This window comes from Talpa occidentalis, unplaced genomic scaffold (assembly GCF_014898055.3).
Source record: "Talpa occidentalis isolate TD23 unplaced genomic scaffold, MPIMG_talOcc4v2.1 talOcc4.4, whole genome shotgun sequence".
Classification (NCBI taxonomy): Eukaryota; Metazoa; Chordata; class Mammalia; order Eulipotyphla; family Talpidae; genus Talpa; species Talpa occidentalis.
The window spans coordinates 97,923,323-97,995,411 of NW_023604295.1; the positions used below are offsets into that span (position 1 = coordinate 97,923,323).

Below are 72,089 nucleotides of genomic sequence, written 5' to 3' on the forward strand. Positions count from 1 at the left end.
CGCACCAGCGAGGCCACTGCGCAGGGTGTCCAAAGCGCAGGGATTCAGACAAAGACCTCGTAAGTGGCCTCTCTTCCAATCACTCCAGCAAACCCTAGGAAACTGTTTCTCTCCTCAAGTGGCCACTGAATGGAAGAAGTTCGTGGTGTTTAAAAGAATCCCGCAGGAACCGAAAACTCGGGGCCAATACAGCATTCGCCCCCGCCCCTGCACAGACTCACAGGTCCTCGTCCTTCCCGGGGACGCGAACCGAAGGTCCCTAGAGGCGGCCGCGGGCCGGGGACTAACCTGGCGCTCCCACAACCCCCGCCCCCGCTGGGGGGAGGAGCGACGGCTACAATGGAGCCTCCTCGGGGCTTTGTGCGCGCCTGGAATCCAGCTGTCGCCGCCCCTCGGAGCCCCCTGGCCCCAGGGCGCACACTTCCGGGCCGCTGCCACCCGGAAAGCTTCGGCAGCCGCCACCCCGAGAGGCGACAACCGCTCCCTCCCATTCCCCAGCCGTCCCCCCCACTTGCGCCCCGAAATGCCGGTCGACTTCAACGGGTACTGGAAGATGCTGAGCAACGAGAATTTCGAGGAGTACTTACGCGCGCTGGGTAAGCCGCTGCCCGCCGCGCTCGGCCCCGGGCGCCCCGCCGTGCGCCTCCCGGGAGCCCGCCCGCTCCAGCGCCCGCGCCCGCGCCGCCGGACTCCCCCTGGGCACCGCTCCGAGGGTGGCCGGCAGCCTTCGGATCGGAGGCTCAGGGGTTAGGGTTAGGGTTAATTGGTGGCAAAAGTCTGATAGTTGGCTCTAGACTAGAGGTGGATAATTTCATTAGGAGAGCTGGGCTTGGGTTGCTCTTTTTTGGGGGGTTTTGGTTTTTTGTTTTTTTCTTTTTTGGTTTTGTTTTTAAAACGTTAACAAAAGGGCAGAAAAACTTGCAATAAAAAAGAATGAAAAAGGTACAGAAAGGCTGCACACAGACTGCCTGTGTTATAGGGTATGGGATTAGCTTTAGGACATCCTTTTCCCCCTAACACCTGGAGCCACAAGGTTTAGAGGGGAGTAGGATCGGACCCTTGGGGACCCATTCCTTGGAAATAGTTGTCTGAGTTTTTTGCCCCTGCCCCTTGAACACCCCTGCAGATGTCAATGTGGCTTTGCGCAAAATCGCCAATTTGCTGAAGCCAGACAAAGAGATTGTGCAAGACGGCGACCATATGATCATCCGCACGCTGAGCACTTTTAGGAACTACATCATGGACTTCCAAGTTGGGCAGGAGTTTGAGGAAGATCTGACGGGCATAGATGACCGCAAGTGTATGGTGAGGATTTGCGTCATGTACGGCCTTTGCTGCCCAGGGGCCTGGCCGGAGACCAGGCTAGTTCATCTGAGGGTAGAAAAGGCCCTTGTGGTCTTAGGGAACCCTCCTGATCCCGGCACTCTCAGCGCTCAAGGTAGGCAGCACCTGCTCATCCAGGATACCCCTCCACCCAAACCAGATGGTACTGGTGAGCAGGTTGTAGAGGCCCTATTCTGTCCCACTGGAGCCAGGAGCCCTGTGCACTGGACAGCCCCTAATCCTCACAGCTTTGAGGGAGGTGTGAGTTCACCCATTTTACAGATGAGGAAAACACCACAAAGAGATGAAGTATCAAGCCCAGAGTAGCACAGCCAGGAAGTGGCTTAGCTGGAATTCCAGGCAAATCTGTTGATTGTGCTCTGGTTGCACTATGGGCTGAGGGAGGCAGAGGAAAAGAAGGGGAGAGAAAAAATAAAGAGCCCTTTGAAGTGTTTGTGTCTATCTGAGCTGGCATGGAACCAATCTACGAAGCAGGGAGCATTGTGATCTCTGCCAGAAGTCTCTGACCTGCCCCTCTTCATGCTAAAAGTGGGATTTGGCCATGGGCCAGCCCCTTCCCCACCCATTCCTCCTCTGTGGTGAGCTTCCTTTGAACCTTTTGCCCAACCAACACCTACTCTGTAAGTCAAAGCCTCTGTAACCCAGGGCAGAGGAAGCTGCCTTGGAGGTGGGGGGTTGGGGAGTAGAGAAGGAAGCTGACCTTGCTGTCCCCAGGGCTGGGAAGCTGGTGACCGGGAGGCCCCAATTAACACTGCCACAGCAGAGTCCGGAAGGTCAGCCCTAGGCCTCCATCAACATTCTCAAGTCCCCAGGAGGTCGGGATGCTCCTCCTCCGCTTACTCCCTCCCTCCCCCATTCTCCTCTCACAGTCTTTGGTCCAGAGGGAGCTTCTGTTCACCCCCCAGGGAGCCACCTGGCTTTTGGGTGAGGTTCTCCTCCCCCTCCCATCATTTCCCAAGCATCCACCCTTGGTTAATTTTTTTACAGCACAGCCCATGCGGGAAGGATTAGTAACCCCATGTTATGCAATGGCTGAGATTCCCGACAGGGGAGCAGACTTGTGTACATGGGATTTGAACCAGAAGTCTTCAGATTTGGAAGCCCACACTCCTGCTCTCTGCCAGGCTCCTCTCTGCTCATTGTCTTTGCAAAAACCAGATGGCCTTGTTGGTTTAGACCTGTGGTTAAAGGAGTGCCTGTGTGTGTCTGGGAATCTGAGCGCCAGGCCTGAAGGATTCAGCCCCCTCCCTTGTTGATTCATCTGAAGGCTGTCAGGAGTGAGTGTGTGAATCTGCTCTTTGGAATGATGGTGGTAGATGCCACTTGTGGGGAAAAAATGCTGCTGTTCTAGGGAAATGCCAGGATGTGCCTGTCAAAGGCCCAAGGCCTCTTAATCTGCAGCAGGGCTCACAATGGGAAAGGAAACCTTCTGCCAGGATCTGCTTCCCAGAGCTGGGGGCCCTGTCATTCTGACCACTGCCCAAGATCTGCTCCCCAGCTGCTCCGTGGAACCCTAAGACCCAAGAGCAACCCTGTCCACAGCTCACTTGGGCACTCACAGACATGGCAAACATTGTTTACTTTGGGTCACAACAGCCTCTGGAATGTGCTGGTTTGTCCTTGGCTAATTATCTTTACTCTTTCCCTCCCTCCCTCATCCATTAATTCGGGAAATGTTGATCACTCAGCAACACTAGTTAATCCCCATCCAGTGCTTACTATGCGAGTTTTTTTTTTTTTTTTTAACTCACTGAATCTTCACCATACTGTTTTACAGATAAGTGAACAGAGGCAAGGTTTTTCCTGTGAGCTTAGGATGGTTAAGTTAGTAGCAGTCAGGATCTGAATTCGGTCCCAGTCCCTGAGTCCCTGTCCGTAAGCACTGCTGGGACCTACTGCTCTTCTCACCTCACCAGCTTGCTGCTGCCCCAGGCACAGGGACCAGCCCAGCGCGTCAGTCCCGGATGTCCAGCCTGTGTGGTAGAGATCGACGCACAGCACACAGTGACACTGGTGGTGAGCGAGGGGATCCCAGAAGGAAGACTTCTGCACTTAATTGAAAAGAAAAAAGGGGTGGATGGGAGGGTTGGGACACAGAGGAAGGGCATGTGGCCACCTTCTTTGTCTTTCTTTTTTTTTCTTTAAAGAAAATGGAGCACATATATAAATTTTTTCCTACTACCTACCCCTTTAGCCCTTTCTTCTCCCCTCTTCCCTCTAAGCCCCAAAAACCTTACTTTGGTTATTAGTGTCTGCTAGTTTACAATTATTTTGCCTTACTACTTCATCCACCATGATTCCTTATTTTATTCATATATGTGAAATTGTCCAATATCTTGACTTACTTTGCTACATCGCAAGCTCCTTCCTTTTGCTGTAACGTTTCATCTTTCCTTGTGGCTAGAGAGTATTCCATTGTGTGTCTTTATCTCAACATCTTTATCTGCTCCTCTGTTAATGTGCACTTAGGTGGCTTCCGAATCCCAGCTATCATAGATAACACTGCAATCAACATTGAACAGCATATAATTTTGGGGGGTTGATGGCTTTGTATTCTTTGGATAGACACCCAAAAGTGGGATTGCTGGATTTTATGGTTATTTCCATGTTCAGTTTTTTAAGGTAGGTCCAGATCGCTTTCCAAAATGGCTACATCAGTTTACATTGCCACCAACAATATGTTACTGTTTTCCAAAGGATTCCTCTTCCTCCACGCCCTCCTCAGCACTTATTGTTGGAGGTCACTTTTGTTTTTTGATCCAGTATTAGGATAGTGGTAGGTGAGCAGACCAGGGATTCCAGCAACTCGGAAGGCTACATGAAGCTGTGCAGCACTCAGGGTTACCTTTGCTGTCCCGGGACTCAGGGTGCTTCCTCCTAAGTCGATGGGACTTCCCTTGCTGTTGTCTATTGCAGGGAGGGATGGCACCTCTGCTTGGGCCTTTCCTTGGAGTCTGCTTTGCAGGGAAGCCCTCTTTCCAGGCTGCCCAGCGGGATGGTGGAGCACAGTGAAGAGCATGCCTGGAGGAAGGTGCAGGGTAATAGAATTACATAGCTAGAGGGTTTCGTGTTGAGGGAAGCAGCATGCATGCCAAGAGGCCACACTGGTTGAAGTCTCTAGGGCCCTCAGCGGTGCTGGGCAAGTTGAAACTTTCACACTGCCCACCAGCCAGTGTGCAGGAGGAGACCAGTTTATTCTTCAGCTTTGGGTTGTTCATTCTTCCATGTTCTTCCCAACACATGACAAGGGTTTCATTTCTCATCTTTGATCATTCATTCATTTGAATTGTCCTTTCCTCTGTTGGTCTTACAAGCATTTCATGGTGCTCACTCTGAGCAGTATGCCTGCTCTGCAGCCCCTGTTACTGAGATGAATTGTACAAGATTGTGGGCCTCCGGAGTTCGTTGTAGTGAGGAGTAGAGGGGACCAACTAAAACAGCCAATAATATGTGATGTGTGTTCGTGGTGGGAGAACAGGCTGTACAGGATGTCCTGCCAGGACCCGGAGGTCAGGGAAGGGTCCCATGGAAAGTGGAGTCTGAATTGTGGCTTGAAGGATAGACAGGAAGTAGCTTGGCAAACCAAAAGTGGGTAAGAGGAAGGTCAAGGCCAAGGCCAAGAGAGGAACACTTGATAAATACTCCTTTAGACCTGTCCTTTAGACCAGAAGCTCAGCCCTGGAGTCAGAGAGGCAGCAGGACTCTTAGAGCACCCAGACCAGTGGAGGAGAAAGACACAACTTTAGGCCATTTCAGGCCAGTGTATTGATGGAAGCGGAATGGGCTGAGGAATGTGGGACTGGGATGGAGGGAGCAGTGGTCAGGGAAGTTTCCCAGAGGAGGTGACAACTAAGTGAGGCCTTATAAGACAAGTAAGAATTAGGTCAGATGTGGAAGAGGGATAAGAACATTCCAGGCAGAGGGAAACATATGCATAAAGATCCAGAGGTCAGGAAGGGCCTGGTTAGGAGTTTCAGAGGTGAGAGAGGTACAGCTGCAAAGACTTCAGGGTGGCTAGAGTTGTTGATGTTGGCTTCAACCTTTGCCAAGGTGGGGACCTTGAGAAAGTGGCCAGGGCATAGCAGTGTTCCCCAGCAGGGGCCTGGATGTGGCCCTGACAGGCACAGGGAGCCCACGCTGGGAGAGGCGGGGTGAGGTTGACAGTCCTCACCAAAGAGCCAGAGGCACCTAGAGATCCCTGATCCTGCCTTGTGCCATGGGAACCTTATCTATATTCTACAGCAGCAGCCCGAGGATGAAACCCAGCCTGCAGATGTGTTTTGCTTGGCCTGTACAATCTTTGGAAAATTTCACAGTCAATGATTGCCAAAGATGGTAAGATGTCATGAAAAAAATCCATATTTCTGCCTATTCTTATAAAAAAAAAAATCAATGCTGCTGAAAATGCTGGATTCCTGCTTATTCCTGTGCTGTGGATCCCTGGGACACTGTCACAGTTGCTCCCTGAGGATGGGGCTTCTCCAGTTTACCACCCTCCTCACATGCCCTATTACCTGAAACCCAGGTGGCCAGCCCTCGTCACTGTTTACTCTCTGGGCGCCATGATGCAAAGCGGTGGCAGCAACATCAGGAGAACGTGTTAGAAACACAGATTCTCTAGCCACACCCCTGGCCTATGGAATCAGAAATTCTGGGAGAGCGGCCAGCATTCTGGGTTTTGCTAAACCCACCAGCTGATTCTGATACAACTAAAGTTTGAGAACCATGGCTTTGGAGTAAAGAAACATCTCTTTGTGCCTGTCTTTACAAACTGAGAAACTACGAAATCAGGTAGAAAGGGGCCCTCCCACCAGACAGTCTAGTCCATCATTTAACCCCCAGGGACACCACAATCCAGACCCTGAAATCCAAGTCCCTGAAATGGCTCTGTGGTCCCTCCCCAGGTGGAGGGGTGGAGGGATTCAGATCTGTAGAGCTGGGATCACTCAGCTGACATTTCCAGTCTGTTCTATTCCAATCTTGTTTAACCCTCAGCAGCAGGGGCTACCATGTTGGTAGGAAGATATAAAGACTGGATTCAGCGTTTCTGTACTGCCCTCCTGCCTGCCTTTATCCATTAAAATGAAATCACAGCCTCGGCTTGAAGCCAGCATCATTTAATGAATCTAGCTGATGCAGCTTTTGCCAGGGTGGGGACCTTGAGAAAGGAAGGCACCCCTCAACCTCAAAGAGTGCTGCCCACTCCAAGGCCAGGGGATCCCTGGGAATGAGGTGTTATAGAACTCTTTGTTCTAAACTCCCCCCAGCAGGAGCAGCTTTTGTGGGAAAAGACTGAGCTAGGAATCACAGCCGAGAGCAGAAGGGCCATTTGTCATCCAACCAAGAGCTTGCTGAGGTTTGCGCTGGAGGAGCCTTTGTTCATTCGGATGCTTGGTGCCTCCTCCCCTGGCTGAAGCCTCGCCTTCCTCTCCAGCCTTGAACTCAAGATGACCCCTTCCACGGGGCCTGCCTTCCGCTTCTAGTCCTCCCCCTCCTCCTCCCGCCTGCGTCTCCTCTCTTTCTTTATTATAAAATGAGGGGAAAATCAAGCAGCACAGGCAAGTGGAGACTGACCTTCCCCCACTGGCCCCACTCCCACTCCCCAGAGGTCACTGGCGAATCTGTACAGAAATCAGCCTCGAGTGTGGATGCTCTTTATCGGCTGATTGATTAGTTGGTCAATATCTCTATCTAAAGTCAAAAAGAAAAAAGAGAACGAGAGAAGGAAGAAGAGAAAGACAAAAAGAAATTGACGCTTCTGTATGTTGTTTTACTCTATAATATTTTCTTAGCATCTTTTCATATCAGCGCTTAAATTTTCTGTGTCCTTTCTTCTTTAACCACGTATGTTTTCTTTCCTTCCCTCTCATCCATCCATCCGTCCATCCATCCATCCATCCATCCATCCATCCGGTTTTATATGATAATACCTGAAATCAACCAAACTGCAATTTAACACTTTGCTTTAAGCCCGTATCAGCTTTCTCACCCTGTTCTTGACTCATTAAGGAGATTTTTTTGGTTCATAATTTAAAAAACACTATGCCAATAGCAGAATTAAGTCCCTGGCAGCAGAGCTGAGAACACCATAGGATCCAGGAGCCCTGTGAGAACCGCCCCGCCATTCTACTGGGTCCTTTCCAGGATGGAAACAGGGAGTCTCTTTCATGTCTTAGCTAAAGGTCTCTGACCTTTGAAATCGGTGTCAGCAGCATGCTTTTGAGGATTACTAAAAGGAGAATTAAAGCAACCCAAATAAAATTCACAAAGTAGCTTTTAAGAATCACAGTGGTTTGTTAGGTTTTGGTTTTTATTAGACTGGAACAAGGAAAATAATGTGTACTCTATCCTTGCAAAGTGCTGGGCCTGCATATAATGATCTTAGTACTATCTCTTTTGCTTCCCACAATAAATGCTATTCTGTGAATATCATTTACCCACAGTACTGGTTAAAATCTAAGTCAGAAAGGTAAAAAGACTTTACCCTGTGTCAGCCATCAGCTGGTGGCAGAGAGGATTCTAACTAGTCTATTTCTGAAACTCTGTTACAAGGCATTTAGAGCTCTTCTGGGGGCTAGTACCTAAATCCCTTGTTATAAGCCTCATCATGAGTTGGAGGTAAGGTCAGACAGTATTGACAGGGCAAGGGAACATGGGCAAGAATGCTGATATTAGAATCAGACATCTGGTTTTGAATGTCCCCTATTACCTAACTGACAGCGTTAGTTAAATGATGGGACACATGACCTCAGTTTTCACATCTGTAAAATGGGTGCTATGACTGCCCTGCCTATCTCAGGAGGCAGATGATACAGGGGACAGTGCCTTGTGAAGCCATGATCTCATGTGCAACAAGGGGCAGAGCCCTTCTGATGCATTCTATTCCCTCGAAGGGTGATAAATTGGTATGATGTGACTTCCATGCCATCTTCATGACTGCTTCATAGAGAAATCCAAAGGAAGGAGAAAATAAAATAAGGTCAGTAGCATGAGTGGGGGCAATGAGGCAGGAAGAGAGAAAGAATTTGAGCTTGGAGGCTTGCTGAAGCTCCTTACACTAACACCATTCTGAGACTTTTATGTACTGAGCAAGTACATTCCCTTTCTTTCCTCTTAAGCTATTTGAACCTGTTTCCTGTCACATCTAAAAACATCCTAAGGCATCCAGAGTTCAGAGATCATGGGGTCAGAACCACACAAGCAGATAGAGCAGTAGTTCTCAAACTTAAACTTGTCCCACCCCCAGAGTTCAGAAGGCCTGGAATAGGGCCCAAGAGTTTGTTTTTCTAACAATTTCCCAGATGATGTTGATGTTGTTGGTTCAAAGACCATTCTTTTGATTACTAACAAGAAAAAAAAAAAAGGAAGTAGGCTGGTTCATGCCCAGTTTCTGTAATGTTCTCATCATGATTCAGTGTGATAGTTCAGTGTGCAGGGTTAAGGGTGCCCAGTTCTGGTCAATGAACGAGAGTGGCAAGATACAGTTCAGTGCCTGCAGGTGGGGTCTGCCCAGGAACACCAAACTTGCAGCAGCACACGCTGGCTTGCAACTGAGGAGCCAAGAAAGCGATACCAGGATTGTGTGCAACTGGACAAGTGTGGGGTACAACAGAGCAATTAGGAGCCTGGTTTTGAGAAGAACCTGGGTTTGAATCCTGGATACACTTTCCTGCTGCATTTCCTTGTAAAAAAGTGCTTAATCCCTTTGGGTTCATTTGTAAATAGGGGCCAGGAGTAGTACCACTCATGGCACTATTACCAAAATCAAATATGGTGATGAATTACTTCAATTTTTTATTTGTGTAAAAAACACTCTAAAACTTCATACCTTCAAGGAGCAGTGCTTATTTGCTTCATGAACCTGTAACTTGGGCAGGGCACAAAAGGGGTGGCTCATCCCTGCTTCGTGTCATGTCAGTGAGAAGCTGGGGGACCCACCTTCCAAAGGGCTCGCTCAGATGCATTCTCGCTTGCTGCATGAGCTTCTTCCCACTATGGCAGCTGCTTATTCAAGAATGAGAATCCCAACAGAACACACCAGAAGTGCGTGGCACTTTTATGATTTACTTAGATATATAGAACAGCTTTGCCATATTCTCTTCACTGAAGTGGACTCAAAGTCCCACCCATCTTCAAGGGAAGGAGACAAGGACTCCATATCTCAGCACAGGTGCAGCAAGTTTCTAGAAGAGCATGTTGTAGGGTGGAAGAAACTTTAGGGTAGATCAATGTGCTATTTGTATGCTCAGCTGCTAGTGCCTAGAGTCTAGTGACTGTACAGTAGGAGATGGGACATCACCTCTGGCTAAACCTCAAAGGCCTGTCAGTGATGGGCTCTCGTTGTGATGAATCTGGTGTAGAAAGAGAGCCCACAGGATGCCGATACCGAAATTTCAGGTTTTCAGGTCTAGTCTCCAGCCAGGAATGGATTCCAAGCTGCAGTGGCAGCGCTGAGCCCCAGCAACTAGACCACCATGGGTTGGTGTCTCACAAAGCCACACCAGGAACTTCGCTGATGCACAGGCAAGCAAGAGAAAAGAGGCAAATTTGCTTAGAGAAAGAAAAAGTTTATTGAGGAGAAAAGAAGGAGCAGAAATAAAGTGGGATTCCTGGGCTAATGGAACCAGGCCAGGGAGGGGCAAGGAAGCCAAAGTAGAGTTGTGCCTCAGGGAATATAGACCTTCTTTCCCAGATTATTCTAAAGCCCCACCAGACTCTTTGTGATTGGTTAGTTCTCAGTGGTCTCACTCACTGCCTTAATGTCTCTGTGCCTAGAACTACAACTCTGTCCCAGCCCTTATTTTTTTTCTTTATTGGCCTTGTCCAGGAATGTCCTGTTGACCCCTAGTCCTGGGGTGTTTGATTAGTCCCCTTTGGAATGTGTTGTCCTGGAGCTTCCCTGAACTCTCCTGAGCTTTTTCCTATTCTATTCTGACCCTAAGGGCTCTCCTCTTGCCCTATGCCTCAATGCTATGGGTGGGAAGGATGTACAGTATCTGGAGCTGGGCCTCTGCAGGCAGGATGGCTATCCCAGGTCCCCAGGCCACTGACCACCCAAGGCAGGTCCAGCATGGAAAAGTAATGTGTGGGCTAGGAGGGTAATGCGTGGGTCGGGGGTTGGCAGTCCTGCAGGAAAGCATGAGAGTATTGGAAGGTGGTCCAGGACTTCACATTCAATGCTACACCTTCTTCCAAAAATCCCAAATAGGTGGGTCTGAACAGTAGCTGAAACCACCTTCCAAATGTGAGTTCAATGTAGGAATCTCCTTTTCACTAGTATACTGTCCCTGCCTCTGAAGATTCAGGCCCTCACAGTCAAGGAATCTGGAACCTCCTCTTCCCTAGGGACCACTTGTTATAAACCCAGAACCCCTGGCTCCACAGAGCCTAGAACCAGAAGAGATAGATGGATGGAATTCCCCTCTGCTCTCCCCGCCAGGCACCAAGAGGATGTAAACTGATGACTTTGCAATTAGAATTCCTTTCCCCTATGGAAGCCTCCTCTGGAAACTGGCCCCTGCAGCCCAGTCCAGTCCTATGACAGGCATTTCCCATGGGCCCAGGGATTTATTATTATTTAACTTGGAGTTGATTGAACATTTATTTCTCTGAAAGCAAGATTGGGCCTAACTCACAATAGCTTCCTCCCTGCAAACCATTTTTGTAGTTGTGTCTATTGTGTAAGTTCAATTGTGGGAGAGCAGTGCGCGCAAACACACACCACCCCTTTTCCTTCAAAGAGGAACCTCAAAGTCTCTGCTTGGTGCCTGAAATACCACCATTAGAGCACGTTCATTTTGGGTAAAAAGTCAAAGACTTCAGGCCTCCCTGGTGGTGCAGCAGTTGAGCGCTGGGTTGCGAAGCTGCCCGAAGCCTCCGTGGCTCTGGTTCGATCCCTGGCTGCTCCCCGGCCACCAGAGGAGGGTCCCACATGGCGCGCAGACCTCTCCTGCCGCCCGCTGCTCCCCTCAGCAGTGTACTTTGGTCCTTCTGCCTGCTCTGCCCCCCACTCTGGCTCTGGTGAATTCTTTCACCCTCCCGCGTACCCAGTGCTTGTATAAATAAATAAATAAATCTTTGGGAAAAAAAAACAAAAACAAAAAAAGTCAAAGACTTCTCTAGGTGTTTCCTTTATTATGTAAATACCTTAGAATGCCTCACCATCTTTCATACTGGGATATTACCCAATCTTTCCTTCCTTGCTTGCTTCCTGCTCTCTTTCCTGACCTGAGAGTCCAAGGACACCACAGGAATACTCTGGGGAAGAACTATATGTATAAAATGGGTATGAAGTGCATGAAAGGAGGGATGGAGGAGCACTCAGGCTACAAAACCCACCTTCACCAGCCTTTACAACAGAACTGACCCTGCACTCTGAAAATGGGGGACAGGGGAGAAAAGAAATCCCATCTGACAGTGTGCAGTGAGTCAGAAAAATCATCCTACTTTTTGGCTCAGAGGTCCAATTTATGGGATCATATTCTAGGAAAATCATTCAAAAGGAATAAGAAGTTGTATCTATTTGTAAAAGGTATCTGTAGCTGTATGGTAATAATCCCCAACAATCCAGTAAGCAGCTGAGGGCTGCTACGTGGCGGATTGGGTTAGCACTTCATATCAATTACACACTAGCAATCCTAGAGGGGAGTGCCACTCTCACGTCACCCAGATGGGGAGCCAAGGGTCCTGCCTAGTCAAGCTCCTGCTTAACTCTAGTTCTGGGATTAGATTTTTAGATCCCTGACTCCCAAGCCTGCGTGGTTTACGGAACAGCTTCCTGCTGGTGTCTTTAAGTGTCATGTGACCCCGGGTGGTTAGTGTGACTGTGGCTTTTTAATTCCATTGACCGCAATGTAGCCATGTAGGTGATCACTGTGAAAGTAAATGAAAGCATTGATAGGCGATCAGTCAACAAGTTCCATTCTGCTTAACATGTCTTTCCATTTTCCCCATTCCCACTGCTCTGAATGTCTCTTGCCTGTAATAATACTAATAATTAACGTCTTGTGTGCTTACTTACTGTGTGCCAGAATCAGCACTTTCCATGGATTATTTCATTTAATTACTGCAATATCTTCACATTGATCTCCCTTCCATTATCTTCAACACTTCAGCCCATTCTTCACATTCTGAAAGGGAATGTGCCCGTGGATTCCACAGCTCAAAAACCCCAGAGGCTCTCCAGTGCTGACAGGCAAAGGCCAGATGACACTCTGGCTCTTCAGCATGCAGGAGAACCTGCCTCTCCAGCCCCATTCCTTACCTCACACCATGCGCTTGGCCCCATCCCACCATCTGCAAATGCCTTCACTTGCTGTCCTCTTTTCCGTCTTTCTACTCACTCCTGCTTCCTCCCCCTGGGGGGATAATTTCCACTGGTCAAGACTAGCACAGGTTTAACTCTACCTGGCTTCCTTCAAGCTCTCATGGTTGAGGCCCAGCTCCCTCTCACATAGGCCACACCTGTCAGGCTGAGTCTTAACAGGTTCAACTCTAGAGCCAACCCATCACTGCTGGAATCCCATCTCTGCCGCTCAGAAACCAGTGACCTTTAGCAAGTTACTTCAGGTAGGGGCCTTGACTTGTCTGTGAAATGGGGATAATTATAAATAGGGATAATTATAACTAAAGAGCCCCTACTTCATGCTAAAGAATTAGATGCAGGAAAACCTGTGGTGCAATCACTCCATTACTCTGAGCTGTTACTTATTCTCAACCTTTATAAACAGTGTGCTCCAGAGACAAATTCTGAGAGTGGTAAGAAGCGGGAAGGGATGCCTGGCCATCCAGAGAAGGGGCGGCAAGACTATTGAGTAGAAGCTAAAAGGGCAAGTGCCTCTCCACTCCCACAGAGAACAGGCCAGGCAAGGCCAAGAGCAGAGGGGAAGTACTGCTTTCTGATTATTTTCTATGTCCTGTGCTGAAGTAGGTCTTTGCAACCCCTGGTTCCATCTCATCCTCAGGACTCTGTTCTGGGGCAGGACTCATTAGCTCATTTTGCAAAGGAGGAGATGGAGGCTCTGAGGATGAAATGTACTGCTTGGAGTCACTCAGCTTGAAAGAAGTGGGATGTATTGGAGCTCAGGTCTGCCTCTCACCGAGGCTGTCATCAGGTCCCTCCCAAATGCCCAGCTCAGACAGGCAAACTGCTGTCTGGTGGCCAGGCCAGACCCAGGCCCACCCCTGCTGGGTGCTATGCAGTGAATACAGTGCCGTGCAGCATGGCATTCCTGTGGAAACAGTGGCCTCAGAGTTGGACAGAGGAGGTGTAAACAAGACTCTTACTCTTCCCTGGCTGTGGGACCCTACGCATGGTGCCAACGCTCTCCAGGCCTCAGACACTTGAGACTAACGTCACTCCAATGGCTAAAAAAGGCTAAAAGTCTTCTTTTGGAAGACTAAAAGGCCACATTGCCAGGAATATTTGATGTAAATAAATAAATGTAAGAGTACTCCTAGAATGTTCTCTGCCATCATCCAATCATTCCACAAACGGTAATGTAAATTTTCTCTGCCATAAGGTGAGGGCTTATCGTGGGTGCTGGTATCGTGTGAATATATAGTGACTAAAATCTCTCATCTTCTGGGATTGTTTCTTTTTGCTTTAAAAGATCGAAAAGAGAGACCAGAGGCTCTGATGGAAAGGTTAAGGTCTGGGGTGGGCTATGTTCTCCAGAGTCCCTCTGAGCACTCTTTAGCAGGATAACCTTCCTTTATTCCACCCACCTCCCCACCTTCTCACTGCTGTGGGTTGACCTGTAACAGCTATTTCTTTGCACTGGCCAGGTAGCAGAGTCAGCCAGTTCGCCTGAGAGATACTCAAGCATCCGGGTTTTCCATTGCACCAGGCTTGACTATCTGAAACCACGGAGACATGAACTGGGGAAGACAAGAGGCTAGGAGCAAGCCCCCCCACCCCTCAGTTAATTCTGGGGTAGGGTCCAGCTTCATGGGGAGAGTCATGTGAAGAATTCAGTCAGACAAACCCAGTTAGAACACTCATGCACCTCCCTGTATCTGTCCATCTTATTCCCTCTGCCTAGGATTCCTTCCTTGCTCTTTTTCAATTTCTGCCTCTTAACCTAACTTTTACAGTGTCAGCTCCAGCATTACTTCCTCCAGGAAGTCTTCCCTGATGAACATCTACCTCCATTTCAGGGCCTGATGAGGCACCATCCCACTTCCAGAACTACCATTGCCTGCCTCTGCCCAGCTCTTGTCATTCTGCTAGAATTCTCTGTCTGCTTATCTTCTCCAGTAGTCTGTGAGCTCTTGAAAGTAGGGTCCTAACCTCCCCTCCCTCGCTCTGCAGCACCAAAGCTAGACTTTATGGTGTACCAGTGGAGACCGTGATTACTGAATGCTGTTTCCTTGCTCAGAACCACTCTGTAAAATCCTGCTACCATGGGCAGCTTAGATCTGGACGCTGTGGAGCACAGTGACCAAGAGCATGGTGGGCTTTATCTAAAGTCAAATCTCATCTTCCCCACCTCATGTTTAGCCAACCTCAAAGCCTCAGTCTCCACATCCATAAAAGGGGAAGGGAAAATGCTCCAGGAGATTGTAAGGAACCAATGGATATGACCCATGCTTTGCTGAATACAGTTTGTCAGGGTGATGATGGTGACAGTGACAGTGACACTGATTCTATTGCTTCCACCAGAAAGCCTTCCCTCACCCCAGGCTGGGTCGGGATGTCCATGTTGATTCCCGGCACAGAGCACAAGTAGTGTCGATGCCAGTTCATGTGTCCTGCCCTCCAGGCAGAGCTGCTCCATGGCAGAGCATCGGTCCCACTAGCCCTAGAGCCCTCCAGCCATGCTGCACCCCTAGAATGATGACGTGCAGTTCCACAGAGGCCATCTCCAGCCCCATTCATATCCTCCCATCTATTACCTTGCCTTGTGGGGCCTTGAGCTTCCTGACCGTTTCTTGTATTAAAATCTATCCCATGCACTTTCTGGAATATTAAATATGATGTGTCAAGATGAGTCTTAACAAGTTATCATTTTGTTTGCCCTAAGAATTGTATTATCATTTGCTATTTGTGCCTTCACGCTACCAGAATTGCATTCTTTCGTGCCCACAAAGGCCTTGTTGTGGCTTTACTGGTTCATAGCAGCAGCTTTTAATAGCTCTTATGTCTCTTAATTACTTGTTCACACTTTAAGGCCTTATTAATTTAGTTTTAATCTGTTTTTAGGGCATATTAGCCTTTCCCCCAGAATGTGCTGATTTTAGATCATTGCCAGCCCCCTAGGAATGGAGGAGAAAAGGAGCCAGATGGTTGGCTCACCCGCCTGGCCTCACAGACAACTAACTGATCCCTCAGCCCGAAAGAACTGGGTTCAGGTAATGACTCAACTCCTAACTCGTGGCAGGCTTGGCCGTGTTACTTCATTCTGATCAGCTTTAAAGCTTGACGATCACATGGAGCATTATGGAAAGCTCCCAGCACAGTGCTGACATTTGGCAGCTTCCCTGTCCCCTTCCCTGCCTTTCCTACTGGCTCACTTATCTAACAGGGGCACCAAAGCCTGAGAAACTTCCAGTTGTCCCAGTACCCCTCAAAAGGTGAAGCACCCTTTCAAAATCACACGCCAGAAGGAAAGGCCAATATGCTTCTTTTAGCAACTCACATAATGTATAAAGTGTTCATAATTGTCTGTTGTTTCAATTTCCCCCCAGTTTAAAGAGCTCTGGAGTCACACCTGGGTCTGTCCTGGCTCTGGGACCACGAAGTGACAGGTTCAGTCCCCGCCCTCCTGAAGGCGAGTCCGTAAGGAGCCACATGCTAGAGCTGGGTGGCGGGTGGCGAGGGAGTGGGAATCATCACCCCCTATTCCACGAAGCGATGTTTGGGGCATGTGGGAGTTTTCATGTCACAAATTCTTGGCAGCCACGTTGAGTCCCATTGTCTGTGGTCCATGCCCGGTCACTGCCAAGGGATGGCTCCATTGGCAGTCACGGTCCATCCTCCCTGTGCACAGCTGTCCCTGCCCCGGGCAAGGGGACCTCAGCACTTCCCCGGAACATGTTAGCTCAGGCTGCAGGCAAGAACCAGGTTTTCTGTGTCACTCAGCCCCATGTGGCAGTGCCAGTGGGACTTCTGAGTGGTCAGGGGAGCTAGATAATGGCTTTTGAAGTGACGGTCCCTTGTCAGAGTGATGCAAAGCTGTCTTCATCCATCTATCAGTGCGCGTCTGTCTAGGAAAGCTGCTGACAAAGCCAAAGTGTTGGAGGTTATTAGTTTTTAATAGAAAAGTTATGCCAGGGGCCTCCCCGGTGGCGCAGCGGTTGAGCGCTGGGTTGCGAAGCTGCCCGCAGCCTCTGCAGCGCCGGTTCGATCCCCGGCTGCTCCCCGGCCTCCGGAGGAGGGTCCCACATGGCACTCAGACCCCTCCTGCCGCCCACTGCTCCCCTCAGCAGTGTACTTCGGTCCTTCTGCCTGCTCTGCTCCCCGCTCTGACTCTGGTGAATTCTCTCACCCTCCCGCGCTTCTGACTGTACCCAGTGCTTGTATTAAATAAATAAATAAATAGATAGATAGATAGATAGATAAATAAATAAATAAATAGATCTTAAAAAAAAAAAAAAAAAGGAAAGTTATGCCAGCTTTGCCTAACAACTGGCTGCCCTGGTCTCCTGCCTGTTTGCAGACTTTCAGATTGCCGATGGGATAAGAATTATTGTTAGGAGGGGAGCTGAAGGTGACCACACTTCCTCCTTGAATTTGTCTGGGCATCTTCCCCAAAGTGGAATCCCAGAGCCCCTGTATCACTGCCTGTCCTGGGGTTTGTACCACACCTTCCGCAGCCCCCCAGCTTCTGCCCTTCCCCCCATGCCACTTGAAAAGCATTAGGAACATCCTTTCACCTGACATTCCCCCAGTAGTCCTGATTAAGTGGATTACACAATGATTAGTATCCACTCTAGGAAACTGGGTCAGATGACCTCTTCAAGACTCTTCTGCACTGGCATTGACAGGACAGACTACATCCCTGACTCACTCCAGCCACTGCTCCTGGGGTGGCAGAGGTGGCTGGGTGCTCGCGTGAGGGGACCTCGTGGAATGAGCTCTTGAGATGTCAGGAGGGCTGTTATCAGAAGTTACTGTGTCACAAGAAAACAAGAGGCCATTGTTTGCTACCCACCCCGCTCCAACATTACTTCTTTCCTTATTTCTTCTCTTTTATTTTTAGGTGATTCTCCTCCTCCCCGACTCCCCAGCCACCCTTTTCTTTTCTTTAGACGAATCTGATCTACTAGAAAGTGACTGATTTATTCCCACTGGATACAGAGCTTAAAAAGAAAAATCCAGTCCCATCCAAAGTGAATATGGGGTAGGAAGTAGGAGAACTAAATCACATTTTGGTGCCATCACAGTAGGGAGCTTCTAAATAAATCTTCCACTTAAGCAAAGGCTAAACTGTAGGGAAATGCACATCACAGTGCTCTTGGGCACCCCTCTCAGAGGCGGCCCCTGCAAGGTCTGTGCTGGGATCCAAGTCCCCTGGAAGGGAAGGAGCTCCTGAAACATTGAGCTGAAGACACTTCTTCGCAAATCTCCAGTTTAAAAAATGACTTTTGTTATTTTTGAACTTGAACAAGCCACCCGTATCTAAGCTCTGGACGCCACTACCATTGCCCTATGCAATTATGTTTATCTTCTCTCATCCTCAGAACAATCTGGGAAAAGAGCTCTGTCAGTTATTTAATGCTATATAGCAAACTATTCCAAAACTTAGTCATGTAAAACAGTCACCATTTATTCTCCGAGGTCTGGCCTAGACTGGGCAGTTCTTCAGCTCCGTGTGGCCGAATGCAGCAGAGGCTCAGTGGGCTGCCTCAGTTCTCCTGCAGAAGCCTCCCTTTCTCCTCCTCCAGGGCTTCTCCACGTGGCCTTCCTCTCCAGTAGAATAGTCTGGACTTCCTTAAAGCACAGCGGCTCAGTTCCAAGAGGGGAGGGTTCCAAGAGGCCAATGTACAAATGCTTGTGAAGGACCTGCTTGGTTCATACTTACTAACGGCCCATTTGGCCAGAGCAAGCCACAAAGCTAAGCCCAGAGTCAATGAGTATGTGGGAACTTAACATGGGTGAACATCATGGAACTCACTAGGGCTCACCAATGCAGTGACTCAGTATCATTTACCCTTGGGCTTTAGCAGGCAAGGGCACTGAGGCTCAGGTTCATCCAGTTCATCCGAGGTTATTTTGCATAGCCAAGGGCAAAGGGTCAAGGTCTGTTGACTCCAGGGAACATATTCTTTAATTGGGTCACCCTGATAATGGAGGGGGCACAGTCTGAGAGGGACAGGGACCAGGATTCCAGTGTAAGTGACAATTAAGTGCCAGCCCTCTTTAACCCAGAGAACAGCCCAGCAGATGTCCTGGCCACCTGGTGAGTGCTTTCCTGGATGCTTCCACCCAACCAATCAGAACTAAGGTCTGTGTGAGGGCACAGGCTGTGTGGGGAGGCACTAGAACATGTTCTAGGCCACAGTCCAAATTTTCAGTGTGGCCTGTTGGTCCCTCTCCTTGACTCCAGGATACCCTCTCCCTTACTGGCTTGATTATCATTTCATGGGTCCTTAATGATTCTGTGATGTCCTCCCACTTTTTCAAAACTAGCTGATGTTTCCTATGAAATGAAGAGCCCTCCTGGACACCATAGCTCTTGTGCACCCCTGACTTCAACACCTACCACATGGGGCTGTGACCACTGAGACTCCCTTATCTGATCTTCTCTGTGGAGATCTTTGTAGGAGCAGGGGTCTTTAAGATCCATCTCTGGCTCCCAGCACTCACACTAGCAAGAGCTGGACTGAACTCGATGCTCTTCCTCCTGAGGGATGCTCAGAATCTTAACACAGTGCCCCAGTTTTTCCTTGGAGCCCTGAAAAAACTAACAAACATCTGTTGGGCACCTGGCAGGTGCCCTGCCCCAAACTAGGAAATAAGGGGTTGCTAAGTCATGCCCTGCTACGTTCTGGCCCAAGTTCTTTTCCTCATTAGCTGAGTGACACTGAGAAATTTACTTAACCTCTCTGAGTTCAGCTTGCCCTGATGCCTAGTGCAGATGAGAATAATCTCTGTTCTTCCCAACTCATTCAGGGTCAGAACTCAACAGGAGCTTGGAGTTGAAAAAGTGACTCCTTGGAGATGAACATAGTATATGTGTGTGAAGGACCCTCCTCTTTAAGCAGTCTGATTTCCAAGGGCTCTAAGATAGGACTTTCTATACCCATAGATCTCCCTGTCTCCTTCCACCAATCATGATATCTGAATTCTGCTATCTCTTCTTCTTTTGAGCAAATGTGTTATTGTTATTTAAATCCAAAAGACTCCTGTTAAAAGATACCAAATGATCTGGAAAGATCACATTAACCCAGGAGCAAAAGTTTTCTCTACCATTCATGAACATCTTTCATACGCATTCTCCAGCACTGGTGTTGAAAGGAAAAACCAGTCTGAGCTTTCTGGTGACCATCCTAGAAATATTTATCAAAGGCCTTAAAAAGATGTACACTCATGGATGCAATGAGTCCTCCTCTGGAAACTTATTCTAAGGAAACAATGTGTTCTGAAGTAGGTATACAAGGAAACCTTATTTATAAGCGGCACGGAATTATAAATAATCTAAATGTCCAAGAATAGGTAATTGGCTAAATGATGGTATGTACATTCAGGCCTCTGCCCAATGCCGTCACCAGGGCCCCATTTTTTAGTTAATGCTCTGCTGTTGCCATCTTAAATTTTTAAATTATATTACAAAATTTTTGTACACAAAGTTTCATAGCTGCTTTATTTTAAATTCTCAACTGGAAAAAATATGTATTCTATTTGCAGGTGAATGGTTATAAACAAAATATGGCACAGCAATATAATGGAATTCTATTTAGTTATAAGTAGAAGCAAACTACTATATATCAGTGTGGATGAATCTCAAAATCAGTATTCTAAGTAATGAAGGCAAACACAAGAGATTACATCGTAAATGATTCCATGTAAATGGAATCTCCAGAAAAGGCAAATTTATGAATTCACAAAGCAGGTCAGCAAATTTTGTTTTTTAAATGAGTCCCTCATTTCCATTTTGTACTGGGCCTCATAGATGATACAACCATTTCCTAAATATCATGTAACAATTAAAATAATGCTTATGGGGAATATTTGCTGAAGAGGAAAAGTCTATTAAATGAAGAAACCATGGTACAAAACCATAAATGATGTAATCCTGGTTGTTTGCAAACAGAAATATATGTTTTATATATTCTTATATTAATAAGAATATGCATTAGAATATATATTAGAATATATTAATATATTCCTAGAAAAAAAAGACTGGTTGGAAATACACCAGAATGTTACAGGAATTACCTCTGCAGAAGCAGATTACAGGTATTCTTTTGATGACTCTCTTCCTTGTGCTTGTTTGCATTTCCCGGTGTAAGAAGGTGTGAGTATTCCCACTGACTAATATTTCTTTTAGAGGCAGAAGAAGGATGTAATGAGAAACAGCTATTCTCTCTAGGCTTCTGATTGAGTCGGAGTTCATAGTCTGCATAGTAACCTTCTGTTTAAACACATGAAGAGAAATTCCACTGATAAGGAAGTAGAGTTTTCTTACAAGCTCCTTAGAATCAAGGACTGTCTGATCTCTGGGTCCTCCGGCTTGCCATGCATGAAGCCCCAGTGAATGGGCCTCTTGTCCTGCGGCTTGAGGTCATTCCTGGTCTTTACCAGTGTCCAAGTTCTCCTGTGCCCTGTCCTTGGAACAGGGTGCAGGAGCAGAGGCTGGGCTTACTCCTGTGTAAAACCAGGGGTACGCACAGCCACTTCACCAGCCTCCCTTGTGATTGCTTCATTCCGACAGCAGAGGGCAGGAGTGATCAGTAAGTCCAGGAAGGAGATGGTTGTTGCAGGACGAGTGAAGGTGGGCCTCTGTAGGAAGATTTCCCACTATACCCATTTGTCAGTTTTCTCCTTCTCTCCTAAATCCCTACCAGGCCCTTGCTGACTGTCCTGACACAATTGAGCATGTCCAGAAACACAAGAATCCTAGAACTTTACTTCTGTAAAGTCAAGGCCTCTGACTTGATGGCCTCCCACCCCTCGCAGGACAGATAGGAACACTGGGGCCCAGAGGAGGCATGGACTTGCCGAAAGTCCAATTACAGTATACAAAGGGCAAACAGAGCTGCTACTCATGACAGTGGGGAGGCAGGGTTCACAATGTGGAATAGCACCCCATGAAAAGGAGGTTCAGAGGAAGTGGGCAGCCTTGAGAATGAGAGACCCCTGCGCCTGCCCACCAGCCCCCGTCTAGACCTTTGAGTCCTATATTTCTGTAGCTGAAATAAGATGGAAGTCTCCTATGAGTCCAGGCTGGCCTCCTGCCCTCCTTCCGCCCTTCAGAGCACCAGCACCTGGCACGACAGTGTTCTCAGGGCAGCAGTGAAGGCACAGGGGTGGCATGGGGTGGGACCCCAGCAGGGCAGCAAGATCTTCCTCCCACGGTTCCCCGAATAGCTTCCTGACCCTGCATTGTGCTGTCCACCTCTGTGCCTTTGTCTCGTGGGGGCCCTCTGAGAAACCCTCTCCCCAAGTGTCCTTTCCTTTCTTTCAACTCCATTGTCCTGTCCTTCTAGTCCCAGCCCTGGTGCCGCCTCCTCTCTCCTCCTCCACCCCACCCTTCGCTGACCCTACCTGGGTTCTTGCAGCCTCTGATCTGTAACACTGGTGACACTGGGCACCTAGGGAAGCAGTAGGGGCCAGAGGGGAGAGGGACAGATCTGTGTTCTGATCACTGACCCTCACCATTGACCACCCAGGCGAGATTGGCAAGTCCTTTAACCTGACCTGTGAAAGGAAGTGCTGACCCACGCTCTAAATGCACAGTGCTGAGGATTCGGAGATGGCACAGGGAATGCCACAGAGCAGCCGTTATACCTATAGTTGGTTATTTATAACTATAGCTATTCTATATAAGATGAAAAGCATCTTGAGGGCAAGGGTAGAGTCTGTCCCAAGACCTAATGAAGGTTGAAACTATAGATGAATGAATGAATGAAATGCCTGGGGATGGGCAGGGTACTCTGCCCATCAGCAAGATGCAGAACAGTCTCCCTCACCCAGGCCACATAGGAGCCCAGCCCTCAGAATCCCCTTTTCCCCACCCACCCAGCCCCGTTCTCAACCCTTGCATTGAGAGTCCCGCCCCATGGCTTTTTCTCTCATAATTAGCCTTTTCAATGAAATTTATGATGGTTTTGTAAAATTTAAAGCTAATTTGCACACTTTAATAACAGACGATGCACAGGGAGTATTTAGCTGCAAATATCCTATAATGAAATTGACATCCTGGATTATCAGGGATGGAGCTATCCCTCCCCCAGCCCCAGAGGCTGCTTGCTCAGAACTCACAATCGTTTTTTTTTTTTTTTTTTGCTTGGCAGACCACAGTGAGCTGGGAAGGGGACAAGCTCCAGTGTGTGCAAAAGGGTGAGAAGGAAGGACGCGGTTGGACCCAGTGGATTGAGGGTGACGAGCTGCACCTGGTAGGTTCCCGGCCAAGGGGTGGTGAAAAGAAGGGGGCCAGGTCAGGCCAGGCTGGGCCCCAGAGACCCTGGTCACTGCTGGGTGGATCTTGGAAAAAGGTCTATGGTAGCTCCTTGGTTCTGCTCTGAAGCTTCTCTTCCAAGGGCCTGGAGAAGACTTGAATAACTTTAGAAACTGAGCATGTGTTTTCAAGGTCGAAGCTGACCCAGTTGTCCAAGGTGAGGAGGTGAGGAGGTACATCTGTTGAATGCCAGGGCCGGTGCTGAACTCTTTTGCATCTCATATCTCTTTCTCTTCTCTCAGCAACCCTGGGGGCCCGGCACGGTATAATTCCTATTTTGGAGATGAAGACATGGAGGTTCACACCCAAGTTCCACACCTGGAAAGTGGCAGGTGTGGAATTTGCTCCCAAGCAATGTTTCTTTTCACCATACCAGATTGTGGCAGGCCACAACCAAGGAGAATTCTCTAAGTTTCTCTAACACATGACCTCAACGATGTAGGTCAGGGTAGGAGATGCCTTTGTCAGTGCTGGGTTAGGTTCCCACAGTCTGAAGCCTCTAGTCAAAGCCACTTCTATTCCACCCATCACCCAGAGAAAGCACTTACAGATCTAGAGGTGGGCCCTGAGCCCCAGGGCGGGTTCAGTAACCCAAGACCTCTGAGAAAAGACCTTCCACCACTCCTGTTGCCCCTTGGAAATCCCCAGTTACCATTCTTCTGAGAAGGGAACCTGGCTCAGATAACTTGGACTCTAGTCCCAATTCACTCAGTGGGCCTTTGGATCAGTGCCTCCCTTCCCTCAGCCTCAGCAGCAAAATGCTGCCTTACTACCGCAGGGTTCTGAAGATCAAGGTCTGTAAGAGCTTTGAGACTTGCCAGTGGTGAGAAGAGACACAAGGGGCATCTTTCTAATTGGCAGCTTAGGCTGATGCTATGGGCTGGGGCTGCACGCCCACCGGAAGCCAACTAGTCTCCTCCCCTGGTGGCTGTTCCCTTGTCTGTCAAGCTGTGAGGGAAGATTAAGCAATCCCCACCAACCCTTCAGTCCGATAATTGTGTGTCCTGTGCTTCCATGCAAACTTGGGGCTGCAGCCTCTTTTATTTGGCCATCAAGTGGGCTTGAAACTTCTTTAGATAGCACTTCACAAACTTGGAAATGTCATGTCAGTACAGTTAACCCTTGAACAATGTAGGGTTAAAAATCGAGGTTAATTTAGTCTGCCCTCCATATAGGCAGGTCTGCATCTGGGAGTTTGACCAACCTTGTCTGGGAGTTAGACCAACCTTTCTATCTGTGAATGCAAAACTCACAGATAGAAACAAAGTCCATGTATATATGGACCTCCAAAGTGCAGGCCGGTGCTTAGGGTCAGATTTTTGTTTTCAAGAAAACAAAAATAGGAAGGTGGTGCAACTCTGTGCTGTGTCCTCAGGCAACAGTCAGCGGGGCTGCCCTGTGGGCATGGAAGGGGCTGGCCACTGCATTGTCATGCTCCCTGAGAGCATTTAATAACTGCAATTCCAGTGCTTCATCCACTGAAATATTGACGCACATTAGCCTGGGACCTAGGCATTTTTCAAACTCCCGGGTAGTTCCAAAGTGCAGCTAAAGCTGAGAATCACACTAGTTTGCATCCCTTTGTGAGGCAACCTATTGAATTCCTCCAGGTCCAAGCCTTGTGCCTGGGACTGATTTTGGCCATGACTGGGCACAGACTCAGCCCCCAGCTGAGGTCAGAGGTTCTTAAAACCTTTTGTTCCCTTGATGATGGAAGAGGAGAAGCCTCTGAGGGTCTATGGGTCAGCTCTGAGCCATACCTGCTTCCCAGCCAGCTCCCCACAGGGCACAGCAGAGTCTGATTCCAAGATCCAGTTTAACCAGCTTTCCAAGGAATTGGTGGGGGGTTCAAACCACCTCCCTACCCCAGGATGCACTAAGTTCCAAGTGTGATCATGTCTTGGCCAATGAAAAGCATCTATTTTTGTTTCAGGAGATGAGAGCGCAGGGTGTGGTCTGCAAGCAAGTATTCAAGAAGGTTCACTGAAACCCCCAGGTGACAGGCAGGCCCTGGGCTCCCGGAATGAATGCATGGATGTGTGGGCCAGGACCCCCAGAGTACAGCATGGGACAGAAAGTCCAGCACCCTCCAACTTCCCCACCCCCTTCTAGGCACCTGTGAGCAGTATGCCTCAGCTTTTTCTCTTTCTCTTCTTAAAAACCATTCCAATAAAAACAACCTCCACTTAAGACCTGTGTTTTGCAGAAGTTTCAAAACCCCTTGGCTCCCTTTTTTACTGGAGCTTCCAGATTCATTTTTTCTCGATGCCACCCCTGGGAACAGGGAAAAAGTCAGCCACACTCCTACAGATTTGGTCCTGAGGTTGTACCACTAGGTCTTTCCTCAGAGGCATAGGGTTGAATCCTGCATATGTGGACTGGCATCAATTGGCTGTGTATTAAGGACCAACCACATCACATGTCATTCAGGGTCAAAGTTTCTGGAGTGTCACAGACCACAAATGCAGGAGAGGATAACCTCTGCCCTGGGAACTTGCAGCCTAGTTAAAGGGACCCAACTAACAGAGATCTCTAACTCTGTAGTGCACAGCTAGGAGACACCCTATAATTTATTTGTGAATGAAAGAGAACTAGATAGAATTTTAAGCCCAATGTTAGAATGAGATGAGCCTTATCAAAGGCAATTACCAACTGGATTTGATTTCAAAGAAGTCAGAAAGACATGCTTCACTACGCCAGCTCATCTATCAGCTGATATAACAGCCTGCCTTCTCACTGGTAAGAGATGAGGCATAACTTGCAAATCCTCCTAGAAGAGGGAGAACATCCTGTTCATACTAAACTGTAAGTGATTGCCCACTGTGCCTTTGCATTGAAGGAACACGGGGAAACCACAGAGTGAGGAAAGGAGGTGAGAGATCACAGATATGGGAAAGCCACTGGAACAGGGAAGACTCACATCAAGACCCCAAATGAACATCAAGACTGCCTGGGCTGCATCCTGCCTTTTGGAAAGAGCCCTAGTCTTACAAGTAGAGTTTGAGTCCCAACTCAACCACTTACAGGACAACACCGACCCCACCCTAACCTGACCTCATTTTTCCAATCATAGGCCACAATAATCCACTTCACCTCCCACACAGGTAAGTTGTGAAGCTTGTAGTGTATATTAAGCTTGTTGAGTGCCAAATGCCAGTTAGTGGCTGGTCTCCAGACCAATGACCCCAGCATATCTCACAGTGGGGCCCAAGCATACGTATTGTTATAAAACCCCCAGGTGATTCTGGTAAGCCACTGGAGTTGAGACTCACTCTCTAGAAACACTGGTTCTAGGAAATATTTCCCAGAAGTTATTCAGCCCCACCCAGGGGAATTTGGCAAGTTCTGGAGACAAACTTAATTTCACAATTTGGGAGGGAGGCACTACTGGCATCTCTTGAGCAGCGTCCAAGTATCTGCCAGATATCCTGCAATGCACAGGATAGTTCCCCACAGCAAAGGATTATCCAGCACTGTGTGTCAGCAGCGACAAGAGCAAGAAACCTGCCCTAGATAAGTATGAGAAATATTTGATATCTTTTATTATCCAGGTCATTTCCCCAGCTAAACCAAGGAAATAAAAGCCCAGACTTGCCAAAGACTGCAGCAATCCCTTTGCTTTTGCCACTCTGGTCTCTGTTCTGGGAATAGAAAAATCCAAGGTGAAGATTCTTGTGATGACCATCCATTCATTCATTACACAAATGCTTAAGAAGGCCTTATGTATGCCAGGCACTGAGCTAGTATCCTATCTGCTGGGCACCTAGGAGTTACCATCCCATTTCAGGTATTGAAACTCCCATCAGACTTCTTTCTCCATTACTCACCCAACATTTAGGTTCTCAGGGGGAAGTTCAAAGGTGTAGCATCATTGGTGTGAGTGCATGTCATATAGGAGGGAAGCCCCACTCTTGGGAGCCTTTGCCCTGTGGGGAGATTCAGGACCTATTTCAGTGGACAATGGGAGCCACAGAAAACTTTGAGCAGGGGAGTGGCATCATCAGTCTCTCAGCAAAACTATTCTGGCAACAACTGTCTCTAGAAAGAAGAGGAAAGAGTGAGCAGGAGCTTTGCACAGAGTGGTCACATTGAATGCAAACTTCACTTCAAATGAGACATATTCCCCAAAACCCGTGAAGTGAGAGGCATGCTTCTTATGCATAATCTCCAGCCACAGAAGCAGCTGTAACTTCAGTGCTGCTTTCCATTTTCTCATCTTGTGCCAGGGGGATTAGCAAGCACCACCTCCAATCCTTGGCAGAGGGCCTGCTCCTAGATTGGCAGCAGCCTGTGTGATGGTGCTTGTTCCGTCTTCTCAGTGGTTCTTTAGCTCCTCTCACTTCCAGCCCAAAGCTATCTACGTGAGGCCCATTTTTGGAACATTACCACAAGCCTTGCCACTTAACCAATATTCAAATGCCTTGTTGTAGGAGATAAGGAAGATTTACATTCTAATAGCAGCAGGCACTAGGACTGGGATCACTTACTGAATTTCCAAGCAGGGCACAAGCACTCTGATGCCCTAAGACTGACACAGGATAGGTGTGCATTTACCAGCCCTCCTGGTATCACCAGGCTGTGGAAGACATGTCATATACCTCACAATTTCTTGGGCCTGTCAACTTGGAAAATTTTTCTCCACATTTTTGAACCGGAGGGTTACAATATTTCAAAAGATGCTCTATGTGATAATTTACTAATATGTTTACATCACACAACTTCAAATTGTCATTAGAAGTAACTGAGGCAGGAGGTGCTGAGGCAAAGGTGGGCTCTCACTGAGGAGAGGCAGCAGGGTGAGGCCTCTGAGTGTTAAAGCTCTGGAGCCACATGGGCTGGATTCAAATCCCAACTCTGCTGTTTCTTCACTCGATGAGATTAAAGCAAGTTATACAATCTCTCTGTGCCTCCGTTTGCTCATCTATAAATTAGAACTCACAATTCCTCATAGAGTTTTTGTGAGGACTAATCTAATACATATAAATAACTTAGAATATATTGGGGCCTCCCTGGTGGTGCCAAGGGTTAAGACACAGTACTTCAATCCCTGGCTAGGGAGGTGACCCACATGGCACTGCAGACCTCTCTTGACTCCCCTCAGCAGTGTATTTCAGTCAATCCACCTGTTCTGTTCCCCACTTTGTCTCTGGTGAGTCCTCTCACCGCCCCCCCCCACACACCTCTGGCCTGTACCCCAGTTCTTATATGCATAAATAAATAAATCTTTTTAAAAAAGAATAGATATGAATTTTACTTGCTCAGAGCTTTGAACAGTGCTGGCTTAAAATACATGGTTCTAAAAAAACAAAAACAGAGGTCTGAGAGGCACTCAGGGTGGGATAAACGTGACTTCATCACTGACACAGTATAGGTGACAGGATGCCAGGAGGAGCAAATCTGGGGGTATTTATCAGAAACTAGGAGGTGTGGCCCTGCTGGGGCAGGAAGCCCTCAGACCACCTCAGCTGCAGGGGGAGAAGCCAAAGCAAGGCCTCTCTCACCTCCAGGGATTCAAACCCAGGTACAGGTTGTTTCCCCCTTCCCCCCCCCCGCCCTCCCCCACACACTACTGACTGGGAGCCTAGTGTTCCTGAGCTACAGACATGGGCTCGCAGAAGGATCGACTTCAGACACTGAACCCCCAAGGCTCCCAAAATGTCATTCTCTGGGCAGCTTCCAGCAAATACCTTCCCACAAGAAAATCCTGACAAGGTGAACCCCAAGGATCTCTCTGAAAGCCCTAATTTATAACCTCTGTCTCAATTAATTAGGACACCACTACTGTTCCTTTCAGGTGTAAATTAAACAACTCAACTCTGCACTGCAATTAAATTCTGTTTAATTCTCCTAAATGTCTCTCATCCACACCAACACTGACAGGCGTAACCACCCCCACACGCCACTCCGCCCCCACCTGCAGAGCTGGTTTCCCAGGGATAACTCCACCAATTCAGCACCAACCCCATATCCCACACTGGTAGGGGACCTAGCAACGCAAAGGTTGAGTCCTGTTAGTCACCCACATTGCAGGAGAGGGCTTTACTCTCAGGCCAGAGTTGGGACAAGAATAAGGTTGTTTCTCCTTTTGGGAAAAAAGAACTTGATTCACTCTGGGAAGGACAGTTAGCTATGAGGACATCTGCAATAGTCTGCCTCCTTACCAAATGCCACCAATCCTTCAGAGAAAAGTTTGGGGTCCTTCCCTCCCTCCTCCACAGCCCACAAATTTCCCCATTCTTTGAGCTCTAAGCCTCTTTAGGTCCTAACTATTTCTTCTTGAGATAGCTCCAATAAAGAAATACCACCTCAGATTTATAAAAGTCGTGATTTATTTGGAATAGTTGTGTGTAACAAATTGAGTAATTTAGCACACAAAATGCAAAATAATATAATTATATTGTTTCAGTTCCAAGATAATTATAGGATTCATAAAATTTATTCATTCATGGTGGACCCAAGGCAGTCTGGTGATGGTGCACATGTTGAAAGGTAGAGAATGAACTTCATTCTGTCCCATTCTTGTCTCTCTGTGGCCTTACCATGTAAGTTCATTTGATGAAAATCAAAGTTGAAAATCCCTCCATGAATGTGCCGTCTTTTGCCTACTTGGCAAAACGCCAATTAGGTCTTTTGTCCCCAGATCACAGGCCCCATTGGGAAGCCTTGTTTGGACACCTAACAGTTACTTCTCAATCTTGCCCTTGTCTGGGACTCCACCAATGGTCACACATCACATTGTGGCCGTCCATTTTCTGTGAACAACTATCTCGGGTTTGGGAAATGTCCTTCCTTAGAAATTCCAAGGGAATTTCTTTCTTTAGGACTTGCATCTCTCCATAGTATTAACAGAAGAAAGGACTAGTTTTCCCAAGTAACTTGCAGCCAGGTTCCAGGTCTAAGACCAAGGTTTCCTCAATTTAAATGAACCCAAGTGAAGAGACTGGGCAAGAGAACCATGTGAGAAAGACAGATAATACAGATTCGATGTCTTAGAAATGGCGGGGGGTTGGCATCAGTGCTAGAGATTCTGGTATCATGGGCACTGTCTATACTGGCAGAGAACACAAAATAGAGAAGCAACAAGAACTTAGGTGCTTTCCACATAACACCACTTAAAAAACAGTCTTGCCAAGAATTCAACTTTGGACTTGGGTCAAGTGTCTGAATCTAACTACATATTTACAGGAAATGCAAGGACAGTGAGACAGATTAAAGGACTTTTGAGGGATGCAACCAGCAAAATGTAAATAAAGAACTGCAGGACACACAACCTGATTTCTTCAATAAATAAATTGTACAATAAAGAGCCGTAAAGGGAGGGCACCTACAGTCTGAAAGAGACTTAGAAACATCAATTAATCATTCTATGTGGGGCTTCCCCGGTGGTGCGGTGGGTTGAGTGCATCGCTGTGAAGCTGTCTGCAACCTCTTGCAGTGCCAGTTCGATTCCTTGCCAGCCAGGGAGATTCCCATATGGCACGGCAGGCCTCTCCTGTCTCGCCCGCTGCTCCCCTCAGCAGTGTATTTCAGTCAATCTGCTTGTTCTGTTCCCCACTCTGTTTCTGGTGAATCCTCTCAACCTCCTGCGCCTCTGGCCTATACCCCAGCTCTTGTATAAATAAAGAAATCTTTTTTAAAAAAAATTTATTCTTTAAGGGAAAAAAAAATCCTATGTGACCTTTATTTAAACTCTAATTTAAAAAAAGTCTATTTGAACAAAGTGGACTTAAAACAAACAAAAAATTATAGGAGATAATTGTGAAAATCTGTACACTGACAATATCTAATGACATTACGAGATATACTATAACATTCAATGAATAATAATGGCATCATGGTTATATATTTTAAGAGTTCTTATCTTTTAGAGATACACACTGAAATATTTATGATCAAAGGCATAATGTTTGGGATTTGTTTCAGGATAATGGGGAGAGGAAAGTGGCTGGAATGGAAACAAATTAAGACGACCACGAGTTGATAAATATTGAAGCTGGGTGATGGGTATATGGAATTCATTCATTTATCCTGTCTAGGGCTTGTGCGGATGTTTGAAATAATCCCATTTTTTTTAAAAACTAGTTAAAAATAAATCAAATTTTAAATAAATACACAACCCTGCACAAAATCAAACTCCACCTGGTTTAACTATGAAACCCCTTGCAAAGCTGCTCAACGGGGTTATCCAGGCACTTTCCATTGTAGATCAAGGTGTAGAAAGCAACGCTTCAAAAAATGCCTTGAGGGGGAAGCTGCTTGGATGTGGAGACTGAGACGCTGGTGTACACTCTGGCCATCTGGGTGCCCCTCCCATCACAGACACTCTGGGAACTGTGGTGCCTGTACCACAGCTACCACACATTTCCTCTCCTACAGAGCTACCTAACCCTCCTGCCCACCGCAGCCTGATTTCTCAGCCATTAATCATCCACATGGACCACAGTGGCCATAGGGACATTGGAAAAGTATGTGGAGGATGGACCTTCCAGAACCAAGTTTAAGTTCAGGTGCTTTGAGAGTTGTGAAGTGGCCAGTGAGAAGGTGCTCCCAATCATCGAGAGAGTGCAGTGAAGGGGAGTGCATTGAAGCCACAGCAAGGCAGTGGGGAGAAGAGGAAGGGCAGTTGCAGGAAACCATGTTGAGGGACAATCCGTAGACTTACCGAATGACTAAATTTTCAGAGAGAGGAAAAGAGAAGAATCTGAATAAATGTTCCCCATGCTGTGCCAGCAGTTTATCACCTTCAGTCTTCACCATCATGTAGAAGCCATTGCCATTTTGCTCATTGCAAATCTAGTCCCCTTTCTTGCAGTAATAACACTCAGTGCCTGTGGATCAGACAGACTTAACCTCCCTTGCCTCTGCCAGTTCCAAGGTGGGGCACAACATAGGCTAGTCAACCAAATCTAGGGTCACCAGACATGGGGCAGGTACAAAACCTTGAGTTCCTGTTTAAGCTACTAGGAAAGTGATGTCCTATATGATTTAGGGATGCTAAGGAGCAGAAGCTGGAGCTACTGAGAGCTTTCACTGGAAAGAGATACACTGAAAAGAAGCCTTCAGAGAGGCAAGAGGAGAAGAGCTGCCTGATCAAGCTCTGCCTGATAACAGTCCTAAAAGTCCTGGACTTTTATGGCCAATGAAGCCCTTTATTTTCTAACTAGTAAGAGTTGGAGTTCAGTTACTTGTAACTAAAACAGCTCTAATATAACAATCTGTGAGATTAAAATTAACACATTCAATCTCCTCATTAAAAATATGAAGCAGGGCCTCCCTGGTGGTGCAAAGAGTTAAGGACAGCACTATGAACCTATTCACAGGCACTGCAGCATAAGTTTGATCCCCTGCCGGCCAGGGGGCAACACACATGACACAGCAGACCTCTCCTGTCTCACCTGCTGCTCCCCTCAGCAGTGTATTTCAGTCAGTCTGCCTGTTCGGTTCCCCACTCTGTCTCTGGTGAATCCTCTGACCACCCCCCACTCCCACCCACCTCTGGCCTGTACCGCAATTCTTGTATGCATAAATAAATAAATCTTTTAAAAAATATGAATCTCTGATAAGCTAGTCAAATTTCTTAGACTATGTGTCAAAATAGGATATTTGTACCACTAACATCTTTCTTTCCTTGCTTACATTTTATGGAATAAGGAGAAATTTTTGTGAGCCAACCAAACCCCCCACCCTCTCCCTGCGCATGAGCACGCACGCGCACACACACACACACACACACACCCTCAAACAGAGATCCTGGACCCTGGGGGAAGAGACCAGAGTAATAGTAAGAATAAATGGATGAAGATGGAAGAGAGGAAGGATGGAGACCTAATGGAAAAACGAGCTATGATGGTTATTAAATATTTTGGCAAAATTTTCTACACTCTCCCTTGAAAAGGTGGAGCTTAATTTCTCTCCCATTGAACATGGACCAGGGCAGAATAGGTCACAGCAGAACACAACTTCCCCATTTTTCTCTTCCTAGGACTCTATCGAGGGAAGTAGCCGCCAAGTCCTGAGGACACTGGAGAGGCCCACATGGTTAGCAACTGTGACCTCACAACAACAACCTACAAGTCACTTGGAGCTAAACTATCCTCAAATTCCTGACCCATAGAAACTATAGGAAAATGTATTTGCATGTTGTTTAAGCCATTAAGTTGTGGGCTAATTTATTCTCTGTTATGAGAATAAATGACTAATACAGGAACTCTCCTCATTTGGTGTTTAATACACACTCAGATGACCACTGTGTGGACTGACCATATTTCAGTAGGAACCAAGAAGGACTGCTGTGCCCTCTGCTCTAGCCCCAAGAGGGTGGCGTCTACACCAGCAACGGGACTCCTCTCTTCTCTATAGGATATACAGGCAGAAGCAAGAGGCTGCCTGAGAGTGTCACCCGAAACTGTGATGCCAAAGTCTGTGTCCTTTCCATGAAGCCACATGTATAATCTGGACAAGGAGCTGGAGAAAGGGGACACTGTGGGGGAAGTAGTTAAGAGACTCAAGTTGTTTTTTGAGTTCAAATTGCTCAAGAACTAGAAGAGAAAAAAAGATAATAAGATGGTGGTGCTCATATTAATTTAATTTCCCAAAAGCCAAGGGAGATGTGATTGAGATTGTGATCACATTGAATTAGGGTGGGCCCTAAATCCAATAACACTGTCCTTGGAGGAGATAGGAAGGGACACACAAACAAGAGGATGATTTGAATATGGCAGCAAAAGTTGGAGTTCTGGGTCTACAGGGCAAAGAATGCCAAGTATTACAGCAACCATGAGTGGGTAGGAGAGAGGTACTAAATGGGTTCTTGCTCAGAAACCCCAGAAAGAAGGCAAACCTGCCAACATCTGGTTTTCTGAAGTGAGAAAATGAACTTCTGTTGTCTTAAAAACCTACTAATAATATCAAATAAAGAGATGGGGCAATATCAGATACCAGTTTTAAATGGTCTAAGTGGATTAAGATGCCCTTATGTTGACCTTCGTTCTTCCAATGTGCACTGATTGCCTAATCAGGCCAGAGCTATGGCTGAGTCATACACACAGGAAATGTGTGAGGACAGGGTCAAATGAACACCTCAGATAGCCAATGCTACAGGGGCTTGCTGGCATATGAAATACAATTCAAGGTTCAGGAACCCAGAGAGAACCCCTAGGGGACAGACTGAGCAAGCTGGATAGATATGTGGAAAGGTAGGAGAGGAACAACTTCTAGCAGAGCAGAGATACAGTTCTGGTGAAGGACTTTGGGCTAGTCCATTGCGTGGGGAGTACCAGAGGGAAGAAATACTTTCACACTTTTTGCTTCTAAAACAAAAACGCAAGGGAGCATGCTAAAAGAGTGATCCTAAACTCTTGCTGACATGTCAGACACCATGATAAGGCTGGGGGGAGATTGTGGGGAGCAACCTGTACCCACAAAGTGCACTTTAATAGCACCAGCTGTCCTCATTTTTGTGTTCAAGTCCTCCTTACGACATCCTTCCTGAATCTCCTGCTTCCTGTTTGAGGTAGTTTGTCTCCTGAAATGAATGTAATGGCTCCTGTACTATGTTATTGTTCTTCCCATTCCCACTGAAAATGCCCAGTTCTTCACTTTCTAGGAAATTCTTATAAACTGGCTCAGAAATTTCCTCCACCTCAAAGCTTCATTTGAGTGACTCTTCCCCAGTTCCACTCACTTTTGACTCATTTGATGCTGCTGTAATTTAGCAGAGAAGAGTCACATTAGGTTGCACATCCCAAGCTCTCCTCTCATTAAGCTATGTGATCACTACATGGTCTCCATCACACTCTCTCCAGACAAGTTGGACTTGGTCTTTTGCTATTTTCCTCTCCTTCCTGTGTTCTCTGAGTTACTGAACTGTGCAAACAGGCTAATCAGTTGCCTGTACTTCACACATTGTTTTTATCAGCTCAACCTTGGCCACGTTTTCATTTATGGCCATACTAAGGAGACCTCGAGACTGTATTGAGAAATTTTCTGCCACGCAGCGATAGGTGGGAAACTTTGGCCCATAGAACAGGCTACCTCTGAGAAGATGCTGCTCTTCAGATGAGCTTGGCATTGCATCACCTAATCTGGGTTACCAAGATAATGCTTGGTGATATACTAAGAAAATCTCTGATATTTTGCACTTTGGGACTCTCGCCATTTTATAGCCCCTAATTGATCATCCTCAAGATTTCTGAAATCATATAATCATAAAGAATTTTTTTTTCCCTCAAGTCCTATCTATTTTTAAAACCCAGTTAAAGGCCCTGCCTAAGCAAGCTGTCTTCCCCATTCATTTGGATGACCTTTCTCCTGACTGATATGTGTCATTATTCCACTCTTTTGTGGTTCATTAACTTTCTTTAAAAAAAAAAAAAAAAACTTTTGAATCACATAGTAAATCAAAACTGAAATGGCAATAGTCAGATATTAATAAAAAGACTATATGGGAGAAAATGTTTGTAAATCACATGTCTGGAAAAGGACACATATACAAATTATATAAGAAACTCTCCAAACTCAACAGTAAGAAAATGAACAATCCAGCTAGAAAAATGGATAAACATTTTGAATAGACACTTTTCCAGATATAAAGATAGCAAATAAATGTATTAAATGATGTTCAATATTATTAACCATTGGGAAAATGTAATTTAAATTGCAATAACATACTACAAACATATTGCTAAAATATTGCCATATTGTTAGAATGGCTAACATTTAAAATCTGATAATACCATGTGCTGCCAAGAATGCAGAGGTTTTAGATCAATCATACATTTTTGGTAGAAACATAAAGTGGGAAGATCACTATGAAAATGAGCCTGGAAGTTAATTAAAATTTAACATAAACTTTTCATGGGCCTCCCCGGTGGCACAGTGGTTGAGCGCTAGGTTGTGAAGCTGCCTGCAGCCTCTGCAGCGCTGGTTCGATCCCCAGCCGCTGGGCGTGGGTCCCACATGGCGCGCAGACCTCTCCTGCCACCCGCTGCTGCCCTCAGCAGTGTGCCTCGGTCCTTCTGCCTGCTCTGCTCTCTGCTCTGACTCTGGTGAATTCTCTCACCCTCCTGCGCTTCTGACTGTACCCAGTGCTTGTATAAATAAATAAATAAATTTAAAAAAAAATTTAACATAAACTTTTCATATGATCCAACAATCAAACTCTGGGTATATTTTCCCCAGAGAAACAAACTTTTTATTAAGAAAAACCTGTGCATGAATGTTCATATCTGCTTTATTTGTAATAATCAATAACTTAAAACAAACAAAAAAATGTCCATCAGCAAATGAAAGGTTAAACAAACTGAGGTACATTCTTACAATGGAATAGTACTCAGCAAAAAAAGAAAAAAAAAAGGAATAAACTATTGATACTACAATAATTTGAACACATCTGAAGACATCTGGCAAAGTAAAAGAAACTAATTCAAAAATAACATACTCTATGATTCCACTTACATGGCATTATTTGGATAACAAAGTTACAGAGATGTCACATAAGTGATTGCCAGGGACTAGGGGAGGGGTAGGAGAATGTTTATATAAAGGAGTAGCCTGAGGGAGTTCCTTTATGGGGACAGAACAGTCCCATGTCTTGACAGTGGTGGTGGTGGTTATACAAATCTATGCAAGAGATTAAATATCAAAGATTTATACACAAATACATACAAAATGAGGGCATGCAAAAAATAGTGAAAGCTGAATAAGATCTATAACTAGTTATAGTTAACTGTATTAATTGTGCCAATCAGTTCCTAGTTTTGATTCTGTTCCAAATTATTAACTTGTTTTTGACTAGTTTATAATAGCCAAAAACTAGAAAGAAAAAAAAAGTTCTTCCACAGATGAAAGGTTAAACAAACTGATACATTTTCAGAAAATATCTCCTTCATTAAGCAATTTATGACTGTATATACACAATGGAATATCACTCAGTTATAAAAACAGAAAAGGTGAAATTTGCCTTTAACATAGGTGGAGCTAGAGGATATTATATTAATTAAAATAAGTCAAATGGAGAAAGGCAAACAATGTATGATTTCAGTTATATGTGGATGGTAAAGATACAAAACAGGGGCCTCCCTGGTGGCTCAAGGGGTTAAGACACAGCACTATGAAGCAATCCACAGCCACTGCAGCACCAGTACGATTCCTGGCCAGGGAGCTACACACATGGTGCAACAGACCTCTCCTGACTCGTCTGCTGCTCCCCCCAGCAGTGTATTTCAATTAATCCGCTTGTTCTGTTCCCCACTCTGTCTCTGGTGAATCTTCTCATCGCCCCCCCCCCACTGGCCTGTGCCCAAGTTCTTGTATGTATAAATAAATAAATTAAAAAAAAAGAAACACAACAAATGAATAAACAAAACAAAACAAAACTTTTAGATTATGAGAACAAAATGGTGGCTACCAGAGGGGAAGGGAGGGGGACTAGGGGTGAGTAAATCAGATAAAAGGGATTGTTGTATGATTAAGGATGGAAACTAGACTTTTGGTGGGAACCAAAAGTAGTACATAGAGATGTTGATTCATAAGACTGTATACCTGAAAACTATATAATGTTGTAAAATAGTGTTGTTTTTTTTAAAAAATTAAATATTACAATTTTATCCTGCAAAGCTCTCCTTCTTCTATGAAGAAAAATATGGACCTTCTCAGACAAACAATAACTTCAGAAATTCATTACAACTAAACCCCCACTCCAAAAAATTCTACAAGAAGTCCTAAAGCCAAAACCAATAGAGGAATGAACAAAAAGAACAGAATAAAGCTAGCAATGAAATCACAAAGAAGACAAACAACATGGCAAATGGACATGCCAACGTATCAATATTAACTCTAAATGTAAATGGATTAAGCTCATCAATAAAAAGACACAGAGTAGCAGGCTGGATTAAAAAATCAAAACCCAACCTTCTGCTATCTCCAGAAAACATTTTAACCACAAAAGATAAACATCGACTGAAAATAAAGGTTGGAAAACAATCCTACAAGTAAATGGACCAAAAAAGAAGGCAGGAACAGCTATACTTATATCAGATGAAATAGACTTCAAATTAAAAAAGGTAAAAAGAGACAAAGATGGATGCTACATTATGATCAAGGGGACAATACACCAGAAAGAAATAACACTCATCAACATATACTCACCAAATGAAGGAGCACCAAAATATATTAGGAAATTATTATCAGCTCTGAAAACAGACATTAAAAAAAATACATATATAGTGGGAGACTTCAACACCCCACCCTCAGGCCTCCCCAGTGGCGCAGCAGTTGAGCGCTGGGTTGCGAAGCTGCCTGCAGCCTCTGCAGCACCGCTTCTATCACTGGCCACCAGCCGCCGGGCGAGGGTCCCACATGGCGCGCAGACCTCTCCTGCCGCCCGCTGCTCCCCTCAGCAGTGTATTTCGTCAGTCCACCTGTTCTGCTCTCCACTCTGGCTCTGGTGAATTCTCTCACCCTCCCACGCTTCTGACTGTACCCCAGTGCTTGTATAAATAAATAAATAAATAAATAGATAGATAGATAGATAAATAAATAAATAAATAAATCATTAAAAAAAGAAACAAAAAAAACCACCAACCCTCACTAATGGACAGATCAATGAGACAAAAAAATAAATAAAGACACTAGAGCCCTAAATAAAGACATAGAACTCATGGATTTAACAGACATCCATAGGACACTGCGCCAAAGAAAAATCCAAGCACACATTTTTCTCAAGCACTCACTGATCATTTTCCAGAATTGATCACATACTGGGCCACAAGACAAACATCAACAGATACACTAAGACTGAAATCATTCCAACTATCTTCTCCGATCATAAAGGTATCAAACTAGAAATAAATCATGAAAAAAAACAAGGAACCCTCCCACTTCATGGATATTGAACTCCACATTACTGGAAGACCACTGGACTAATGAGGAGATTAAAAAAAAAATTAAAAAATACTTTGAGTTTAACAACATGGAGGACACCACTTTCCAGAATGTATGGGATGCAGCAAAAGCAGTAACGAGAGGAAAATATATAGCAATACAGGCTGCCATCAGGAAACAGGAAAGAACTCAAAGAAACAACCTAATCTCACATCTCAAAGAACTAGAAAAAGAACAACAAAAAAACCCTAAAGCCAGTAGAAGAAAGGAAATAATAAAAATCAAAGCAGAAATAAACAATCTAGAAACTAATAAAACAATCCAAAAGATCAATGAAACCAAAAGTTGGTTCTTCGAAAAAATATACAAAATAGACAAACCTCTAGCCAGGCTCACAAAGAAAAAATGGGAGAAAACACATATAAATAGGATCATAAATGAAAGAGGAGAAACCACAACAGACTCAGTAGAAATCAAAAGAATAATCAGAGATTACTATGAACACTTATATGCAAACAAATTCAGCAACCTAGAAGAGATGGACAAATTCCTAGAATGATATAATCATCCAAAGCTGGACAAAGAAGAAATAGAACACCTAAACAGATCAATTGCAAGCAGAGAAATTGAGACAGTAACCAAAGCACTCCCCCAAAAGGAAAGCCCAGGTCACAGCTGAATTCTATCAAACGTTCAGCAGTGAAATAATGCCTATCCTCCACAAACTCTTTCAAAAAATTAAAAAAGAATATTACCAAATACGTTCTACAAAGCCAATATTACACTAATACCAAAACCAAACAAAGACAGCACAAAAAAAGAAAATTACAGGCCGATCTCCCTAATGAATACTGATGCAAAAATCCTCAATAAAATCCTTGCCAACAGAATCCAACAATGCATCAAAGAGATAATGCACCACCATCAAGTGGCATTTATCCCAGGGGCACAAGAATGGTTCAACATATGAAAATCCATCAGTGTAATCCAACACATTAACAAAAAGAAAAATAAAAATCATATGATCATATCAATGGATGCTGAGAAAGGATTTGACAAAGTCCAACATCCATTTATGATGAAGGCCCTTGAAATTCTTGGGATACAAGGAACATACCTTAACATGATAAAAGCCATATACAACAAACCCACTGCCAATATTATTTTCAACAGCAAAAAGCTGAAGGCCTTTCCTTTAAGATCAGGAACAAAACAAGGATGTCCTCTCTCTCCACCGCTCTTCAATATAATACTGGATGTCCTAGCCAGGGCAATAAGACAAGAGAAAGACATGCAAAGAATCCAGATAGGGAAAGAAGAAGTAAAACTAAAGTAACAGGATACAAAATCAACACGCAAAAATCAGTAGCTTTCCTATATACAATAAATCTGAAGAAGAAGAAATCAAGAAAAAGATCCCTTTTATAATTGAAATTAAAAAATCAAATACTTGGGAATAATCCTAACAAAAGAGGTGAAAGACCTATACAAAGAAAATTATAAAACTCTGTTAAAAGAAATAGAAGAAGACACAAAGAAATGGAAAGACATCCCCTGCTCATGGATTGGAAAAATTAACATTATTAAAATGTCCATCCTACCAAAAGCAATACACAGATTGAACGCTATTCCAATAAAAATCTCAATGACATTCTTCAAAGAAATAGAACAAATACTGATGAAATTCATATGGAACCACATAAAATTCATAAAAAACCATGAGTAGCTAAAGCCCTACTGATGAAAACAAAGGAAAAAGGAGGTATCACACTTCCAAACTTCAAGCTATACTACAAAGCCATAATAATTAAAACAGTTTCATATTGGAACAGAAACCAACACACAGACCAATGAAACCGAATAGAGAGCACAGAAATAAAACCACACTTCTATGGACAACCGATTTTTAACAAAGGAGCAAAGACTATGCAGTGGAACATGGACAGTTTGTTCAATAAATGGTGCTGGGAAAACTGGACCACCACATGCAAAAAAAAATGAAACTAGTCCACGACCTCTCACCGTGCACAAAAATCAACTCAAAATGGATAAAAGAATTGGACATACGACCTGAAACCATAAAATATATAGAAGAAAATATAGGGAAAATACTACAAGACATGCATCACAATAACATCTTTAAAGACTCATCACCCAAAGCAAAGAAAGTCAAGGAAAAGATAAACACCTGGGATTACATCAAACTGAAAATCTTCTGCACAGCAAAAGAGACATTAAACAAAACAGAGAGACACCCCACTCATTGGGAGAAAAATCTTTGCATTCCAGTCAACTGATAGGGGACTGATCACAAAGATATACAAAGAACTCACACGACTGACTCAACAAAAACAAAATAAACAATCCAGTCAAGAAATGGGCAAAAGAACTTAAAAGACATTTCTCCAAAGAGGAAATGCAATTGGCCAATAGGCATATGAAAAAATGTTCAACATCCCTTTTAATCAGGGAAATACAAATTAAAAACATATTGAGATACCACCTTACACCAGTAAGAATGACACATATCAAAAAAACAAACAGAAACAAATGTTGGCCAGGATGTGGTAAAAAAGGAACTCTCCTACATTGCTGGTGGGAGTGCAAATTGATTCAACCACTATGGATAGCTGTGTGGAGATTCCTCAACTTGCTAAAAATGGAGCTACCATATGAGTTGGCAATTCCACTACTAGGGATCTACCCAAAGGATACAAAAACATTGATTCGAAACACCACCTCTACCCCATGCTTATTGCAGCACTATTTACAATAGGAAAAACCTGGAAACAACCCAAATGCCCCAAAATAAACGACTGGCTCAAGAAGATGTGGTAAATATACACAATGGAATATTATTCGGCAATCAAAAACGATAAACTCATGCCATTCGCAGCAACATGGATGGAACTAGAAGGAATTATGCTCAGTGAAATAAGCCAGAAGGGAAAAGAAAAATATCAGGTGGTTTCACTTATAACAGGAATATAGGAGAACCAAATAAGACATCCGTGTAAAAAAAATAATAACAACAGCACAAAACACAACAAAGCAAAAACAGACAATTATAAATCAGAGACAGACTGCAGGGGAGGAGGAGGGACAGGGATCAGAAGGGGAGGAGAGAGGAGCACAGGGGACTGAGGTGATGGTACAAGGATGCATTGGGGGAGGAAACTATGGGGACCACACCTGAGGGGGTGGAGGGAAGCAAATATTGTTTAAAAATGAACAATGATGTAAAAAAAATAAATAAATAATAAAATAAATTTAAATTAAAAAAATAAAAATAAATAAAGTATTATAAATCAGAAGTAAAATTCACTTTACAATTTTTTTCCTTTATTGTGTTCTTTCATATTCTGGTGACACTTTTATTTGAATATAGTTCTCAAAAGGTCCAAAATTTCAAAACTCTTTAAGACAGCATACTACGCATTCATTGCTATCTTATATAAATAAATATTTTAAATATTTCTCAGTTTTGATTTTTAATAAACATAGTGATAGCCACTAAACAAAGACCCTTTGGTTGCTCAGTACATATGAAGTGACCTGAAAAACAAAAAATCCCAGGAACCACCCATTATAGAAAAGCAAGAGCACATTCTCTGTTGCATTTTTCTGTCGTTGGCTCCTGGTACAGTTACAACACTTCTTATTAGTTACAACATTTTACTGAAGTAATTAACTTCTACTTCACTTAATAAAGAAAAGTAAAAAGTAGATAATTGAGAACTTTCTGTCATACTGAAGCATTTCAGCAGATTAGCAAAGTTCACAATACCATTTTTTATAGCCACACGCCTTCCTCTGTGACAAATTCATTAACAGACTCATTACTATATCGTCTCTTATAGCACGTTTTAAAACTCAAAATTATGTTTTGTAATCAATGTGTCAGTGTTCTATCCTACTTAGAAAGTATTTAGATAGCCATTAATTACATAATAATTAATTTAATATCAGCTTAAGGTTTTAAGTTACTGGGAGATCTTAGAAATTATCTTCAAGTTGACATACTACAAAACATAATTCCCTTTAAATTAAAAGTTTGTCAAATAATGACTCAATTTAGCAAAACATAAATTTATATTCTTCATAATCTTAAACATAATGTAGGAGTAACATTATTTCATTTGATCACTAAACCTATAAATATTTAGGAAAAACATACCCAAGTGGATTAAACTGTTTGCTCTCATTATACTTAACAGTGATAAATCAGAGAAGACAAAGTTATTTTTATTAAACCCACATTAGTAAACTGCTCTTGTTTGACAAACATTTATTTTAATTATGTTAATTTGGATTCCTGAAAGGTTTCTGAGTTAGCTTCAGGAAGAAAAATTTCTAGCACATTTTTTTATAGCACATTTAAAGTACTAGAAGTTTATCTTGGGGGGGGATTTTATATAGGCACTTATTTATTGTGTTAAGCAATCAGAATAAACCTCCTTTTATTAAAAAGACTTTGTAATCCAATTTATTTATACCCTCCAGATACAGGAAAATAAACTCACACATGAGAGGCAGCAGCCTTTCCAAATTATGGACATTAGGAGAGCTTATGACTTCAATTCTACAATTTGAGTCACAGGTCAAGTGACACAGACACAGAAATTGTAAAAATCAGTTCACTATTTTGTACACCAAAGAGAGCCATTCTCCTTCCAGTAGACATGAATTTTCTAATTAATTTGCATTCAAAGTAGATAAACACCTAAGCAAACAAAAATAAATGGAAAGGACTAGTAAACCAGATTCTCTGTCATCTATCACCCACAGAGAATAGATAAGTCGCATTCACCTGCACAGATCACTAAATGGGTAGACCATTAAGCCAAGTATCTTGTCACTGCTGTCACCAATGAGGTATAACTTATAGGGTGTAAGTGATAACAAACCAAAACACAAAATTAACAAAGAAGGGAAAAAGAAAAACAGAGAATGTAGGATTGAAAGTTAAATTCTACTGAGACTTGGATTCATCTCTAGGAGTGAAGAAAAAAAAAGTATGACTTCACTTAAGTTACTCATGAATAATGTCTCTGGATACACAGTTTTACCTGGCTATGTCATGCATCCAATGCCTCTCCTGTCAGCAGGAACTCAAAAATTGTTAAAAATAATTTTTAAGATGAAATCATAACTCTCATATAGATATAAAATGAACACTCAGCAAAGACTTTAAATTTACTCATTAATTAGTGAGAAAACCAGTAAATGTTGCAATTGACTCAAATGAAGATCTGATTCATAGATTCATATTCTCTACCAGTTCTCTTTTTGAATTGTCATGATCAGGAATCAATTGCATGCTTATAGACTAGAAACATCTACAAAGTTTGAATGTAGCCTAGTCAAAGACAACCAAAGGCAAAGATAAATTAAATGGGTGAGATGAACAGACTACCCAGTAATATTTTTTGCCCATTTCAAAAATTGTCACAATTTTTCACAAGAGAATAGATGGTATAAATCCACAAAAGTGAAGAAAGTTAAACAGCAGTTGAATAAAGGGATAAGTTGGGAAAGTGGTAGGATGAGTGGTAACTGGACATGGCAGACTTACAAAACAGAAGAAGAAGAAATCCAAAAGCCACAAAGGAGTAGGCCAGTGAGAAGCAATCCAATTTATCCACATAACCCTTGAATACTAAATGTCCCAGGAGGCAAGGGTGAAGAATGAAAGTAAAAGGATCAATTATACATCAATAAACTGAACCACTAGAATCCCAAATTTTCATCTCTAGCTCACCCAGAAAGTTGACTACGCCCACCTAAACCCATCAAAAACTAGAGATTTACCACTGTCCCAGTGGACTTCTAGTTTCAAGGACACTAAGTCCAGCACAGACAACCCCTTTGGGTGCAACCTAAGCAGGAGGACTACAATAAAAGGATGAAGGGTCTCAGGACTATATCTTCATGAAAAAAAATTCTGACTGTACTTGATTCTACTGGGAGTGATTTTATACTATATTTGAGAGTTTGAGAAGAATTAGTGAAAAATCAGTGTTTGGGGCCTATTAAAACTAACAATTTCAAACAAACTAACGAAAAACTGAGGAAAATGTTAACTCCAGGAAAAACAGAGGAATGGAAATATAATCACAGTAAAGGATTCAGCTCAAATATAGAGAATATTTAAATAATCAAATAATATAAACACTGAGTATTGACCTGACCAAACAAAAAATTGGATAATATATAGTCATGTATCACTTAATGACAGATGTTTTGAGAAATGCATCATTAGTCAATTTCCTCACTGTATGAATGCACATTCACAGTGGATTTGTACACTTTGGAGCCTGATGAACACAACAACATGAGATTAAACCAAGCACAAGGGAAAATGAAGCTATGAAGAGATGCAGTAAACATAAGATGTATAAGGCTGCTGCCTACAAAATGCTAAGACATTAAGACAGCTATGATGTCTTAATTGATTTTGGGAACCACTATCACTTATGTGATCTTTCGTTGGCCAGAAATATCATTACAAGGGGTGTGACTATGGAGAGAGAGCAAATTGAGACAAAAATGCATATATGCAAAGGGAAGGAACTGCTATAAAAGTGCTAAATTTACTTCAGCATTTGTTGGTGGAAGCCAATAGAAAATATCCAAAATTCATAAAATGAAGAAAAGTGATCTATCTATTTAGAAATGTGAAGGTAAATGTCAGAGGAATAGTTAAAATGTGAAGTTCTCAGTTGTTTCTGTGAACTTGGTGTATAGAGGTGGGACAAAAGACTTCTACTTAAAGTATAAAAGCCTTGTAGTATTTTGACATTTATAACATCGGCAAGTGCTGTTTTGAAAAAAAAAAATTATAAAAATATGAAAAAAGTATAATGAAGGCAAAAGGCAAACAAGGACTGAGGGAAATATTTTTAATGCCTATATAAGATTAGTTTCTTAATATATAAAAACTCTTTAAGTCCAAAAGACCAACAATCCAATTTAAATGAACACAGGGGGCCTCCCCGGTGGCGCAGAGGTTGAGCACTGGGTTGCGAAGCTGCCCGCAGCCTCTGCAGCACAGGTTCCATCCCCGGCTGTTCCCCGGCCACCGGAGGAGGGTCCCACATGGTGCGCAGATCTCTCCTGCCGCCCGCTGCTCCCCTCAGCAGTGTACTTCGGTCCTTCTGCCTGCTCTGCTCCCCGCTCTGGCTCTGGTGAATTCTCTCACCCTCCCGTGCTTCTGACTGTACCTAGTGCTTGTATAAATAAATAAATAAATAAATCTTAAAAATAAATAAATAAATAAATAAATGAACACAGGACATAAAAAAATAACTCACAGAAAAAGAAAAAGGCTCACCAAAATTTGAAAATATGCTTAATTGTACTAATTATAAGGAATATTTAAATAATCCAATAATATAAACACTGAATATTATAATTTTAAAAATCCACATTGAAACAACCAAACATATTTTTACAAACATATCTGATTAATGAAGATATTTTTTAAATTATTTCTAACACACAGGGTTGCCAAGAATGTGATAAAATAAGAACTGTCAGATGCTGGGACTATCTACTTGGAAACCACTTTGACATTTTCCTGTAAAGTGCAAAAAAAAAAAAAAAAAAAAAAAAACATATGTATAAGATAGATCGGGTCGCTTGGTTTGCAATTATAAGTAATAGTAAACAATTTGACTGAATCGGCTAAATTAATGGCAGCGATTGTATAATAATCAGTGGAATACTACGCAGCAGTCAGAAAGAATGAGAAAGTTCTCTATTGCTATAGAAAACTTTGTGTTGTTGTGTTGTTGGATAAAAAAGGCAAGAGAGAAAAATGTCTTTATATTTGATTTTAGGTATATAAAGAAGCTTTGGAGACACACGAGAAATTAATACAAAATATTTCTTGTTTGACAGTAACCGCAGTGGGAACTGAATATAGGTGAGACAGACTTTTCATTGTGTATTTTTTCATATGACTTGAATTTCAAACATTGTGAATGTTATCTATTCAAAAATGCAATAAAATGTGAATAAGTAAGAATGAAGCAGATCGTGCAAGTTTATTTTGAAAGAGTTCCAGGATATATCTGATGGAAATGTCAGCCATTCTTTAGGTCTAATGTAAAGAAAGGTCAATGGGAAGCAGTTTCCTTTGGGCGGGATTGCCAAAGGCAGTTCAGGGATTGTGGGCAGAGAGGCAAGGACAGCCCCTTGGGAGGAGGTGGTTTGAAATGACCCAGCCAGCTCTCAGCCTGCTTCCCACTCTTAGGTAAGGAGGGGAGTGGGAGAAGGAAGCCAAGAGGCTTAGAGGTTTCTCCTTCCTGGGCCTCAGCACTTTGATCCCTCTGGCGCTGGAAGAGTGAGGGTTTGTCACCTGCTCTGCTGGTCTGCTTTCTAGGAGCAAAAGTGCACAAGGGCACAATTTACGTAAAAACTAAAGCACCACCCAGCACAACCTGGTAGGTGAAGGAACTCCCAGGCCTTCTTCCTTCTGCAGACTCCAGGTGGAGATTAACCCAATGACTCAGGGTCTGAGAGCATCAGGGTCTGGGGGGTGGGGGGAGCCTACCTCTGTCAGCAGGTGGAACAGATTTACCTGGCCCCTATAGCCTCACAGCTGGGAAATATTTCATCTACTTCACATCCATGGTTTTTATGGGCAACTTGCCAGGTCAAGGTCAGTGCTACCTGAGCTCCTGGCCGGTATCCCAGCAGTAGTCCAAACACAGAGACGTGCTCCTAGGGGCTGCCTTAAGGCTAGAGTGGACACAAGGGCGGCTGTGGTCAAGGCTCTAACTACTACCTGTTCCTCAGGCCTGGCTTTCCCCAGTCCTAGGGGGCCAGCATTCTCACAATGCTGAGGCATTGTTAGGACCACAAAACTTTCTCTGGCCCAGCATCTGTAGTCACCCTCTACTGTCTCTTTACACCTGGCCCACATGAGAATTTGGTATTTGTTTGTTAGTTTTCTAATTCCCCCACACTTTTGTGTATATAATGTCCTATACCGAGGATTCTCACTTCTTGATGGGTATCAGAATAACCTCGGAATTGATAAGGCACAGAGACACCCAGCATCCTTAAATATGAACAGAGCCCATTCTCTGTGTTTTTACCCAGTTCACCAGCTGACTGTGCTAGGACCAACATCAGAGAAACATTACACTAAACTCTTCAAACACTATACAATTTAATCCTCAATTTAATCCTTCAATTAGAAAACAAGATGTCATAGGCCAGCGAGAAGTATATTTGAGTTTATGTCTGCGTTCTTTATACTAGCTGTGTGACCTTTGGGAAGCCACTGAACCTCTCTGAATCTCATCTTCATCATCCTTAGTGAGAATTCAGATATTTCTTTCCTTTCAGGATTCCTGAGACATTAAATGAAATGAGGCAGGACAAGTACACAGAACACGCAAAGGAAGGTCACAATTGCTATTCTAATCATGTGTCAAACCACTTATTGAAAACAAAACTTTTTGTAACAAGCTTTTGAATGGGCACATCTTCATTGATTTTAACACATCAAATGACATTTGATAAATGGTGCAAGAGTATATAGACCAATATCTTATTGATTAACTCACCAATGTTTTCATTTAATGTGAAATCTTAAAAAGAAAGATTGCTGGTAACCCAGCATCACTGGGAGTCAAAGTCCCTTTGTCCTTCTGCCCCTGGAATATGCAGAAACTTTGGCCTTTCTGTGGTAGAAAACCTTCCTCCACTCACACTCAAGACAAGCAGACTTCACTTCCCAAACATCTGGTTATTACTCATCTACCAAGTACGAAGCAATGGGGATATGGTGGTACCCAAAACAGAAATGGCTCCCATTCTCAGAGAGAGACTATAAATAAGTAGATTTTACCTAATTGTCAGATATTGGGGTTCAGGGGGAATTCCCTTTTCCCTCTGGGTTCTTCTGAGGCTGGACAAATTAACATCAGACAGATTAGTTAAAGACCAAATTTAATAACGTGCAAATGTAGAATGCACATGGCAATTAATCCCAAAGTAAATGGGATGAATGGGGATTTAAATCTTGTGCTAAGGGACCCAAGGTATCAAGGAGAGAGGAGGGCATCACACAGGGAAAGCAGGGGATGACTTCATATAACAGAACTTGCCCCTAGATATTTACCTTAAGGTGGGTTTTTCTGATTTAAAAAAAAAAAAGTTGTTTCTGGAGACAGCCCAAAATCTAGGTAATTTGTATTCTTTAAGTGATGGTATCCATTTCTCTTGAGGTTCCCCAGGCCTCAGTTGACCTTAGTTCTACATACCAAGGTAACAGAATATAGGAAAAGACCTACTCTGCACATCATGGAGAAAATCTCTCAACAGTTTTGGGGAAAAGGAAAGGCCAATGGAAAGCATTTTCCATCAAGTGGGTCTGTCAAGGCTATTCCAAAAATCTGTGGAGGAGAGACAGGGACAATTCCTCCGGAACTCCTACTTTTGATTAGTGGGGGATGGAGGATGCGGGAGAGAACAAGAGGATTGCAAGTGTGCCCCTTCCAGGGCCTAAGCAATTCATCCCTGAGGTCCTGGGAAGTCAGATGAGTCAGAGAAAAGACCAAATTTAACAAAATGCGAATGTAGCATGCACATGGCTATAAATCTAAAGTGTATGGGATATGGGAGTATGACCTGCTCTCCTGGCCAGACTCCTGGGAGCAGAACAGAAGGAGCACAAATTACATAAAAGCTGAAGCAAGGCCAGGCTGCCCTGGAAGCCGAAGGAACTCCCTTTTTCCAGTATCTCCAGGTGAAGCCAAATGTGTTGGAGCATTTTGTTTCTTTAACAAGCACATCCAGTTGGGCCACACATGAAAGGCAGCCACAGTGGGCAGGGGCATTGCCCAGTAGGAAGGAAAGGAGTGAGCCCTGCAAAGAAGCTGAGTGAGCATCCAGCAGATGGCATTTGCCTGCTGAGGAAATACCTTCTTGCATCACAAGGAAGGAGAGAGCAAGGTGGAGTTGGGCAGGCCTGGGCCAGAAAGCTGCCCGACTTCAGGCACCCGCCAACAAGCCAGTTGAAGAGTCAACTGAGGAGTCACCCATAGGACACAGATACCAGTAGTCAGACCCTACTGAGGACTTCAGGAAAATATGGGGGAACTTTGCTGTGCTTGTTCTTACCTGATAGGTTACTCTCAGACCCAGGCTTCTTGGGAACCCCCATCTGCACTCTTAGGGTGGTGTCCTGAAGGACAGATTCTTGCAACCTAGAAAGATCGCTGATGAGCTTTCCCAATCATAAGAGGCACCCAAGGGACTCCACAAAGAATTATGTAGATAAATTCATATTCACCCAGGCAACTGAGAAGTAACTTGTCAGCATGAGTAGACAGAGTGAAGGGGTCTTAGGATAGAACTTTTGAAATTGGGGTCTTGCTGCCTCTTCACCTTCAATGAAGGTGAAGGGGACAATTCCTACTGAACTGTTGAGTGGCAAGTGCTTTCACTTTCCACTGGCCTTCATTTTTCCTCCCCAATTACCACTGGCCCCACCTTCTATATGTGCAGGTCTGAGACTGAAGCACATGCTGAGGCTGTGCTTTGTTGAGGAGCTATGCCTGACAACTGTACCCTTGCCAGGAATTGATCCATGATTCTGTGCCACAGCCACTCCCGTAGATTAAACACATGCAATGTGCCAGGGACTCTGTTAAGAGTTTTGTGGATTTTTTCTCCTTTAACTTTTACAACAAGCCTGAGATTCAAAGCATGAATCTGATTCTGAAAGAAGGTAAGTGTCCAGGGTAACAAAATCTAGATTTAAAACTTGGTGTGACCAACTCCAAAATCTCTTTTCAGATTTTACTTTTTCTCTCCATTGGTTTTCTCTTCTATTCCTATTATTCTCAAGATGTGGTGGAACCAGCAGAATCCACACCACCAACAATTTGGTAGATATGTAGACTATTTGTTCCTACCCCTGACCCATTAAATCAGAGTATCTCCCAACAATCTGTGTTGGGATCTCTCCAGATGAATCTAACACTTGCTAGAAATTGAGAACCACTGTTTAGTGGTTCCTCTTAAGGTTTTTTTTTTCTTTTGAATGAAAGAATTGGCATGTAGGCCAGAGGTGTGGAGAGTGAGAGGATTCACCAGATACAGAGTTGGGAGTAAAGCAGGTGGATTTACTGAAATACGCTGCTGAGGGGAGCAGCAGGTAAGACAGGAGAGGTCTGCTGTGCCAACTGTGGGTTAGCTCTCTGGCTGGGGATTGAACTCAAGCCTTAGTGGTGATAGCACTGAGACTTAACCCTTAGGCCACCAGGGAGGCCCCCTCTTAAGTTTTACAATAATATTTACATTTCTATTTCTTGCAAACATCTCATCAATCTACAATTACAGACTCCTTAGCACATATTTACTGTACATCAGTGAGCTCACTTCTCTTAAGGTTATAATATGAGATTTTAGATTGGGTTGATACAAAAGCTTTTTGTGTGAACAATCAAAAATGAATATATGAATAAAAAATTTTATGTATTTTTATTAACATATACCTTATATACAATAAAAAGGATCAGATATCAATTACAGAGTTGTCACAATTTTCATACAACATCCACCCAAACTACAGAACATTTCCATCCTTCTTCCCCAAGAAATTTCCTTTGTATTGTTTCCTACCTCCACCTCCTCTCCCCATATCCACCAAAGCTCTGAATTATTTTATCCCACTGTAGATTAGATTTGTTTTTTTCTAGTTTCATGTCAATGGAGCCATATAGCATATGATCTTTTGTGTTAAGTTTCTTTCCTTCAGCATAATATTGTATCTACGAGACTTTTCAATGTTGTTGTGTGTATCAGGAGATGGTTCCATTTTACTGTTGAGTTGTAATCCACTGTGTGAATATAGTCATGCATCTCTTAACAATGGGGGTATGTTCTGAGTAATGTGTCCTTAGGCAATTTTGTCATTGTGCAAAAGTCCCAGTGAGTGCTCACACAAGCCTCGGTGATACAGTGTCCCACACAAAAGCTATATATGACAGCCGCCATCACATCTGTAGTCCATCATCAGCTGAAACATTATCTGACACATGACTGTATCCCAATGTGCTTATTCATTAACTTGTCAATAGATGTTTGGGTTGTTTCCAGTTTGGGGTATTATGTCTGAAATTATCTATTTTTAAAATCCACATATCTTAATGAATGGTTTTGAGTTCTTATTCAAACCTATTTCCCCACATTATTTTAACATATTGTCCTATCGTTGTCTCCCATCAGAATTGTTGAGGAGTAATATCAATCTGATTATTGTATTGTTTCTTCATAGGTAATCTCTTTCTCTGAAAGGTTTTAAAATTTTGTTTTCATTGTGATGTTCCAAATTTCTAGCACTGGGCCTCCCTGGTCACCAAGGGGTTAAGTCTCAGTGCTGTCACTGCTATGGCCTGATTTCCATCCACTGCCAGGGAGCTAACCCACATGGCACAGCAGACCTCTCCTGTCTTGCCTACTGCTCCCCTCAGCAGTGTTTTTCAGTAACCCTGCCTGTTCTGTTCCCACTCTGCCTCCGGTGAATTTTCTCACCACCTGCAACTCTGGCTGACACCACAGATCTTCCATACAAAAATAAAAAAAATAAAATAAATAGAAATTCTTGTACTGTATTCTATGGATAATTTCATTGGATTTATTTTTAAGGTTACTAATTCTCTTTTTAGCTGTGTGGAATCTACTCTCCAACCCAAGGAATGGAGTGTCAGACTACAGCACCTTGTAGATGAACCTCAAGAAATGAAGCCCAAGTCTCCCTCTGGCCCTTTCTGCTGCCTTTGCTTATTTTCCATTTGTGGAAAGTCATTCTTTACTCTCTTCTTTTTTTCATCCTACTTTGGCCTTTTGACAACAGCTGGGCCATATTTTACTCTGTGTCTTCCTGTCTCTACTATATTGTCTAAAAAATAAGCATGCTATTTTATATCCCATGAGCCTCACATAGGCAGAACCATTTATTTCGATTTTACAACACAAGAATACATACATTTGCACCCCCAAAGTGTCAAATTCAAAATTGGCCTAGCTTTTGGGAATTTGAATTTATCCATTTCAGCCCATAGCACAGTTCTTCAGAGTGGAGGGGCCACTGCTCAAGCGTCATCTCTCAGAAGCATGTGTCATAGCAGTAAGCCAACGCATTTACTGATCCAACGGGATGGGCCTGAACCACGGTCCTTCTTCAAATGCCGGCTGGCTTGGTCAAGGCGCTCCTCCGCTTGCTCCTGAGGTCTTCAAACATAGTCCCACCAATCTGTGGCTTCCCAGCTTTCAGCAGATCCATGCTTCCAGAACTTGCTTTTCTTATCTGACACTGCTACTCAGAGGCCCTTGAGGTAATTTCCTGGGAAGCAAGGGAGTGGCAGACCCATTTTCCAAGTTGACCATAGCAGACTGTTAAGGAAAGAACTTTGGAGCCAGACAGGCCTGGGTTTGAATCCCAACACGGCCACTGACCAGCTGTTATTAGCATATGGTTTAATATCTTTGAGCTTTTTCCATTTGTAAAATAGGGATGATTAAAATTAACACAGAGGACCTGTGTGATAACAGGACACATGTCTGGTACTGGGTATAATAGAGTCCGTAGATGTGAGTTCCCATTTTCTTGGAATCACCATTTTGGTGAAAGTATTGGCTACATGGACTCCAGGTAAGCACTGGGGGTTTCCTCCAAAACACAGAGTCCAAAAGGAGCTGCTCTAACATCCTACATGTGGCAGAGCTCACCAGGACACACCACGTCAGGACTTTGAGGTTGCCTGTAGTCCTGCTGAATTTTGCAAGGGAAAGAAAATTTCCATTGGGTTATGCTTGTGACCTTTGAGCCAATTATCTTCAAAGCACAAGCCTGGTTACTAGGCTATATAAGTAGCTCACTCCAACCTATTGTCCCTGTAACCTGCTCCTTACTATCCACCATACGCCCACGCTGAACCAAAGGCCACCACCATGACAAGGGACCACAATGGAACCTGGGAGATGGAGAGTAATGAGAACTTTGATGGCTACATGAAGGCCCTGGGTAAGCAGGAGGCCGGGCTTGGGGGAGGGAAGGGGATTTTGAGAGGACTGTGATCTGCTCCTCCAGACAGTCACTGCGGAGTTCCACAAACCTGGGTGCAAATCCTCACTCCTCCCTGAGTAGCTATGTAGTATCAGGTAAGTCAAGCAAAATCTCAGAGGATCAGTGATTTTTCTGCAAGTGGGAAATAATAATAAATGAGATTATGTCTAGAATGTCTAGCACAGCACACGGAAAAGATACACTGACTGAAAGATACGCACACACGCACCCATGCACACACACACCTGCATACACAGGGTAAAGCCATAGCTGAGGGGCCAATGCAGTAACTCCCCTACCTTTGATAGCCATCTCTTAGATAACCAGAGAGACCTGGTATTCCCAGGAATAACCCCTGCACTGATTGCTCTTTTGTCAGTCTTGTATTGGGGAAGCAGGAAAGGAGTAGCTAACAAGTCTCTTCTTAGTCTAGAGAAAAATCAGACCCATAGACAGGGAGGAGAGACTTTGATCATATGATCAAAAACTCAGTACTAATTGACTTCTGAACTAGATTCTAAGCCAAGGCTCCATCCGTATATGTGCCAAATCTCTGGTGGGGTCTCTTGTAGAGCTGGCAGAAAACACAGACCTATGTTCTCTGGCCTGTGGGTCTAATGACACCAGGGGAATGGGGTCCAGTCACTTTGCTGGGCAGCCTTGTGGCCAGGCACTACTCAAGGAGCGTGGGCCGCCTGCCCTAGTTTTACCCTGCACTGGCTTCCTTATAACCTTTTTCAGCTTCAAAGCTTTCCATGCAAGGACTCCTGACTGGAACATGCCCCAGCACAGAATGAGAACAATAGCTGGGGTGGGTCAGAGGTCCAGACATCTGGATGCAATGATGGGCATCTCATCAAGAAGGAGAATCATGGGTTTTCCTGTGCAGCAAAGTTCTATCTTGATCATTTCCCTTGCATCAATGAGCAAGGAGAGATGTAAAGTTTCACAGTTGCAAAGTGGAGCTTTCTTCATGTACTTGAGACAGGTTTCCTACACTGACTGTCCTCCAGCGTCCTCCTGGCTATCAGAATTTTACCTCATACACCTGGGGAGGTAGGAGGAGACAAAAGTCCTTCTGCCAGAGACCCAGCCTTGTTGCTCTTATTTTTAGTACCCTGAGTGGACAATGGAAATGGGGTTCTGATTCTGTAAGTGGGGAAATGTCATGGCACTTAGCTCAGGAAGGTAAATTCTGAGCCTGATCATGCAGGTGAGGAAACCAAACCAGAAGCACTGGCACAGCTGCAGCTTTCTCTCTCACCTTGACCAAATTCCTAAACTTTCAGAATCAGTTTCTTCATCTGCCAGAAAGGATAATAGCACCGGTCTTGCTTGCTTCTCCCATTGATGTGGGATGTGGCTGTCACTATGAATGATTGAAAGCACCGCAACAAGGGCTGTTTGGAGATTTCAAGCTTCCAGCAGTACGCTAAACAGGCTGTATTCAGGGAACACATTCCGAAGGCAATTTTGTGTACGATTTTGTGACTTACTCTTAAATAGTGAAAAGTGCTATGAAGATTTTAGGTATAAAATCCAGACCCACTGTAGTTTTCAGGTCAGTAGAGGGAGCCCCTGAAACTCCTTCCTCTACCTTTAAGAGAGGCGAGCACCCATATCACCACTTCCTTTGCCCTCTGGGGAAGTGGGGGCACACACAGAATACCATCAGCTTTCCAGAAAGAATCCTTTTTCTAAAAACAGCACCCCAGCACAGTTTCTTCCACATCTACCCCGCAAGGCAGGGGTTGCTTTTCCAACATTGACAAATCAATGAAGCTTGCCTCCCTTGGCCTTTTGTGCATGAGGCCGTTGGCATTTGGAACATATGTGGAGATCTCTACAAATGCCCAGACGTGTAAATATCACTAAGCATAACTCCATTCCCTGCGCAATGACTGTCATCTTCGTGGGTTTTAATCCCGAGCACCAGGAGCCGGCTTTCTCTGTGATCTGCTTGCTGGTTCAGTGTGGAGGGAGGAATTCCAACTGAGCTGTGGGCTGGGCAGCAAACTGACTTTGTCACCAGCCAAGTGACTCACTGCAAGTATAGGTCTCCCATAGAAATCACTGGCCAGCTCATTGGAGTGACTGGGCGTGGCAGCCATGGGTGTCCTCCACATTTTCAAAGTCATGCAGTGGTCAAAGAGTGAGTACCTAGGGTAGTGCCACCTCCACACCCCTCCTTCTAAAACACCCTGTCTTCCACAAGGTCCTAGAATCTTCTTGACAGCAAGGAAAGCAGCTAGCAACTTTTTACCCAGAGAACAAGGTTATGTCCTGAGGTCCTACTTCATGTTGAATCAGGGCAGAGGAGTACGGGAAGAGTGGTCTGCAATCTGAGGATCCAGTACTGTGACAGAATACTGGGGGACAGTCCATGAATCTCCAGCTGTGGCACCAGCATGGCCAGTGGATGGGGAACCATTCAACCTCACCACCTAAGTTTTAGATGTTACCTGTGGGTGCCAGGGCCTGTGCCGTCTGAGATAGAACCAAGAGCAATCAAGGAGCTTGACTGGTGTAGACCACCAAGTGATAGCCATGCACAAGTGGTATTCCAGTTTTCTACTTTGAGGTGACAAATCACCCCAAAATGCAGTGGCTTAAAGTAACTACAGTCATTTTATAATTATCTGTCATTGCTTGGGAGCTAATGGGGCTCTCCATGGTGGTTCTTGCTAAGAGTCCTGAGTCAGTTGCAGATGGTAGGGGTTGGGGCAGCGCCATCTGACCCCTGCGTCTGGCAGCTGGTGCTGGCTGACTGTTGGCATCTCAGCTGGGACTGTCAATATGTGCATGCAGTGACTCCTGCACCTGGGTTTCCTCCCAATGTGCTGTGTACAGAGAGAGGACACAGAACCGAATGCCCTTTTATGACCAAAGATCAGAGATCACATAACATCAAGGTCAGGCCTTAGAGTGGGAAGACTTCCTCAGACTTATTTATGGTCTTTAAAGATCTCTGTGATGAAGCCTTGACTGAATCTGGGGAGAGCAAAACTGGAAGCAGTGGGGAGGCCCATTAGAAGGATACTATGTTGTTCTGACAAGAAACACTGCTTTCTTGGCTAGGCCAGTGCCCTTGTGGCTGGACAAAAGGAAACAGGATCAGTGCACATTTTGGGATAAAGGCAACAAAGCATGCAGATGAATTTGGTGCAAAAAGAAAAGAAGTTGGCCTCAGGCACAGGCCTGCATAGGAAGATGGTGATTCCATCCTGAAGTGTGGAAGACTTGGGGAGCAGTGAGTTTGGACAAGAGTCCTGGGCAGGGGGAAAGACATGCACAATTCTGTTTTGCTTATTTTGATTCAGATACCTAGTACAAAGCCACATAGAGCATTAAAATTGGCTCTTCAATATAAGATGTGGAGCTCGGGATGGCATCAGGGATGAGGATGGAAGGTGCTTTCCATTGTGTAAAATGAGGAGTCTGAAACCCAGAGAAATGGAAGGTCTTTCCTGGGTCACCTTGGCTAGGGAGTGGTGTCACTCACATGGGATTCCAGTTTGTCCCAGTTTCCAAGGCTCTGTTCTAGGTGTGGATGCTAAGCATGGGGGCAGGGAAGGAGGAGGCTCATTCTGAGCAAGGTGTCAGGATGGGAACTCCTTGGGTATACAGACAGGTAGAGAGACCCTCAGAGTCCTTGGGTAGAAATGAATAAGAGAGTGAGTGAGTGAGTGAGTGAGTGAGTGAGTGGGTGAGTGAGTGAGCTAGCAAATATCTAATGTCCCAAGGGGGATTCATTTTCATAAAATATGGATTCTTGCTGGTGCTCACCCCCAGTGAAGTTATACATGTTGCCAAGTCTTTCCTCAACCATGTGGTATCTAGTTGAATTTTCAAACAGGCAAAATGCCAGAAAGTAGAAAAAGTCCAGGTAAAGATAAGTTTGGCCCCTCCTTCTGGTCTCCCCTCGCCTGTACTGGGAGCTCCTCCACCCTGAACTCCACCCCAACTTCCACCCCTGTGGTGAGCACTAGATATAGGGGGGAGGTGACAGGTTGAGGGGAAGGAGGGAGGCACCCCAGGGTCTTCAAGCTGCCTCTGCTCACTAGGAAAAGTTTTAAACCTTTGGAGATGTCTGTGAGGGAATGAGCAGAGAGGCAGGCAGGGGCCAATCCAATCCCTCCCTAAATGTGTTATGTGGAGGAGGAAATGACGTGGAAAAAGGATAAGATTGTCCTTCCACTTGGCTTTTCTCGATGGCCTACAAGTGCTGATGATTTGAGAATTAAGGAGTCCAGGTTCAAAGCCCAGAGAAGCTGTATTTGGAATAGAGCTAGATTTCACTTGCTGAATACTTGTGCATCTCTGCTCTTTAATTTACAAAGACTGCCTGCCCTTTTAGCCTGCAACTTTAGCTTTCTTCCCAAGCATATTACAAAGTATTTTAATGTTGAGTAGCATCCTCATATTTCAACTTTATGGCTTGCATTGTTCAAAATGCAGTTATGAAAAGTATGCTTTAATAAAGTCATTTCAGTGTTGTTTTTTTTTTCTGCAGCAGCTACAAGCCATATATATTATTCAGAAATAGCTTGCCTTTGGACCTTTTCCTCTGAGATAGAAATTCATTTAACCTGGCAATAAATCAAACTCAGTGATACCTTTAATCCAGAAGAGCAGATAAAACATACTTGATAACCCTGGTGTTAAAATACCATAACAGGAAAATAATTTCCTCTGCAGAGAAAGTATTTTCGTAATCTCTCTGTGTGTGTGTGTGTGTGTGTGTGTGTGTGTATTTTACAGTTACGGGTAAACCTTTCCTTTTGATTAGAAATACAACAAATCCACCAACAGAAGATTTGGCTCCCTTCGCTGGGGTGGAGCAGAGGTGACATGATTAACTAGTCTGTGCAAATGCTATAGGGTAGCCAAGAGGCCAGGCCATTTTTCAATCCAAAGCAGTGGCGATGCTTGATTCCATTTGCATGAAGCCCCTAATAGATTCCCCCAGTTCTGGACAAAAACAATTGACTAGGGATTGTGTTTCCTGGGCAAATCAGTTGTCTGTAGACATCATAGCAGTAGACATTTCTAGCTGCCATCTATCCATCTAAGAGGTCAGGGACAAGCTATCATTTTCGTAAGGGGAGCCTCAGCAGAGAATGATAATGTGAATGGTAATGAATGTGCTTGTAGAAAAACTGTCAGGCGCTCTAGCCCAGCTGGGTAATCTGAAGTCAACATTTAAATTCTCTGTGCCTGATGTCCACGTCTGTGGAATGAAAATATACCTATGAATGATTTTGTTCTAAGTTTCTCTGTCGTTCCCGATTCTTCCTCTCCAGTTCTGCCTGGTCCTCCTTTGGTTTGGTTTATATGTGGCCCATGGCTTCTTTCCCCTCTCCTAACCAGTTCCAGCAGTGTGGTGATTGCAGCCTGGACCGCAGCACAAGGGCGAGTGCAAGAGCTGAGGTTGTTTCTGTGCAGTGAGGAAGCTGTGTCAGATGGAGTAATTTCCAGCCAGGCTAGATCCAGTGCCCGGTGACGGGCCAGCTTAGGTGAGTGAGAGAGTGGAGCAGCCCCCATTCTGACAGCTTTTTTGGAGTCCAGGGCCCTTGGATCTGGAGCGGCAGGTGGCTGTGGAGATGCACGTATATGACCGCGATATTTCACTCTGGACTGATTGCTGTCAGCTCACTGTTTGACCTGAACAGGAAGGCAAGGGGGTAGAGGCCAATGAACATGAAATACCCACAAGCCCACTGGTACCCTGTAAAGCACTTATCATCACTTTAACTGAATCCTAACAAATAGCCTTATGACTAATACTTATAAATAACACTATGAGATAAACATTCTTTCCCACACTTTGCTGTGAGAAAACTGAAATTCAGAAGAGGAAATGACTTCCCTAAGTTCACATAGCTGGGAAGTCAGCAACAGCGTTCACACCTGGATCTGACACTCACCCTCCCTCTTTTATACCAGCGCTTCTAAATTCTAGCATGCACAGAATCACTTGATCTAAAACAACAACCACAACAACAACAAAAACAAGTAGGGCCCAAATCCAATTTTAGGATGCCCCCAGAATTTACTTCTGTAAGAGGTTCCTAGGTGCCGCTAATAGTGCAGACCTGGGCACCTCGCGTCAAGAGCCAGTGTCCCAAACCATGTTGTTCCCATTAGCCTATTCATCATGTTTCTTGAACACCTACTGTGTGCCCAACCTTGAGTCACGTTCTGTGGAGACACAGAGTGAGGAGACAGCACTATTCTCATCCTCTTGGAGGTGACATTTTGGAGAAAAGAACAATCAACTCCATGAAAAACTCAGAGGACAGTACCAGAAATTTTCTTCTGTGGGGGTAAAACCTTGTGGCAGGTGGGGAATGGCCAAAAGGGCACAACAGGCTGGCAAAGACAAGGCCAGGGCTGGGCCATATGAGACTGGAGAACTGAAGAGAGGGCAGGAGTAGAGGAAGTGGACACCCAGGGAGTGTCTGGGAAAATGCAGAGCACTCTGGGGAAACTGGCCGGCGAGTGCCAGGGCCTTGGTGATGACGATGATGATGCCAGCAGCCACTGGTCACGAGCTCTTCACAAACACAGCCAAATGTAATCCTCGAAGTAACCCGTTTTGGTTATTAGCTCCACTAAGGACAGTATGACTGCTGCTTCCAGATCTGGGTCTGAGCATCTGGTGATGGCACTGAAGTTAGACCAAGGCATCACCTCATTCCCTGGGCTGTTTCTGTGGTAGAGAATGTGACACCTTGGCCCTATTTGCACAAGCACACCCTTATAACATCTAGAAAATAGAACACATTCTTTATTGGTTTTTAAAAACGTTAAGGAAGTCTTCATCTTTAGCCAGAAATACTTGACTAATTGGTCCTGTCTAATCTATTTTTCTTTCAAACGGGCCAGCAGTTGCCTGAAGGGAGAAAAAATAAACAGGAGATATTTCCACAATTTCAGGGTCAAGGTGATGGAGATGACTGTCTCTGAGGGGTCTAGCTAGCCCTTTCTGTCTTATGCTCTGGGAAACACCCACCCAGCTGCATGTCCCACTTCAGGCGGGTTCAAGGCACTGAGGCTGAGAATTGCTGCTTCCTGCACCCCGCTGCTCGGGTACAAACCACTTTCCTGGATTAAAGACTATGAAGTACTTCAGGGCAGGAAACAGCTTCTCTTGGTCTTGAGTCTTTATTTCCCAAATTTAGGTGATCCTAAGCTATTTTTGTTAACCACCACATGTCTTATGGAGCTTAGCCCCATGGCAACTTGAACCCTGCAAATGCTGGACAGGATGCTTAGTTCAGGCAGCAAGATGGAGCATTTATCACACCCCTGTTGTGTGGCCTGCAGTGTGCGTAGCTTGGACACCCCCGATTCCACAAGCTGTGGAGCTTAATTTAAATAAAACTGCCCACAAAGGAGACAGAACCTAGCTAAGTACACACCTGATCTGCTTAGAATGGAAGTACATATCCTTCCCTGTTGTAAACATTAACAAAAGTTCCATGTTATCCAAAGATCTAGACTGATAATTTCCAAAGGGTTTTTTTCTTCAAGCCATGAAGGCTTTTGTTCAGCAAATGCTTAGGAGAAAACCCAATATGTCAAATAGATAGAAGGGAGCTGCAGTAGTGGAGCATGGTGTGTGTGTGTGTGTGTGTGTGTGTGTGTGTGTGTGTGTGTGTGTACGCGCGCACAAACACACACAACACACTCAGGGGTGAGCCCTATCTGCTACCACCCTCTCCCCTCAGAACTCCCAAGGAGATATCAAGAGGCCCGAGTTTCCCTGACAATTGACGAAAATACCCAAACTAGCCAAGTGTAAGACAACTCTTGTTTCCCACTTAAGCAAAGAAATGTAGCCGGCCCATGATCTGTGTCTCTGGTCCTGAGGGCTTAGCCTTGTTAAAGAAACGAATGGGTCTAGCTGAGTACATCATAACCTCCACAACTCCCTTTGCCAACAGATATTGATTTTGCCACTCGCAAGATCGCAGCGCATCTGACTCAGACAAAGATCATTGAACAAAACGGCGATAACTTCAAGACACAAACCAACAGCACATTCCGCAACTATCACGTGGATTTCACCGTGGGCGTGGAGTTTGAAGAGTTCACAAAGGGCCTGGATGGCCGGAGAGTTCAGGTATTTGTCTGGGCTAGAGTTTCTCTACCATCCACCTGGTGCAAGGGTCAGCTATGTGGCTTCCCCTGACAGGAGCAACACAAGAGAAGTCAGAAAGGGGGACAAAATGGGCTGACGATGCTGTCTAGAGCAACTCTTGAGGTTTTGTCGAGGGGGCAAGCTGGCTTCCACACTAAGCTTATAAACAAAGGAGAGATGAAAGGATGCTCAGCTCTCCAGGGTGTGGGGTCAGAGACCAGCTCCTCTACTGATACGGCCCAGCAGGCAAAGGGAAGAGAGCGAGGTGGACTAACCCAGGGAGGGTAGCCTCTGGTGCTTAGCTCAGAGGAGCAGACAACACCAGCCCAGTCACTGACAAGGAGGAATGAGGCCTCGTTTTGCTATTTTTTTCTTTTATCCGTTGAGAAACAAGGTGTTTTAATAAGAAATGTCTCAAATTCAGGTGATCCTAAATTTTTTTTAAATAAAATGCCAATCAAATAAAAAAGTCAGATTAAATGAAGCCAGGGTTTCTCCTGTCCTGGGAACTTAAAGAAGTCTCTGGCAAGATTGTTGATTCTCTCTCAACATCACCTTAGCTCACCAGACATAAGCGAGGAGATCCTCTGCATATCTGAAGGCCAACTTCCAGCTACCTGAACTGTTTGAATATAGGCAGGACCCTGAACGTGAGCAGACATCCCTGCATGCAGAGTGGGGCACACATACTCACTGTCCAAGGACATAAGCCTGAAAGTCTGCAGAAGAGGCAGGCGCTGCCCGGAGGAGGCAAGCATGGAAGCAGCAGGGAGCAGGGCTTGGGAAACCGGACTTAGAGCAGGTGTCCTGTGCTTCAGCAGCACCACATGGTGTCACAGCCCGTGATCCATCCTCATGGTGTCCACACTCACGCTCAGTGCATCTGTCTTCAGTTTTCCAGATCAAAGCACACCTGCTCATTTCCCACAAACAAACATGGGGAGGAATCCAAGCCCATTTGTACCTAAGGATTCTCTCACTCCATTTACAATATTATACAAGAGCCCTGGGGCTACACAGCCCAGGAAACTTGGGAGTGTTCGTAGTTCATCACTTGCAGTGGTTGCCATTGACCAGTCACTGCACTCACGCAGTTTACACAACATGGGCAACTTGAAATTCATAGCCCCGATTCCTCTGTGCTGGTACCATCACCAGGATCTCTACCCTGGCTCCCAAGCTAAGGGGGGCAGGACTGAGTGTTCTGTTCCAAGTTATCTTGTCCTCACCCAGAAGAAAGCAGGTCTCCCCACCCTGTCCTGCCCTTCATTGTGAGCCCCACCCTCCCCAGGATCTCTTCTGGGTGCTTCCAGGAGTCCCTTCAAAGTCAGAGATCTCAACTCTCTCCCAAAGCAAGAGCTAGGGCTCCTCCCCTGGGTGGGGAGGAAAAGCTGTTATCATTCTCGGTGATGACTCGGAAATCAAGAGTCAGACCACTTTTTATTTCTCAGCCAAGTCGTCCTGCAGCATTGATAATCTCAAGTCAAGGTTGAATTCTACCTAAGGATTCTTGCTAAAGAAAAGTGGGAAGTGAAAGATCTTTGCAAATGCTTCCATCATAGCAGTCTTGGCCAGAGAGCCTAAGCTACTGGCCCTGGACTGTCCCCTGCAGAGCGCTCCCCGAGGAGCTGATGGATCAAAGAATCTTTCCTGAACTCTGTGGCTGAAAGCCCAATTCTTTAGACACCAGAACCAATAGGAAAATTTGTCTCAGAATTTACACATCACTCTGCTCTTCTAACCTGATTACTCAAAATGATTCATTTTCATTTGCCTTTTACTTTTGGGCATGGTTTGTTGAAAAGCAAGCCTGTTCTGACTCATTCTTTATCATGTTTGATGGTAGAGAACTCACTCTTCCTGAGATAAATCGTGTTTTTTCGGCCCTTCCCAACCCTTAAAGAATTCCTGCTGTTAATACCTACTCTTCTCTGTCACTCTACCTTCCGCCCTCCCTCCCTGCCAAGCCCACCCTCTCCCCAGGATCTGTTCTAAACCCTTAGAGAAATGTAATTCCCCTTTTCCACATCTTGACTAACACACACACACACACACATACACACACAGACTCACAAAGGAAACCAGTAGGGGTTGAAAATTACCCAAGTCAACTTTTTGCCCACTCTCCAGCAAAGGGTTTCCTCATGGGTCATGAATTGCAACCCAGAGCAGGTGCCCTGCTCAACATCACCTTAGCTCACCAGACATAAGCGAGGAGATCCTCTGCATATCTGAAGGCCAACTTCCAGCTACCTGAACTGTTTGAATATAGGCAGGACCCTGAACGTGACTACCTATTTCCTGTGACTTAACTGAAACACTTTAGCTGAAGATGGATGACAAGGAATGCGTGGGTCTGTCTGATTTCTGCTGCCCATACTTGGTGAACCATTGGGGTGCACACACAAGATATGTCTGTGTGCATGTGTGCCATGGGCTTTTGCCTCTATATGTGGGGGCATGTGCATGGGCTTGTGTGTGTGTGTGTGTGTCTGCATGGGTATTTGTGTGGGTGTGTGCTTACACGCATGCATATGTCATGCATGTATAAGCCTATGTGTGTTTGGCACTCCTTGTGCTCTTATTCACCAAATTTCTTCTTCTCATCTCCTTGGCCATCCTCATAAACACCTCTGAAAATCTCCACATTCAGCAGTTTGGAGGAGTGATACATGAATGGAGTTGTAGCAGAGGGGCCTATGGTGCCCACTCTGTGCCATCCCAGAGCAGGACAGTGAAATAGCATTGATCATGGGATGAGATCTTCTCCAAGGGGTCCCAGGCCTCCTTTCTTCCTTCCTGAGGATCATAGTTATTCCTAACTTCCTACCTTGACTTCTTTCTAAGAGAACTTGAAGCTTCTTTCAAAAACACCCAAAATAAAATTTAAAAGGCAAGTACTATTATTTACTCAACGGAATATCACACAGTCATATAAAGGAAAGAAGTACAGACACATACATAATGTGAAACAACTTGGGAGAGATTATGATAAATGAAAGAAGTTAGCCACAAAAGGCACCCACTGTGTGATTTGTAAGAAATGTCCAGAACAGGCAAATCCATAGAGACAGAGAGTGGTCGCTGAAGGGCACCCGGGAAGGGTTGCTCTGCTATAAATAAAGGGTTTCCTTGGGGAGTGATGACTGTCTTCTGGATGTTAGATAGCGTGATGGTATTACTGAATTGTATGCTTTAAAAGGGTGAGTTTTATGGTATGTGAATTTTATATCAATTAAAAGAAAAATTAGGTAACCGGGGCAGACAGTAAGCCTGAGAAAAGCAGGCATGGGCATAACAGAGCCAATAATGCATGATACAGAGAGATGCCCTTGAAGTCAGGGACCAGTCTCCTTTGGAAGGCCCCACCTCACAGAAATGCCAGAGGGGAGGGTGGGCACTCTAGGTAGCATGAGTAACTCTTGCTGGAGGGCTGGTGCACTGGGGAGGATTTAAATGTGTTAGTAGTGTCTTTCAATGCTCTTCATTTAAAGACCTGCTATTTTCTTAAAAAACAAAAAACTTTCTGGGAGTGGTTCAAATTTACAGAAAAGTTTGTTGTAAGAATGTAACAAAGAACACTCATACCCTCTACTCATGTTAACATTGTGACAATTTGCTTGACTGTATGTACTTGCACTCTTTCTATTTTTATCAACAATCTGATGCATTGCACGAAATAATTCAGCTCATATTACCTCAGAATTAGGATGTGCTTTTATATAACCACAGTGTAGTTATCAATTTCTATAAGCTTAATATTGGCACAGTTACTAGCTTTAGTTTGCTATAAAGGGGCTGTCCATAATGATGTTAACTTTGAACACCGTGGCAGGGGAAATGGCAGAGTGAATCCAACTTCCTTCTTTAATTTCTGCAAGTGCATCCCCCTTGGACACTCTCTGTTCATGCCCCGGGTCAGAAATGATGGCTTTCCTGGCTTGTCATCTGCTCATCAGCTCACCATTCTTTAACGCAATTGAGCCTCTTATTAAAGCCTCCTCTGATAAAGGGAAGGATGCCAAGTAAACACAAATTGAATTATGGAATTTTAGTTCATTGAATTCTCTCTCCTTATCTGTTTAATGTAGGCAATAATACTTCAGGTGCATAATTTTTGGTAACCGGCTTACTTGGGGGTCAGGATAACTTTTAATCTTGCCACCCAATATGTGTTATTAAGATAAAATATTAGGGCCTCCCTGGTGGTGCAAGGGGTTAAATTTCAGCACTATGAAGCTGTGAGAGGCCACTGCAGCACGAGTTTGATCCCCTGCCAGGGAGCTAACCCACATGGCACAGGAGACCTCTCCTGTCTCTCCAGCTGCTCGCCTCAGCACTGTATTTCAGTAGATGTGACTGTTCTTCTCCCCATTCTGTCTCTGGTAATACTCTCACCCCCCACCACCTCTGGCCTACACCCCAGCTCTGATATGAATAAATAAATAAATCTTTAAAAATAATAATAAAATACTAGCCCCCATGCACTAAGATTTTTCTTCTTTGTCCCTTCTGCAAAATTTGCCAAGCCCCTACTACATGTGAATGTGGATCAGGAGCAGAGCTATTGATAAAGAAATGAATCAGACCCCCTACACTGCACTCAGAGATCTTACAGCCTCATGAGGAAGCAGACAAGTAGATATACAGTCACTCTCTAGTGTCCATATTGATAGACAAGTGTGCACTTGGTGGGAATAGAAACAAAGACAAGGAGGCAGGCTGAGTGGCTGTCAAGAATTATCATCAATGGGGCCTCCCCGGTGGCGCAGCGGTTGAGCGCTGGGTTGCGAACCTGCCCACGGCCTCTGCGGCGACGGTTCGATCCCCGGCTGCTCCCCGGCCACCGGAGGAGGGTCCCACATGGCGCGCAGACCTCTCCTGCCGCCCGCTGCTCCCCTCAGCAGTGTACTCCGGTCCTTCTGCCTGCTCTGCTCCCGGCTCTGGCTCTGGTGAATTCTCTCACCCTCCCGTGCTTCTGGCTGTACCCAGTGCATGTGTAAACAAAACAAACAAACAAATAAACAAATAAATAAACATGCCTCTATAAAATAAAAAAAAAAAAAAAAAGAATTATCATCAATGAAGAGCACACGTGCTCATGTATTCCCACACACACACACTCCATGTGGATTTAAGTCAAGATTCTTTTTCAACAAAATTATTCAATTGCAGGGTCATTCAACAGTGCTGACCAAGCACCTGTTGTATGCTAGTCATTATGCTGAGCCTGGTATTGCAGAAACACACTACTCCGAGCCCAAGGCCGACAATGGCCAACGACACATGAATATTCCAGACAACACTCCCCTCCTAGAGGAGCAAAGAGAGGAGCCTGTGAATTAAGCTTCACCAAGACGCTCAATGACAGGATGGCTCTGAAGGCAGACACAGGGTTTCTTAAGAAAACATGTGGAATTTTATTTTTAATTAGCTTGGGAAATATTAACACATGTGCTTGTAAGAATAAATATTTACACAGTAAAAAAACGACATTTGATTTCTATCCTGGCCCCTCGCCTCCCAGTTTCCTCCCCAGGGAAGATCACTAGTAAGGGTTTCCTTTACTTCCTCCAGGGGACATAAACATATGCATGCATATCTACCACACTTGCTTTATGCACGGGGCTCTGTTCCTTGCTTTTTCCACTGAAACTATACGCTATGAAGATGGCTCTTCTTCTTTGGTATAGACTTTCCCCTCCTTTCAGGCATGAACCACACCGTATTTAACCAACCTCCCACTGACAGAATTCATGAGGCTTCTAGACATTTGCTGTGGCAAACAATGCTCGATATGTTGAGGGATAAAATGAGGAGAAATAAAAGTGTACATAAAACTTATAAAATGGTCAAGGTTAAATATTATTTTCAAAATAGGTAAACTTAACAATCTGTAGAAAACACAGTTGTACCAAAAAACAGACCTGAATGTGCAAGCACAGTGCGCCAGAAAAAAAAAACAAGGTCAGTGTATCTCCAACTGGGTTTAGGAGACAAAGAGGAAAAAGCAAACGTCTGGGCCTTCATAAAGGCAGAATGTGGTTTGCACACGCTTGAAAGAAAACCAGCTACCATCCGGGTCACCCCCAGGAAGGTCAGCACCAATGCAGAGCCACTGCTTGGATGGGAATGACAGCAGCTCAGAGGTGAAGGTACTAGTCTGATTTGGGAATGGAGGGGAGCACCTGGAGTAACACCCAGGGACAGTGCAGACTATTCCAAGGCAGGTGCTTGGAGAGGTAAGAGGCAAAACCAAAGGAGGAGGAATTGGTGGGGAGGAGATGTATAAATATGTACACAGCAGTTTGAGCTACTTGGGATTCAGTCTGTATGTGCCTTCTCCTCCTTGCTGGTCAGCTCAAGCGGGTTGCCCAACACCGGTCCTTCATCTCTTCCAGTCAAAGAATGCATTGTGAAATGTCGAGAGGTAATATAAAATTGTCCTGTAAAAAAGATTAATACGAAGTTATACATCCACCAGTAGTGTGAGAGTGCCTGCTTCTCCACATCCCCCCAGCTCACTGCTGTCACACACTGACCTTTGACGGTATGGTGAATTAAAGCTGAAAAACAGCTTTAATTTGCATACCTCTTATTATGAGTGAGTGAATATCTTTTTCTATTTTTGAAGATCATCTGCTAGGGTTTTTTTTTCCTTGTAAGCTGTTGGTTCTTATCCTTTGTTGAATTTCCTGATAGGTGAATGATCATTTTTTATTGATCTACAGGAAAACTTTATATATATATATATATATATATATATATAAACCATGTCATTGTTTAATATACATTATGATTATTTTTCTCAGTTTGTTATTTCTATGTTGACTTTGAGACATTTTCACATTCCAGAAATTCCATATCATTATATAGTCAAATGTATCTTTTCTCCACTGGTTTGGATAGCTATCTTTACCATATGGCCACATGAAAGAGCAGAAATCCTACAACAAAACCAGCCATCGTAAGCCAGTTTGGCGGAAACAGAGGGCATGTGTGGAAATGAGATTGGAAGGATCTTTGCTTGGCTGAGGCTGGGTGAGGGCTCTGCCCTATGGGCAAGCAGGATCTTGGGGTGGCCACAGGAATCACAGTTGTAGGTTTAGGTTTACTCAGTCCCAATCAAGACCAGACATTTGATCAACCTGGGAATTTGTCATTGCAGTCACTGGTCACTTGGGAAGGCGATGTCCTTGTGTGCGTGCAAAAGGGAGAAAAGAAGAACCGTGGCTGGAAGCAGTGGGTTGAGGGAGACAAGCTGTATGGGGTAAGTCCTGGGCTCTGCCTGGCTCCCTTCCCTTCTGCTGCACTTACACAACCTGCATTCACCTAGCCAGGCGCTGTGACAAGAAAAATGGCCCAGCACTCCTCCCCTAAGCTCCAGCCAAATGTGTGTGGTCATATAGTCAGAAAGCCATTCCCATCTGGCTCAGGGGACTCCAGGAAGAAATCTATATGGCTGGTTCTGTGAACAGCTGCAATTAAAAGGAAAGTTCAAAATGCTGAGTTAGGACGCTGAGATCCAAGGAGAAATGCAGGAACCTGTTAAAGACCAGCTGGGGAGAAATACAAGGCACAGGATAAAGATGCCCTGGAGGAGGGTGGGACCACTTACGTGATCCTGCAACAAGAGAGGGTTTTGCAGGGATGGGAGACAGGGGAAGTTGACTCTGGGAACTGCCTGTAGACCACAGGCACTGACTGCTCATCATTGGGCATCTCTACCTCATGTCAAAACAGTTTAGGTTAATTTGTTACTAGCATAGGGCCATTGCTAGCATCCTCAAATAAATGTTATCTGTCTAGATGGCTTAATTTTTCAAACTTAAAAGTCAATTTATGAGTCCAGAATTCAAATAGTGAAAAAGCTTTTACTGTACATATTGAGTCACTCCTTTGTTCAAAGAATTGCTCTTCATTCAGTCATTCACTCTGCATTCACCAATGGAGTCGGGCACATACCTGCCTCCAAAGTCAGGATTCAAGTCTCCGCAGTACCCTTTAGAGCCAGTCTTGCCTCACCTGAGACCTTTATTTCGGAGGCAACATCAACTGGTGATAAAGGGGAGGCATTCACCTTGTTTTCCATTGACGGTTTTTCCTGCCTGCTCTGGTTTGGATGATGGGTAAAATCCCCACTGGTCCCTGTGGCTAAGACAATGGATTCATCGTCAGCTTCCATGATTTGGTGTTCATCCCCACTCTCGAGTTCTTCTCTCCTCCCTCAGAGGGTTAGGAGGCATATATACATCCTGAGGGCCCTTCTCTCTAGATGAAGATCTTGTTTACACAGGTCTGGGGCCTCCCTCTGGCAGCCCATTCCGTGCCATTGCCTGATGCCTAAACTGGAGGCCAGAAAAACCCCAGAGGGGAGGGACAGCTCACCTGCCTTCCCAGGTCTTTGCCTTCCAAATAATTCCCCCTTCTAGAACCTTCCCTTTTTCAAGGTTTTATTACCTTGTGAAATTAGGTGATGTTGCTTTAATCACCAGAGTAGGAGAAATCCTGCCCAAGAGGGTAATTTCTTTGTGTTTTTCATTTTTATAGTAGTTCAAGCTCAATTCAAGTGTCAAAATCAAATTACCGCTACCTGCAGTCATGCCCGTTGATTGGATGTGTGAGATGCTCTTTGTCCAGAATGATTGTGTCCTCTTTTTTCCAGTCCTCCCCACAACACACAGACACAGACACCAAGAGGGTCAAGGGCTGGCTGGAAGGAAGGCTGGGCTTGTTATTCCCTCACCCACTTTCTGCTGTTGCAGGAGCTGACATGCCTCGACCAGGTGTGCCATCAGGTGTTCAAAAGGAAGTAATGGCCACAGGGCACCTGCCGAGCATGCGCCGCACACTCCCCACAGAGAGGTCTCCACGGTCTTTGGGAACAGCCACGGGGCCTCTCCCACTCCTGACAGGCCATCAAGACATCTGGATGAGTTCTACGCTGAATGAACTTATTTCTTTGAAAAATGGAATTAAATGAAAAAAAATATCACCTTCATACTTTGAAATCCCTTATGTCTCTCTCCCTTTATTTCTAGAATTGTCAGTTTTATCCACAAGCACAAGAGAAGATTGCCTACATGGTGGTTTTCTATATAATAGTAATTGTTTCTGTTGTATGTGCTTTTTGTTAGTTTGTTTGGGGGAGTTGGAAACTTTGCCTGCAAACACAGCATCCCCTACTAATTTTTGAATACTACACATTAGAGATTAATTCTCTTGGATAACACATTCATTTCTTCCAGATTCTATTTTTTTATGCATATGCTTCCAGTTTGTACTTTGCCTTGAGCAGCCCGAGCAGTTCTCAGGTCCCAGCTGCCCTTGTTCTTGGCAGCACTCTGTCCATCAGCCTGGAGAGTACTAGCACCCCTGGGAAGGACTGGTACCCCTGCAGAGGGGTCACTAAGCACTGCCAGGCAGCCAGAGCTCAAGTCCTTCCACTTTACCTCTTAGCTAAGGGACAATAGGCACATCTTTTTGCCTCTCTGTCCTCATTTTCCTCTTCTATAAGATGGGGAAGACAAAACTGGCATCTCCTTCTCTGGGCCACTGGGAGGATTAAGCAACTTAATATGTACAAGCAATTTAATATGTGCTTGGAATGGGAGCTGGTATTTGGTAAGGGCTCATTCCCTGCAAGGTCTGATCATTATGTGAAGTTACTCCCTCCATGATCCCAGGGGAACAGTTGAGTAGATGTTAAGTAGCAATAGGTCGGTAACTCCAAGGTCCCCTGGTTCTTCCAGAACATTAGGTTCATTACTCTGAGCAGCATAATATTTTCCTGCTGAATACACAAATGCAATAGTACACCTGAAAGGGCAGAGTAGTTAATAGGTGGATTTATGGTGAATCATTCACGAGGTCCTGGGAAGTCATCTCCTTCATTCCTTGCATCAGGGCCTGGAACCCCATCATTAGGCAAGGATTGCCTTCGAAAGGCAGGTTTATCCCAAGTGGGGTAGTAAATGGTGCTAGCATACCCTGGTATGATTTGAGT

General features: G+C 44.5%; 2 protein-coding genes across 2 annotated transcripts; both read left to right on the top strand.

Moving 5' to 3' along the window:
• Nucleotides 1-327: 327 nt before the first annotated feature.
• On the top strand, nt 328-28,199 carry RBP1 (retinol binding protein 1). Its single transcript, XM_037525890.2, is given in 5 exon segments — nt 328-404; nt 406-596; nt 1,127-1,305; nt 22,804-22,905; nt 24,901-28,199. Coding segments are annotated over 5 exon segments (591 nt in total). The 5' UTR covers nt 328-339; the 3' UTR covers nt 24,955-28,199.
• A 25,623-nt stretch (nt 28,200-53,822) lies between these two features.
• Nucleotides 53,823-70,939, top strand: LOC119256931 (retinol-binding protein 2-like). The gene is made up of 4 exons (XM_037524667.2): nt 53,823-53,895; nt 61,887-62,065; nt 69,252-69,353; nt 70,849-70,939. Exons 1-4 carry the CDS (start codon nt 53,823-53,825, stop codon nt 70,897-70,899), a joined length of 405 nt encoding a protein of 134 aa, XP_037380564.1. The 3' UTR covers nt 70,900-70,939.
• Nucleotides 70,940-72,089: the final 1,150 nt, after the last annotated feature.

Bases quoted from the DNA above. Each gene is read 5' to 3' on its own strand.
- LOC119256931 (XM_037524667.2), top strand. From the start codon at position 53,823: ATGACAAGGGACCACAATGGAACCTGGGAGATGGAGAGTAATGAGAAC. The intron at 53,896-61,886 runs GTAAGCAGGAGG...CTTTGCCAACAG, and splicing joins TGGCTACATGAAGGCCCTGG to ATATTGATTTTGCCACTCGC. The intron at 69,354-70,848 runs GTAAGTCCTGGG...CTGCTGTTGCAG, and splicing joins AGGGAGACAAGCTGTATGGG to GAGCTGACATGCCTCGACCA.